Source organism: Musa acuminata, chromosome BXJ2-11, assembly GCF_036884655.1.
Source record: "Musa acuminata AAA Group cultivar baxijiao chromosome BXJ2-11, Cavendish_Baxijiao_AAA, whole genome shotgun sequence".
Taxonomy (NCBI): domain Eukaryota; kingdom Viridiplantae; phylum Streptophyta; class Magnoliopsida; order Zingiberales; family Musaceae; genus Musa; species Musa acuminata.
This window is the reverse complement of record NC_088348.1, coordinates 7,279,590-7,334,780: the sequence shown is the minus strand read 5'-3', so window position 1 is coordinate 7,334,780 and position 55,191 is coordinate 7,279,590. Positions and strand designations below refer to the sequence as shown.

The 55,191-nt window shown below is 39.4% G+C and overlaps 6 protein-coding genes across 7 annotated transcripts in view; 3 read left to right on the top strand and 3 right to left on the bottom strand.

Annotated features, from left to right (window-relative positions):
- Positions 1 to 1,299, top strand: part of LOC135627919 (transcription factor CSA-like) — a 5,351-nt gene extending 4,052 nt beyond the window's left edge. For both annotated transcript variants that reach the window (XM_065134379.1, XM_065134380.1), the window contains exon 6: positions 1 to 1,299. This exon is cut by the window's left edge and continues 15 nt beyond it. In XM_065134379.1, coding sequence (XP_064990451.1) covers positions 1 to 227 — 227 coding nt within the window. In that variant the 3' untranslated portion in view covers positions 228 to 1,299.
- Positions 1,300 to 3,369: 2,070 nt separating this feature from the next.
- Positions 3,370 to 4,756, bottom strand: LOC135626659 (cyclic dof factor 1-like). The gene is made up of 2 exons (XM_065132120.1): positions 4,421 to 4,756; positions 3,370 to 4,330 (listed from the first exon to the last, which is right to left on the bottom strand). Exons 1-2 carry the CDS (start codon positions 4,730 to 4,732, stop codon positions 3,587 to 3,589), a joined length of 1,056 nt encoding a protein of 351 aa, XP_064988192.1. The 5' UTR covers positions 4,733 to 4,756; the 3' UTR covers positions 3,370 to 3,586.
- Positions 4,757 to 20,219: 15,463 nt separating this feature from the next.
- On the bottom strand, positions 20,220 to 28,035 carry LOC135627916 (defective in cullin neddylation protein AAR3-like). The gene is made up of 9 exons (XM_065134373.1): positions 27,762 to 28,035; positions 27,072 to 27,156; positions 26,028 to 26,079; positions 25,865 to 25,940; positions 25,680 to 25,762; positions 24,598 to 24,694; positions 24,429 to 24,474; positions 20,897 to 20,985; positions 20,220 to 20,764 (listed from the first exon to the last, which is right to left on the bottom strand). Exons 1-9 carry the CDS (start codon positions 27,817 to 27,819, stop codon positions 20,436 to 20,438), a joined length of 915 nt encoding a protein of 304 aa, XP_064990445.1. The 5' UTR covers positions 27,820 to 28,035; the 3' UTR covers positions 20,220 to 20,435.
- Positions 28,036 to 31,051: 3,016 nt separating this feature from the next.
- Positions 31,052 to 36,346, bottom strand: LOC135626154 (probable glucomannan 4-beta-mannosyltransferase 11). Its single transcript, XM_065131254.1, has 10 exons — positions 36,164 to 36,346; positions 35,718 to 36,061; positions 34,059 to 34,157; positions 33,523 to 33,775; positions 33,040 to 33,150; positions 32,825 to 32,961; positions 32,338 to 32,451; positions 31,958 to 32,157; positions 31,674 to 31,868; positions 31,052 to 31,570 (listed from the first exon to the last, which is right to left on the bottom strand). Exons 1-10 carry the CDS (start codon positions 36,168 to 36,170, stop codon positions 31,405 to 31,407), a joined length of 1,626 nt encoding a protein of 541 aa, XP_064987326.1. The 5' UTR covers positions 36,171 to 36,346; the 3' UTR covers positions 31,052 to 31,404.
- A 9,506-nt stretch (positions 36,347 to 45,852) lies between these two features.
- LOC135626933 (transcription factor DIVARICATA-like) lies at positions 45,853 to 46,585 on the top strand. Its single transcript, XM_065132767.1, has 2 exons — positions 45,853 to 46,244; positions 46,316 to 46,585. The coding sequence occupies exons 1-2, from the start codon at positions 45,889 to 45,891 to the stop codon at positions 46,533 to 46,535; spliced, it is 576 nt and encodes a 191-aa protein (XP_064988839.1). The 5' UTR covers positions 45,853 to 45,888; the 3' UTR covers positions 46,536 to 46,585.
- Positions 46,586 to 48,515: 1,930 nt separating this feature from the next.
- Positions 48,516 to 53,919, top strand: LOC135627914 (vesicle-associated membrane protein 714-like). The gene is made up of 4 exons (XM_065134372.1): positions 48,516 to 48,843; positions 50,481 to 50,671; positions 51,600 to 51,763; positions 53,564 to 53,919. The coding sequence occupies exons 1-4, from the start codon at positions 48,627 to 48,629 to the stop codon at positions 53,655 to 53,657; spliced, it is 666 nt and encodes a 221-aa protein (XP_064990444.1). The 5' UTR covers positions 48,516 to 48,626; the 3' UTR covers positions 53,658 to 53,919.
- The last annotated feature ends 1,272 nt before the right edge of the window (positions 53,920 to 55,191 follow it).

The window sequence follows — 55,191 nt, the reverse complement described above, 5'->3', positions numbered from 1 at the left end:
TCCCTAGTAACACGGGGTTCTGTAGCAACAACAGTGTGTTCTGGGGTGGACCAGCAGATGACTCCTCGAGGTTTCACTCCTCGCCCGTCTTGATGACGGCAACATGCTACCACTCTGACATATCAAGAGTTTCCTCTACTGAATCACCACCATTCACCGAGAGCACCAATGTCTCACCACCTTTCATAGATTTCCTTGGAGTGGGAGCCACTTGCCATGATCCATAAGACTGATGGTCGATAGAGATGCAGCGTATGCAAAGAGATCAATCGACCATTCGGATTGCAGGAAAGAAAAGCAATTGTTCTTCTGATCACATGAAGAGAGAGAAAGAGAGAGAGAGAGAGAGAGAGAGAGAGAGAGAGAGAGAGAGAGATTCTTAAAATGAAAAGCTGAGCTTTTCCTGGTAGTACTTTTCTGCACTTCTACGCAAGCACAGTGGCTATTGAGTTCTTCCATGCAACCCAGAACAGAAGGGCCACAACCATTGCATATGGAAATGGCACATTTCTTCTTCCTGATGGCAACATGTCATGACAAGCAATTATGAGTTATGAAATGTCAACTGTTCTTTCAGCACACTAAGCACAAGGTAATGAATTGCTCAAAGAAAAATGTTCATGTTCTGGTGGGTTTCTCAGTAAACACCTATGCCATTAGTGAAACTTTGTTTGGCAGATTGTATTCGGTAAAGAACTGTTATTGAGTTTGTGGGAGATGAAAGGCACATCCGCTGCCAAGAATTACATAGAAACAAACCTGCAATTTATGCATGCATGTAACATGTATTTACTCTCCAATTTAGTTCCTGACTTAAATAATCTTATTTCTATAATTGAAGAAGGATTAGAGATGAACAATCTTTTCATCGTATCAAGATTCATCCTCTCGACAAGATCAAAAAAATAAAAAAAATAAAAAAAAATTCTTTCTTCGTATTCCATCCGGTTCTTGTTGTTCTAAGTTACGAATTCAATTACTTCGATCCACGGCCGGCACTTAATGGCTCTGGTTTGGGGTTAGCAGTGTGGAGGTTGCCGATGACAAGCCATGTGAGAACAACTAATGCTTAGTTGTGGAACAGGAACGCAAACTGCACACCATGTCCAACAGTTGACTCTAATCATACTTCTCTTGTTTCTTCCAAGCAGCTTCATGCTGTGAAGTCGACGTCGAAGAAAGCGTTCTTAGTTATCTTTCTGCACCACCTCCACACTGCTCCGCCGGGACCTGCCACCCTCTCCCTCGTCCCTGTTGTCTGCAGGAAACATCCTTAAGTAGGAACCTGAGGGACACGTCTGGAAAACCCGTCACTGTTCATCACGATGCCGCATGATTACCCCCCCCCAAACCAAACGCTGCACATCTTCTTCATCTCAGCAATGTAAAAACATTAGACTCACGATCACGGTAGGGCGAAACAGACACAACATACCGATATGACACTGGTCGATGGAGAGACCACCGGAGGAGTCGCAAGATGTACAGAGATTCCCCATTTCCTTTATGGAAACTCTTTCCATGCGTGACTCGATCTCTCGATGTGCCAAACATCACGGTTGATCTCTCGCTCTCTCCCTCCTGTTCTTTCCACGCAATCCTCTGGTCCATGCAAGCTCGATGGGGACAACGTGGTACCACTGATCACTGTGACAAGGACCGAGCTTGGACAAAAGGTCAAGACTGTGATGGACCACTGCGATCGAGACCTCGTCAATCATGTTCCATTTTGAGATGGAAAAGGTGAGCGAGAAGACGCATACAAGGATACAATCAATGTGTAGAGCAACATGCGGGCCATGCGAGCACAGGAACGTGAGTACGAGATGTCCGGCCGGATATGATATCAGTGACACACAGTTTAACATCGGCCCCCTATGAAACATACCTTAGCCTGAATCACTATGCAAGTTTGATATCCTTCCATGGCGATGTCTCGAATGTAACATCCCACACAACAATTAGAATCCCAAGCGGATGTTGGGATTCATTCGTTTAGCAATGCAGTCGAGTTGCTGTAACATATCCAGTCATAATATATACTATTTTGGAACACACAGCTCACTAAATATTATTCCAATATAATTCTTTCAAAAAAAAAATTATTTATGGTTGTGAATCTAATAGAAGATTAGGAGGAAAAAGAGAAAAAAAAAAAAAAAAAAAAACCCAGAATCTTTCACATCATATGTGCTATATTCTCAAAATTGGAATCATCCGAATCTTGATAGCTAAGGTTCCAATCTTGGTTTGGCCATTCCTCGATCTGACAAGGTGGATGAGAATGAACATAGATTCTTGAAGTTAACAGCCGAAGCTCAGAGATCTTTTCCGAGATTTATGTGGATGGGCCCCATAAGCTCAGAGATCTTGCCTTCACGGATTGGGCCTCACGGGCTGATCCATAGAATATAGATACATGAAATTTAGAGGATGCAAACATCTTATGTTTGACTCATAAGAGAAAAATACTTGTGCTTGAGGACACAAAATATAGAGGCTGAAACATATAATAAGGTCAACTCTTGTCTTTGGTATGTATATGGTTGAGTATAAAATAAGATAAAAACCCACTTGATTGTATGCTTTAATTATCATTTTCTATACATTTCTCTGATTGGAACACTGCATAATCTATCTTATGCCTAATAAAAAAGATAAGATGATATGTTAGAAGAACTACATATTAGTAAATTATGAATGCATAATTATATGAATCACTAATTTGAGTGAATAACAAATTGCTACCTCAGGAATTTTTTTTTTTTACAAGGCTCAATGTATTGAGATGATTACAAAAATAAATTTATCCAAAATAATTATGTTTAGTTTTACACTTTAGCTAAACCTTTTAATTTGCCGATGTTCATGATTTATTACATACAAATAATAAAATAACTAATTTTCACGTATTGTCACGTATAGAAATGATGCTAAAAAGGGATAAAAGATAATTTCGATCGTCCAAAGATATTAATTTCACAAAAGGATAACTTCCGTGAAAGCTTCGTCATCCTCCCTCCCATTTCGTCCTCGCCTTTAGCTTCATTATCCTCTCGGATGGTTTATCAAACGACGGTGTTAGTGGTGATCCTCATTTCCTCTATTGCCTCATTTCTTTTGTTTCGCTATTCTCTTGGATAGCCTACCCTAATATGGCGTCGGTGACGATCCTCATCTCTTGCATCATTTTATTTCTTTCTACACCATCTAACATTTTTAGTTTCACGTAGGGTGGATGGCTATCGATCAAAAATTTTTTATCCTTTTTTTAGCATTATTTCTGCACATGATAGCTTGTGTAATATTTTTTAGAATTTGTGAAGAGAAATTAGGTTAAATATTTCGATATCAATATAATCTTTAAAGTATACGAATCGAAATGCTCAACATTGTTAATTAGAGGATGTAACAGTAATTTCCACTCTCATGCCTGAAGCTTTTGGCCCTCAAAAGAATTAGATCTCATTCCGTCTCATAAGATGCAGAAATCAGTAACGAATCAAAGCAAAACTCTCATTCCTTTCGGCTGATGTCTTCCTTCCTCTCATAATCCAAGTGAAGACTAACCATTCCACCTCCTACATCAGTAGAGACCACTTCTTCTTTCTCCTACTGCAGCACTCCTCTTGGAGCTCTCCTGGAAGCTGAGAGATCGTGAGAGAGCTGCAGGGTTGACATGCAGCAGCAATGGTGCCTCCATTCCATGATCCTTGACGTCCACCTTGCGCTGGAAGGCCTTGAGAACCGAGCTCCTCGCGGCTTCCTCAGGATCATCCATCCTCGAGCGCTTGCGCATGGTGGGAGAACTGCTTTCCGGAGAAGACGACTCTACAGGGGACAGCCATGGGGTGCTCCAAGCTCCAGGCGGAACGGTGCAACTCCATTGAGCTACAGCGGGGTAGAACGGAACTGGAAAGCTTGCCGTCCCCTCCGACTCCTTACTGGATTGCTCATCGCCATTGTTTCCGGCGGCGTCGGAGCCAAAGCGGAGCACGACGTGCCGATCGTGAGAGGTGTTCCTGTTCTTGCGTCGGCCGGCACTGACGGGGACGTTCCGCATGGCGCCACCGGCGGTCCAGTACCTTTGGCAGTTTCTGCAGAAGTGCCGCGGCTGGTTGACGTTGTAGTTGTTGTAGTAGCAGAACTTGGTGTCGGAGCTTCTGCACCGAGGACAAGGAAGGATCTTCTCCGGCTTCCTCGCCGCCTTCTCCTTCCAACCCCCTGCATCACTTGGTCGTTCTTCGGGCGTCGAGTTCCTCGTCGATTCGTGCTCGTTAGTTTCCTGCGAGTCCGATGATTCAGGAGCATTCTCTTCCTCTCGAAAATCCTGAAATTGGAAGGAGACGCAATGATCATCTCTGTTCTCGAGAGAGAGACGAATGCATACCCATATAAGTAGCCGATTCAACGAGAAGACCTTCGATTGCAGTGCCTTCTCCTCGTCTCCGCCGCACTGCAGAGTGATGATCTTGCCGAAGAGTTTGATTGCGGCGTCCCCGAGCTCGGACATCTCCCTCTGCCCTGTTCGAATGCTCTGCTTACTCTCGTCGTCTTCGTCCACCTCCTCCTCCTCTCTCTGCGACTTCCTTCCTAACCTACCTCTGGGTTTAACGGAGGAACAAGGGGAGGAGCTCCACGTAGGTATGGCAATGGGGATTCCGAGCCATGGCTTACCTTTATGGCCATGGGAGGCCAGTATTCGATCCTCTGCTCGTGGCACCAAATGCATCAGATGAGTTTGGTGTTTGACCAATATCAAGGGATGTGTTTAGAGCATTAATTATGTGAGCATGGCCAAATAAATGGAAAGGGCAAAAGAAAAGTATGCAGGCTCTCTCTATCTCTCTCTCTCACCTTTTGTTCCCTTCAATACCATTCATTCATCACCTTTTTCTGCTCTCTTTCTCTCTCTAGCTTGACTACATTTTTACCTTTTCTTTTTCCTGATATTTTCATTTGCCCAATTTAATCAAACAGCTAAGACTTCCTTTTCTTAAAAGGACTGCTAATTTATTTTGGTCCATGAAGCTGTTTCAAACTTTCTGGTTTCTTTCATGAAGCTTTCATATATTTGATTTGTTGCTAGTGGACAAATTTATGTGAAGTTAATGTTTTGTGTTCATTGCACCTCAAAATTTTGTTGTATATTTGTGCTTGTGTACCCTGATTTGATGGATATCATGTGTCACAATTAGGGAGCACTCTCTTTATTCTTTTGAGTTTTTTTTTTTTGTTTTTTTGGGGAAGAGCAGTTCTTTTACTTCAAAAAGTGAGATATATTTTTGGGGTTAATATGTGTTTTTTTGTCAGTTTCATGAAGTTAAAGTTGGGAGAATAAAAAAAATATAAGTATAGAAAGACTTTTATATGAATATTTTTTAAAATAATTATTCTATAAATATCTCATGTATCTTTGTTAGGAAGAAACGTAAAAAATATATTGAGTGCTCCTGGAGTTTATCTAGAAAAAGTGAGGAAAATAAATAATTCATATGTATAATCATTTTAAGGATATATATATATATATATATATATATATATATATAATCATAAATTTTAATGTAAAATGTATATGGGATGATTTTTTGAAAAAAAAAAATTGGGTTTTTTGAAGAGATGGCTAATTTCGAATTTAACTAAACTTTGTATTGTTACAGTCCTATTTAGGAGTTTTTTTTGCTAGCATATCGATGTTGATATTTCTTCACATTGTTTCTTTTCACATTAGTAACTCTACCGACAAAAGATGTCGTACATATTGTCACGTATAGAAATGATGCTAAAAATGGATAAAAAGATAATTTCGATTCTTACTGTCCAAAGATATTAATTTCATAAAAGGGCAACTTTTTTGAAAGCTTCATCATCCTCCCTCCGATTTTGTCCTCGCCTTTAGCTTCACTATCCTCTTGGACAGCTTACCCAACGACGATGTTAGTGGTGATCCTGAAAGAAAAATATATTAAGTGTTCATAGAATTTATTTAGAGAGTACAAGAGAAGGAATTAGGAGGAAAAAAAAATATATAAATATAAAAAGATGAAAGAAAAAAATTTTGTAATTTAGTTCTACAACTACTATATGTACCTCTAGAGGAAGAATATAAAAAAGTACTTTTTGTGTATTTTTTTAAAGTTTATCCAAAGAGAGGAAAGAAATTCTTTTGATTTATCTAAGAACATGCATAAGAGGTTTGTTCTTGAGTCTGTCTAATTTACTTTAATAATACTTATAGTTTATTCTCATATAGTAAAAACATTTAAATTTTTATGGACATAATATAAATACTATGGATTTGTATTTTATTGTTGAGTCTCTACATTCTTTTAGCATCATGATCTCTTTCCCAACATATACTAATATTTAAAGAAAGATTCAAGTTATGTTGGAGCCTTCCTTCTTGACTCATGGATGTATGTCTGGTAGTTTAGCTGGGCAGCCCCATGCATTGCACTTGAGTCTCTCTTTCTTTTCCTTTCTCTAAAGTCTAATTTCTCATCCCAAAAAGAAAAAATTGTAAGCATCTTAGTGTCTTTATGTTTTTTATTTTAGTGGTCTCGATTTCATAATGGACAAGTATGGGAGAGAGAGAGAGAGAGAGTTTTGGTAAGCCATTGGTTGGAATCTGATCTGATTGAATGCTCTTTAAGATGAGACAAATTGCTCAACCTCTGATCAGATGGTGGCACACAATGACAACATTTCCACATGAAGGTGTTGAATACAGAGAGGATTAATGAGCAGAAATCTCAGGGAGAGACAAGATCACTTGACCATGAGAAAGACAGCTATGTTTCTCTGAGTCTCAGAACATGAGGAAAAGGAAGAACACATGGATCATGTCTCTTCCTTGTTCAAGCTTCTCTCGAGCAAACAGCTTTGTGTGCGCGCCCATGTGAAACAAGGATTCCTGTCTTGGCTTGTCTACATAGATAGATAGATAGATAGATAGAGAGAGAGAGAGAGAGAGAGAGAGAGAGAGAGAGAGACAGAGACCGGCACAAAGCCATCAGCTGCTGGTGTGTGGAATTCTCCGACCTTAAGCAAGTGTAGGCCAATGGCATGAGATGTGTGCCTGCACCAAACAAACTCCATCGGACTTTAGTGTCATACAACAAATCCATTGCACCAGTTGGCAATGAAAGTGGCATACAACAAAGTGGAAATTCTTTCTCTCTCTCTCTCTCTCTCTCTCTCTCTCTCTCTGATCATTTTCTTCTGCTGTGTTCTTTTCTGCCTTGCCGAACTCATCTTCCTCTTCTCATCTGCCTCTTCCCAGTCAGGTTCAGAGAACTCCACGATAAATAAATAAATAAATAAATATATATATATATATACTCAATTAATAGCAAATGTTTTTAGAAAAAAAAGAATGTATCCCTAATTATAGTGAAAAAGGTCCCAATATTACATATATAATTTTTTGGATTATATATATATATATATATATATATATATATATATATATTTATTTATTTATTTATTTATTTAAATCTTTTGTATCGGTCACTCTCATTAACATTAATTGAATAAATACCATCTAAGTACTCCTAAATATTTCATTTGAAATAAAGCATTAAATTAAATATACAAAGATATTATTTATTATTTGTTCACTTCACTTGAGTTCTCATGTTTTTCAAGATATCTTTGGATAGGGCACTAATGTCATTATATTAACTATGGTGGTATATCTAAAAGTTTTTTACTTTAATACAAAAATTATTAATTCTTGAAGTGTGTTGTGTGTGTATATGTGTGTGTATATATTGTTAGGATCAAGAGCACTAAGAGGGGGGGGGGTGAATTAGTGCAGTGGAAAACCTTCTACGAAAAATAAAAACTGCGTTCGTTCGTTAAAAGTGATTTTGGTAAGAAAGCTAATTCGTAAATCACTTTAACTTTTGTTTAAGCGAGATGCAGCAAAGATATAAATGCAGTTTGCAGTTATGATTCTAATCAGATAGTAGGCGCAAATTTAAATATGATATTTGTACGAAAAAGCTGATTTACGTCTAAATACTGATTCGTAAATCACTTGATTAAGCGAGATGCAGTTTAAGTAAGGATATAAAGGCAGTTTGCAGTTATGATAGAAATCAAAACGTTAATGCAAACAGAAATATGATGATCGTACGATGAAACTATTTTACGTTTAAACGCCGATTCGGAAAGTGTGAAGCTTGAAACCCGATCGTATATGTGCAGAAAGCAGTAAGCTTTAGAGGAGGTTTGCAGTAAAGATAATATGCTCAAAGTAAATGCAAACCGAGATTTAGAGTGGTTCGGTCAATCTTGACCTACTCCACTTTTGGCTTCCTCCACCGATGAGGTCACCGACGTCAACTAGAGGCCTTCCTTCAATAGGCGAAGGCCAACCACCCTTTTACAGTTTCACTCCTTTTGACGGGCTTAGGAGACAACCCTTACAGAATTTTCTCTCCTCTCTTTAAAGCTCAGAACTTGAAGAAAAGAGGGAGAAGAACTTTTGGCCTTTACAACAATTTTGAACTCTAAAAATCACAGAATAAGATCAGGATTTCGGTGTATATTCTGTGCCCTTTCAGTGCTGAATGGGTGGGGTATTTATAGGCCCCAACCCAGTTTGAATTTGGAACTCAAAACTGTCAATTCCCGGAATTCCGGGATCTGGCGGTTGCACCTCCTGACTGGAGCGGTTGCACCGCCTGGCAGAGCTCGAAGACTAAGCCTCTGGGTGGTGCCACCTCCTGTCAGGGGCGGTTGCACCTCCTGCCAGAGCTCGAAGACCGAACTCAGGTGGTGCCACCTCCTGACTGAGGCGGTTGCACCGCTCAGCCAGAGCTCGGAGACCGAGCCCAGGCGATGCCACCTCTATCAGGGGAGGTTGCACCGCCCAGTCTCGCTCGGAGACTGAGCCCAGGCGGTGCCACCTCCTGGCTGGGGCGGTTGCACCGCCCAGTCTCGCTCGGAGACTTAGCCTAGGCGGTGCCACCTCCTGGCTTGGGCGGTTCAATTGCCTGGCAGAAATCAGGGTCCGAATGGGTTGATCCATTCGGCCCAATTTGGGTTTTTCAGGGGCCCAATTGCCCCAAGATTATGTTAATGGGATCACCTCCCATTTCTAACTCAATCCTTATGCTAACTACGATTTTTCCTAAGATATTTACTGCAACTTGCTCCGGTGCGTCAATCGCTTCTTCCGGCGAGCTTCCGGCGAACTTCCGTCGATCATCCGATGAACCTTCGGTGATGCTCCTGCGAACTTCCGGCAAACTCCTGGACTTGCGACGATCCACTTGGCAAGTTCCGACGAGCTTCTTTTGGCAAGCTCATGGACTTCTCGGATTCGTTCCCGCAGAACCTTTGACGACTGTCCGAACTTCCGTCGAACTCTCAAACTCCCAACGTGATCATTGTCTTGACTCCGGCGCAACTCCTGCTGCATATCTTACTTTCATCGTAGTTAATCCGGCACACTTATCTCAACATATAGATTAGATAACAAATGACAATTGACTTCATCATCAAAATCCGAGATTCAACAATCTCCCCCTTTTTAATGATGACAATCAATTGATAATGGAGTTAACCTTAACTCCCCTTGTCTATATGCCATACTTGAGATAAGTCATTCTTGAATTCAAAACCTTTGAATTCAAGAGACATATTGATAAGTTAAAATCATTTAAACTTATCAATACTCCCATCATGATTCCCATCATGATGTTTCTCTCTAAAGATGATGTCAAGGCTTGACATTCATTTTCAAATTTTACATAACAGGTTTGAATGATGGTAATAATAGCAATTCATCAGATTGTAAGATATCAACATGTAAAACTGCGAAGTAAGATTTTGATATCATTACATGATACAACCAAGGCATAATGCAAATTATAGTAATCATAGCATTAATTCATATATCTCTTGGTGATGTAAGCATGGCATTATATATTTCTCGGTGATGCAAGCATGGCATTAATACTCATATATTTCTCCCCCTTTGTCATCAACAAAAAGCATGGTAATTGTGATAGCAGGAGAGCAATAAGCGAATTTTGAGCATAAGCGTGATAGTTGTTCATGCCTTTACATGTTATTTTCCAAGCATATAAAGGAAGGCATGATACATAGATTGCTTTGAATACTTCTTCCTTTTTATTTATTATAATCTTTTTGCATGAAGGAGGAAGGCTATTTGTGATTCCAGCTATTTGTGAGTTTACTTTGAGTGAAGTTAAAACCGATGAGAGATTAAATCATGCTTCATTTTTACAAGGATCAAGATATATATGTGAAACAAATCTTTGCAAGTAAAAACACTATCATTCATATTTCAAGATGGAATTCATAAGCAGGAATCATTTCATCAAATCCATTTCAGAAAAATATTTTTCATATAATAAGTGTATGAGAAAATTCGATTTTTAGGATACCCATTGTTAAGCGAATCCGAAAATGAAATTAACACTTTCATTCATTCGGACAAGACTATGTTATTGATTTTCAAATACAATCATGAAGACAAAACATGCTTATTGTTATGAAAATTTTTGTATTCAACACATAATTTCCAACATGTTATTTAGGCATGTAATGGCAATCAAGTGATTTGATCATTCAATAAAGTCCGAAAGATAACTAGTTTATGTATTCGGACACATCAACATTCCTAATTCTCTTCTTATGAAATCAAATTGTTCTTCACTTAGAGGTTTTGTAAAAATATCAGCTAGTTGATGTTTAATATTATGGCAATATAATGGCGCATCAACTGCATTGGTATATCATTTTCACAAATCATATTTATCATGGAAACCAAGACACAAGGTTTTCAAAAACATTTAGTTTCGATATAAAATCCGACAGTGAGTAACGAGATTAAACAATGAGTGATGTTTGTGTTGGGAAATCATGGGGGTGACATCACATGCGCAGTGGAAGAACAAGAAAATAAAATCCCTGATTCACAAAGAGATGTTCGTCGTCGTGCGAAGATTGGTGCGCAAAATCCGCGAAACTTAAAACTGCGTATAGAGTAGGTTGTGTTACCTAGGGAGATCGTATATCCCTATTTCCTTACAGATCCTTAGGAGAGGGTGAAGGAGGTCAAGCGTCCTCCTCTCTAGCGGTGATCCACACAGCAGGGTTGCGACGATGCTCCTCAAAACTCCAGGCCTGCTCTAAGGTGGAGAGGAAGAAGAGAATAGAAAAGGCAAGCAAAGGCTCTAGCCTATGAGGCTCTGAATCCCTCCTATTTATAGAGATCCCCTGTCAAACCCTAATGGGTCCTTCCCTAGTGGGTATTGGATCTGCATCTAATAAGACAAGGGCTCCGTCGGATATCTCATATCCGAACCTCTACTCATCGCAATGTCTACCATATGTGTGACCCTCTAGGCCCAATATCGAGCTGGCCGTGAGTCATACCCATCAGAACTCCTTCTAACTCAGTGAATTATTATCTCTGTAATAATTCATTTGACTCATCGACTACGGACGTACTAGGCCACTACGCCGTAGTCCCCAGACGATACAGGGGAATCCAATCCATTGGACCTGTCTGTCCTCAGTTACCGTATACCTATAATATCTCATCCATCTAATATCCCAGAGACCGTATATCGAGCATGGTGTTGTCAGACCCATACGGTTTCTACTCGAGTCTCGCTCTAATCGGATTCTCCCGGAGAACTCTTTCTCTCTCAACCCGAATGACCCTGGTCAGGGATTTGTCTGAGCAAGAACACATGGGATATTCCTCTCATGACGCCGAGAGTGGATGATCCTCTATCGACACTCAATAGCCCTCGTACGGTCGACTATCACTCCCAATGACCAGCTGTACTAGATCTGGGACAGCCAAACCTATAAGTCTGGTATCAAAGAGTGGAGCACTCATACAGGACATCCTTAGTGTCTCAAGTCTAAGGACCAGATACACCACTAGGACTACGGAATCACTGTCTGATAATAAGGCATCATCAACCATCCAGCATTCCGTAAGCGGATCAATCAGTGAACTCATTCTCCAATTAGCACATGTACTGTATCCCTAGTGTCCCTACACGAGCAGCTATGAGACCAGCTGCATCCATCATATGGACGGGTATACAGCACACCAGTCTATCCGGTTATCACGATGTCCCTCTCGAGTAACCTATGATCGGGATTATTTAGGATATGTGTTTAAAGGTCAATCGATCTCATTATTGTGATCTCATCACGATCCGATTCCCATTGCACAAATCTAAGGACATCACAATATATATATATATATATATATATATATATATATATATATATATATATATATATATATATATATATATATATATATATATATATATATATATATATATATATATATATATATAAAGTGATATACGCCAAAATATAATAAGCAAAAAGATTCTGTATCAAGTCACATGTGCCATCACTCATGTGATTGGCTTGCTGGGCACCTATGACTAGCAATTTAGGCTAGAGAGCATCGCAAGTTCTTTTTGGATCTCGGGTCATGAATATCGAGAATCCAAAGAGCAGGATATTATTTCTTGCTCCCAGCTTAAGATATTTTATTTCTTTACAAGAGAGGATGATCTTTAGTACCCATTTGCTTTTGGGTGCCTCAAAAATAGATCTACATTGTTTATCATGTTGCATAGAATTTATCATGGTTCATTTAGGAACCCAAATTAATTTGTTTGGACTAATTTTCTTGAATGGACAATAATGCGTTTTGTGTCCAAGTTTGCAACAAAAGTTGCATTTATCTTGGTGTAGAATATGTAAGATGGGGTCTTTTATGAAGGTGGTTGGATTTTGGTGAGGACTTCTCACAAATCTGATTCCACTTCTTTTGGGAACGTGACCCTTGTTTGCAAGGATCATGTTCAAGGACTTGCTACCAACCTCGAATTTCTTCAAGGTGTCCTTAAGTAGCAAGTTTTCCTTTTGGAGAGTTTCTAGATCATGGCATTTTATGCATGAACTTAAACTATCATGATATTCAGCTTTTAACTTATCGAAATTACAAGTAAAACTATCATGCTCCTTTTTTAGCAATTTGTATTTTCTACTAATAATCTTGCATTCATCAAATAAATCATGGAAGACATTTAATAATTCATCAAATGATAAATCTGCATCTATTAAGTTTGTTACCTCCTCTCCGATGGCCATTAAGGCGTAATGAGCAACTTGCTCGGTGTTGGACTCCTCTTCTTCGGACGCGCTCGAGTCATCCCATGTTGCTTTGAGCGTCTTCTTCTTTGATGTTTTTTTTTTGACTTGGGGACAATCACTCTTGTAGTGTCCCCGCTTTTTGCACTCATAGCAAATAACTTGGTCCTTCTTGGGTTCAAGTTTATTTTTTATGTCATTCTTAAACTTGTTTCATTTAATGAATTTTTTAAATTTTCTTGTTAGAAGTGCCAAGTCATCGTCACAGTGAGTTTTCTCACCCCCCCCCCCCCCTTCTTAGTGCTCTTGATCCTAACAATTGGTATCAGAGCGGGGTTAACTCTCAAACGGATTAAAACCCAAGAGAGATGGCATACGCCGAAAACCAAGAGGGTCATTCTATTACACGTCCACCCATATTCAATGGGACAGACTACACCTATTGGAAGACCCTAATGAGTATCTTTCTTATTTCTATAGATTTTGAACTTTGGAATCTTGTCGAAAATGGATTTTCGAAGTCTTCTATTCCAATGATCGATTGGAATGAATTGGAGAAGAAGGCTTTCACTCTTAATGCAAAGGCTATGAATGCCTTATTTTGTGCGCTTGATAAAAATGAGTTCAACCGTGTTTCGGTTTGTGAAACCGCATTTGATATTTGGCACACACTCGAAGTGACTCATGAAGGCACAAGTAGAGTGAAAGAGTCAAAAATCAATCTTTTGTTACATTCTTTCGAACTTTTCTGGATGAAGTGCAGCGGAAAACCTTCTACGAAAAATAAAAACTACGTTCGTTCGTTAAAAGTGATTTTGGTAAGAAAGCCAATTCGTAAATCACTTTAACTTTTGTTTAACCGAGATGCAACAAAGATATAAATGCAGTTTGCAGTTATGATTCTAATCAGATAGTAGGCACAAACTAAAATATGATATTCGTACGAAAAAGCTGATTTACGTCTAAATGCTGATTCGTAAATCACTTGATTAAGCGAGATATAGTTTAAGCAAGGATATAAAGGCAGTTTGCAGTTATGATAGAAATCAAAACGTTAATGTAAACAGAAATATGATGATCGTATGATGAAATTGTTTTACGTCTAAACGCCGATTCGGAAAGTGCAAAGCTTGAAACCCGATCGTATATGTGCAGAAAGCAGTAAGCTTTAGAGGAGGTTTGCCGTAAAGATAATTGCTCAAAGTAAATGCAAACCGAGATTTAGAGTGGTTCGGTCAATCTTGACCTACTCCACTTTTGGCTTCCTCCACCGATGAGGTCACCGACGTCAACTAGAGGCCTTCCTTCAATAGGCGAAGGCCAACCACCCTTTTACAGTTTCACTCCTTTTGACGGGCTTAGGAGACAACCCTTACAGAATTTTCTCTCCTCTCTTTAAAGCTCAGAACTTGGAAGAAAAGAGGGAGAACTTACAACAATTTTGAACTCTAAAAATCATAGAACAAGATCAGGATTTCGGTGTATATTCTGTGCCCTTTCAGTGCTGAATGGGTGGGGTATTTATAGACCCCAACCCAGTTTGAATTTGGAGCTCAAAACTGTCAATTCCCGGAATTCCGGGATCTGGCGGTTGCACCTCCTGACTGGAGCGGTTGCACCGCCTGGCAGAGCTCGAAAACTAAGCCTCTAGGTGGTGCCACCTCCTGTCAAGGGTGGTTGCACCTCCTGCCAGAGCTCGAAGACCGAGCTCAGGCGGTGCCACCTCCTGACTGAGGCGGTTGCACCGCTCAGCCAGAGCTCGGAGACCGAGCCCAAGCGGTGCCACCTCTGTCAGGGGAGGTTGCACCGCCCAATCTCGCTCGGAGACTGAGCCTAGGCGGTGCCACCTCCTGGCTGGGGAGGTTGCACCGCCCAATCTCGCTCGGAGACTTAGCCCAGGCGGTGCCACCTCCTGGCTTGGGTGGTTCAACCGCCTGGCAGAAATCAGGGTCCGAATGGGTTGATCCATTCGGCCCAATTTGGGTTTTTCATGGGCCCAATTGCCCCAAGATTAAGTTAATGGAATCACCTCCCATTTTCAACTTAATCCTTGTGCTAACTACGATTTTTCCTAAGATATTTACTGCAACTTGCTCCGATGCGTCAATCGCTTCTTCCGGTGAGCTTCCGGCGAACTTCTATCGATCATCCGATGAACCTTCGGTGATGCTCCTGCGGACTTTCGACAAACTCCTGGACTTGCGACGATCCACTTGGCGAGTTCCGACGAGCTTCTTTTGGCAAGCTCATGGACTTCTCGGATTCGTTCCCGCAGAACCTCCGACGACTGTCCGAACTTCCGTCGAACTCTCGAACTCCCAACGTGATCATTGTCTTGACTCCGGCGCAACTCCTGCTGCATATCTTACTTTCATCGTAGTTAATCCTACACACTTATCTCAACATATAGATTAGATAACAAATGACAATTGATTTCATCATCAAAATCTGAGATTCAATTCAACACACAAACACACACACACACACACACATATATATATATATATATATTGTAGGACAAGTATATTCCTAACCTTCTTTTTTGTCACATCCTGGATTTTTTTTTTCATATATTTTCACACAGGCCAAATAAATAAACATCACTTTATTCATCATCTATAACCATTTATTACAATTCATTTATTCATCAAATTACAAATAGAAAAGTTAACTTCAAGAGTCATCCAAGTGGCTCTACCTAGCGGTAGAGGAAGGTTCGCTCTCCACTGGAATCCGATTTAGTACTGGAGGGAGGCTGCTCTGAAAATCAAAAACAAAGAAAATTCAGCAATGCTGAGTAGGAACCCCAAAAGTCAAATCAAAATAAATACATGATCAAAATTCAATCAATCATCCCATTGGCGTATATCAAGTACCCGAAGGAACAGCGGATGGAGAGGCTTTATCCTACGGGATGAGTTTGTGTTCTCCCAACAGCGGATGGAGGCAAACTCATATCACACTCCCAACCGCGGATGGAGTGGTGTCCCACACCCGCCAAAGTGGGGACACGTTCCTCCCAACAGCGGATGGAGGAACCGTCCAGCCGCCACGTCTGACGGCCCGCTAATCCCCGAAGGGAATCGCCCTACCTGCTCTCGGCAGGAATATAATCTCACACTGGTCATATCCATTTCGGGATGAAATAACATATTTAAAACATCTCTTTCAAAAATCATCAATATCAAATAATATAAATTAACCCTCAATTGACTTAAACTCTAGTTTAATCGATTCAATTGAACTCGATTTACTAGAGCCTAACTGAACTGATCTCTAATCCTTATTTAACTGGTCTGGAACCACCCTAGACTAGTATAATTTAGACTAGATTAAGTTCAATTTAGGTTAAACTAACTTGAATAAGTCAATCAATTCGGAATCACCCTGAATTGATCTAGACTAATCAAGTCTAGTTTAATTCAATCAATATTTGGACTCAAGTTCAACAATAATATTGGGCTAGATTAAGTCAGTCCATCTACCGGTCATGTGCATTATACATGATCGAGCATGCATTACATAAAACTGGCCCAGCCTTGGCCCATGGACTAGTCATAGCATATACCCATTAACAACATAAATGAAAACATAATAATGCATTAAAAGATAGATGAGGAGAAAAGCTTTAATACAAAGAAATAACATTCTCAATTTGACTAGAAATCATAAGACATTAAAAGAGGGACTAGGAGATAAAGTTTTAACACAAGGAAATAGCTTTCTAAATTCAAATAAAAATCATGTTTTCAACACATAAAATTTCAACATATTCTAGTCATATTTTAAATCATTCAAAATAATATATTTTAAATTTCAGATCAAAGAATATCAAAAAAAGGGATTTTAGATAACATATTCTAGTCTAACAAGATTTTAATCCAAATAAGATTGAAGATAAACTCTAATACAGAAAATATATCATATAAAACATATATTTTTTTAACATATTTAATTCTACAATAAAAACCTTAATCATGGGTCAAAGAATATTATGAAAACTTTAATTGATTATTTTAATATAAAAAAATTGACATTTAAAGAATTGATAAATATTTTTCAAACTATAAAACTTTCAACATTTAAAGAATCAAAATAAAAGCTAAAACTTTTAAGAAAGGTAGGGAAACCTACCTCTTGTCAATAGGGTGTAACTCCTCGTTCCTCCCGCTGCCAGGCTCGACTAGGTGAGGAACGAAGGAGATAGATCCCTCCCCTTTAAATAGGAGGAGGCGAGCCTCTATTAAGGGAAATAAATTTTTAATTTTCGTATTTATAAATTATTTCCATTTAATATACTACCAAATATGATATCATCATATTTGGAATACTTACTAGTTATTTCCTTAATTCATATCAACATATAAGGAAGTAGATTAAGATTTCCTTAAATTATAATAACAAGTAAGGAAAGAAAATCAATTCCTAACTTAAATATTTGATGTGATTACATTTTTACCTCCTTCAAATGTGTTTTGGATTGGAACCTCTCTACCTTGTAATTATATAGAATGGTAATGCTGAAGGTAACTTTGAGATATAAAAAAAGATTGGGCTTCCATTCTATTATTTAGTGAGAGAAATATCTTCTCCTATAGTGCAACTGAGGAAGAATATGGATTATAGTTATGTAAATTGGCTTAGTGATGATATCAATGGCTATCGAATCCAATAGCCACTTCAAGTTTCTAATATTGGGAAGTATCATGTATGAGATCATACTTAATATTATTTTGATTGAAGAGTGGGAGACTGACATAGTAAGAAGTCAACTGTGACTCTTCTCCTAAAAGAAGGTTTTCAAGTTCATCATTATATAACTTATCCTGCATTTAATAATATCTTACAACTCAAAAGGTTGATCAGTGTAAATGCGAAGCCGAAAGAAGTCTCACTCTCCAACTATGAAGCTCCGATAAAAGACACATTTAATTTCATATTGATCGAAGAATCGAAAAGCTAAGGCCTAATAAAAAGACAATAAAAGTATACTGTATCGTACATGCTGGTTCAGTAGACGACCAAAACAGATACTAAACTGAGATTGAAAACCTTGGATCGAACTACATGAGATCTTACGATCTATCATTTATTGGACACCAGGTAGTAGTGCATACGGTAGTATGTTTCTACATGAGTTCTTCGTATGAACAAAAAATGGTGCTTTCTGCACACCGACGACTCGTCTTTCCACCCGACAATGGCCGACTCATTTAAACCTTCTTCCTCCAAAGTGGATGGTCACGACCACTAAAAACCTTGTGCATTGTTGAACTCCTGATGTAAACATCTCTCGGAATGCTACCACCACAAAGGAGATGATATGTTTCTTTTCTCCTTACAGGATAAGCCATCGAGATGAGTGCTTGCAAAAATTAGTATTCCAACAAAAAATGGTGGAATTCAGAGAAGTTGGAGCTCCCTTTGAATCCAACATGTACGATGACGAAAGATGATGCAGTAAAGTGATCTGCATCTTATGGCATCACCTGATTTCTCTCTAATCCGTCATGGGAACGAGATTTCCTCCCTCTACTCCATCACAATAGATCTTATTTTGGCTTTGGATTCATCATATTGCTGCGTGCTGTTATAGAGGTGTCACCCGAAACATCAGTGACCACATCTCTCGTGTCACGCTGCACTTAAAAACCGGTGCATTCCCTCTTCCCGCAACCTTGACTTGCTTGCATCCCATGTCCACTTCCTCGCCGTATTGGCTTTACAGATCAGCATGTCAATCCAAAACTGCATTGCATCTCTAAAGGTGGAACACAGCTTTCTTTTTTCTGACTTTGCCAAGTTGAAGGATAAGTAATCTGTCACAAAGCAGCAAAATCCCTGACGGCAAGTCCACCTATGGCCGCTGCACAATAAAAAGGATCCCCTGGTGGCTCTGCTACTGGAGCGGCAGCAATGGTGGATACGAAGGGGATGACGAGCCTTCGTCTGCTGTTGATCTCGTTGGCCTTGGCTCACCTTATCGCTGCATCTCATGCAGTTCCATCGACAAGTGATCATCTTCTGCTAATCCCCACTCCTGTCGTGAGACATCAACCTCATCCTTCTTCTTCTTCTTCTTCTTCTTCATGATTTGTTCTTCTGTGTCCTCCAGGGGATGGAAGAATGCTGAGAGGATGCAGGAGCGTTGGTGATGCGGTTCAGGTAAGTGAAACTTCAAGGCCTATATATTCTAGCATTCGGATGATTTTGATGAGCAGATTTGTTGTTGCTGCATATCATGAATTCGATGAAAACCATCAACCAACAACAATAAGAGCTGAAGATGCCAACATGGCAGGAAGAATTGTCAAAGACAACATACTCTCGACTGGTTTAGGGTAGAATGAAAAAGGTATTCTCTGAACTAAACCTATCACCTTCTCGACTGATGCAGGTTATCAACGAGGATGAAGAGGCCAAAATCCAGAGGATGGACATAGAGATCAATGACTATCCAGGATCAGGTGCTAATGACCGCCACACTCCAAAGCCACCAGAATAGATCGGCGATGTCGATGATCATATTCACAAGTCGAATCTTCTTGGCTTCCTTTGACATTTGCCATTAGATGGATTCTTGCAATTGCCATATATTATACTGAATGAATAAATTTGGATACTTTAATTTTGTTGCTTCTTTTTTTTTTTTTTTTGGGAGAAAATTGCTTCCTAATTCCTATACACAGACAGAGAGAGAGAGAGAGACTGAGCTTTAAGAAACCCTTCTCGGACACTTGAAAGCATGTAAGGGAGACAATGAGATCAAATGGATTGAATTTGTTGCAACATGGATGAAGTTGCAATGTTTGTAGAAAACTTTTAATTTTCTCTTATATCATTCTAATGTCAGAAAACTTCCATCAATACCTTTTAAATCATAAACCATCCTCCATATTATTAATATACTTGTGGCAGTCAGATCGACGAGAAAATGATGCTACTTATAATGGCCGACAGGCTGATTTCAAACATGACAACTTGAACAATTAATACGGTAAGAGAAAGAAAAAAAAGGGAAAAAAGAAAGACAAACTGTAGCCATACAGTTACAAAAGGAAACATATGGTTAAAGCTCGAACTTCAATGGCATACCTTGCGCGACAGTGACCGAGAATAGACATGCGTAAAACAGGACATTCTCCAACAGGACATTCTCCATGGCACAAAGCCATTCTTGAAGACAATTTGCGTGAATTGTGTTCAAGATTATCAAACCGGTTTCGGCAGCGGATGGCTATAACACCAAAAAATAATTAAAAAAATCAAATACCGACCCGTACTGATCTATATGGTCTGGTACGCGGACTTGGTTGAACCTGTGAATACCGGTTGGTATGTACTGGTCCTACCGGTACTTGAAAACTTATCTTATTCATTCCATCCTGGTAGTCTGACGTACCATCGGCCATGCTCATACATAAATCAGAATTCGGATGAACAGTGTTGGCGATAAAAGAAGTCTGCTTTAGTCGCTTGGATTGTGCCAAAAAGTCCGAAGATTTCGAGACTTCCTGAGATTTTATAACTTTATCAACGTTTTCCTCAAAATCGGCAGAATTTTTTCTCTTTGACCCCGGGTGCAAATTCAATCCTGCAAAACAATGCAACAATCATGGGAACATGAGTCACAATAAGGGGTTCTGTTACTGCTACCGTTGACATTATGACACACAGACACACAATACAAAATCTTGCAGTTCTACATAAAGTTTGAGCTTATTACCACTAAACGTGTTGGATATGCTGGGTTGTGCTTCTAGATTGCCACAATAACATATATCCTGTGAGCTGCAATCATTGGATTGATTGATGCTGCAAATTGGCATAAAAATTTTAACGAATCAGATAATCTACACACAGACAAGCGACAGCAGATTATTCTTAAGATAAGTAAAGAAATTTAAAAAGGGAGGAATAACTGAGTTGCGCAGTCCAAGAATCATGATGAAATTATCAGTGCTAACTCAAATGTAGTAAACTCAAATGAAAAAACATACTGCATGCATATCAGAACAAAACCAACAAACTAAGCCAAACATGGTTGGCCAGTAATTATACTCATTCTTCACTAGTAAGCGTTGGAATGGTTTTCTTATCATTGTGTACCTCTTCTATTTCATTTCTTTGCATGCAGAGTCCCATATCACTTATACACAGTATCCATATTTCTATGTGCTGATGTTTTGGAATTTCTGCACAGTTTTCCTGCAAATTGATTATTTAACAGACACCTATATCCAGAGTCATCCGCATATGCGTAAGAATATTACAAGAAGTCATGTTAAGCTTCTCTAAAAGATTTGCCAATGCTAGATAAAACCAGCGCAGAGCTTCAGCAATGTAAACTGCAGCCTCACTCATTACTAGCCCGACTGCTAAAAATAACTTCTCAATCATATTAAAAATTTAAAACCATAAAAGAGTAATTAGATAAGCATCTAAAACCAGCACCACTTGATTAAAATTTCAGTTCTACAGTCATCCCCTTCCACACAGTTACCACCTCTTGATTAAAGCAGCAATCAAGAAGACACGTTTATACATTCAAATGAAAACTTATGGAACATCTTTATTTCTTTAACAGATAATTAGCTCCTTGATTATAACACTACTCTTGTTGAAATCAAGAAAGTCAAAGATATTTAATGGAATTTTGTGAAATTATTTTATTTTATAATATACGGTTCAAATAATAATTCCCACCAAGACAGAATCAAATAGCCAGGAACTTGTTAGTCCACCATAGCAGGGTTGCTCTTTCCTTGGCTCTCTAGATATTCATGATAAAGAATCCATCAGTTACAACATCTGATGTCAGGTACATGATTCTTTATACATTTAGACTCAGGTACATTATGTTTTGTTAATTAATGAATTCTACAAAATGCAGGATAACTAGTCAACCTAAAAGCCACAAATAATTTTTTATTGTTTCTGATAAAGTCATCATGGTTCATTATCTGTTTCTACTCGCACCACTGCCCTAAAATACTTTCAGCTAATTTAATGCAAGTAAACAATTTATATAGTAATCCCTGAAAGTATTTATATTTGTGCATACTGCATACACAATTTCAAAGTCAGCATTTGCATCTCTTCCGAAAAAAAAAATATCATATTTACATGTATAATCCTCTATACAATCTCCACATATGGTTTTCACTAATCTGAGTTATATCCTTGTTTTTATTTAACATAAAAATTTAAACCTCTTGGTTGGCATGGAACGTAAGATTTGAAGGAACATGTCACAACTTATTGTCAAACTTTCTCTATTTCTTAACACAAAATGTTTCATGGCTATACTTCCCCGGTTAGTGATAAAAATCTAATGTTTGGAGAAGTTAACTAAAAGGGAATTCCTTAATATACATAAACCATTTTGAATGGGCAATGGCGTGACTATCTAGACTACAAGGGAATATATGCATATGCCTAATTCACAAGGTACATATACAAAAATGCCCTCAAGTGGTTTGTACTCTTCCTTATTGTCCTCTTATTCAGATGATGTATCATTGGATACGACTGGGTCACCTTTTGCCACTAATAAATGGCAAAGAAGTCCTCCGAAAACCATGTTTTACAAGATTGACCGATCCTAAAACAGATCCAGGATAAGTTGGGTCGTATCTGACACTGAGAGCATCAATTTTTAATGAAATCTCCCAAACTCATAACAGTCAAGACCAACCATAACACAGCGCATTAATTCTTATTAGAGATTGATGAGGTCCATCACCAGCATTACTAGTGTGATTACTCTAACCTGTGAAAAATTGTCATCTCTGGAGTGGGCCCTGCACAATTTCCCTCTTGGGTTCAAACCACAAAGTACACCACTTGGAGAAGAGTGACATTTGAATCACTATGAGGCCATAGCTTTTTGACTTTCCAGCCCCACGTTAGGGTGTTAGTGCCTCTTTGGACCCTTTGGTGGGTGACATCTAATGATGTCCACCACATGTCATCACTGGTGTGGGAGTAAGTCTGCACTAGAGTGTGCCCCATATGATTTTATTCTTTCGGGTGGATCTCAAAAGGCGACTCCAGTTAGAGGATTAAGTTTTGGCAATATATGAGGCCTTGGCTCTCTAGCTTTCGAACTAACTTGGGACCGAATTGACCTCATCAGATTCCAATTAGCCAAACTAGTTTTGGCTAAGTCACCAAATGTTCAAGTCAGTCCCTGACAATATCAACATCCGTAACTTTCTCAGCCTAAAAAGAAGCACACGCTCCAATTGTCATCCAAATAACTTAGTCCAATTGCAATCCCATGGCTCATCATGAATGTGGTCCTAATCTTCTGAAACTTGCTAAAGAGAGATTTTCAAAATTAAAAAAAAGAAAGAGAGGACAAGCTGGTAAGTCCTCTCCAGCAATGGACCTAGTGATTGTTGATGCCTTGAAGCCACTTACCACCAAACCCAATGGTTGACCTATATCTACTTCTTGTGGTTTCCATTCTAAGCCAAGAAGAAACAGATCTCCTCCAATAATTATGTTCTTCCCCAAAGCTACCATTGTTCTAGGGTTCATCTAAAGTGTTTGTTTTTTGGTTTGCTTTCGATATTTTCCACTGTTCTGGACATTGGTGTCAGCTATATAACTCTAGTGAGTGTATGTTAAATGTTTTTCACAACTGCGCATCAAGCCTGGAAAAGGAGAGAATTTTGTTAGGTAGCTAATAACCAACACAATTTTTGCCAGTCTGTAACAACATGGATATCTAGATAACAATATTGGCTTAATGATAGAAAATGATTCATATAGTCAACAGCAAATAGCTGGAAAATTATGGTTTCTTGTCACTGTAATGCCATTGCTTGAGTAGATTAATGACCAAATTTCCAAAGCTTGTTAGGTAAAACCTAAATATGAAGAGAAAAGATAACAATATCAATATTTGGGTTAACAAGCTCTTATTTGAATCAAAGAACTGCAATTCTTGTTCATATGCCAGGTATGAGAGCTTAGAGTGTCCATTATAATCCATCTCACAGTTCCATATCCATGTAACGTCAGACTTGGGTAGCAACATGACAGTAGATAATATGCAAAAAAAGACAGCTTAAATGGAAATATACTATTAAATAGTAGCATGTACCATTAAATAAGCATAATACCAATAATCCAGACAGCTGAAATTGAAATACAAAACGAAGTTCCAATCATATGATGTAAGCCTAATAATATACCAACATGTAAAAGATGAAATCATTTATAGTACATAATATGCATAAAAGACAAACCTGTACATGTGCTCAACAAAATCATCAATAAGAACAGGCCAAGCACCTAAAAGAATAAAAAAATGAATTATCCCTGCTTAATTATTTCAAATTGCACGTGGGAAACAGAGTTTAAACAGCATTGTTGCCATAATTATACCAAGATAAGATGATACTAATATACACTTACCTCTTGGATCATAGCCTTGAAGATCTTCATTCACGCATCGGCTAAAAGCCAGGAGTTGTTGCCAAGTATCCTCAGATATATTATGCCTCTGGTGTTTCTGAGCTCAATAATCAAAATGAAAAAGGAAAAGTCAAGGACTTAAATGCAATGACTACCAACAAGTTCTCTCATAAATAAGAGCATGTTTAGACTCTTCCAGACAAAAAACCACTTCCACTTTGCTTACTTTAAGATAGCACTTTATTCCCATATTTAAAATTCCATCATTTAGCTCAGAGTTCAAGTTCAATATACTTTACAAACAAACCTTTGTATTGTATATTTGCTACTAGAGGAATGTATAACATGGTAAAATCTGAGCTTATGTATCCAGTTTTATCTTTTCCTTGTATTGTTCTTCATGTATGCTTACAAAGTTTAAATGTCATTTACCAATGAATCAATTTATGTCCTCATAAGTTCAGTTGAAATAAAATTATAAGTTTTAGTTTTGAATTCTCAATAACTCTAGATTTTCCTGGTTCCATTGTTTCCTACAAGAAAATCAATTCTTCAACTGACAATCATATAAACCAACTCAAGCCCCTTTTTCTGCATGCATTTATGCACTCCAAGAACGTATAATTGAACTAGAGATCCTTTGCCTTGCTGATTTACAATAACTAGTCCTCAATTAGTTACCACCTCAAGGTCAATGCAATAAAGATGCTTCTAGATGGCATAGTAACCAAATCCAGCACTTTTTCACAAAGCATCTAGGAATTATAAATACCACCAGATTGCACTTCAACTGAAGTATTGGTAAAGGTTTATCTTCATGAATGTCCTACATAGTTTTTGAGCAACACCACCAAATGTCCTAAGGATGGACATGCCAATATGTAATTCATAACTGCATTCACTTAGCAGAACATGAAAACAAATTACAATTCAAAAGTGAGAAAAAGAATGATAATGAATAGTCAGAAATGAAACAGCATATTGAACACTGATGTCTTGGAGACCAACTAAAGAAAGGCCAAAAGACGATATTGAAGGTCTATGCAACTTTTATGTAGTGATCATGTGTGATATTTTCATACCTCAACAAAATTACACCATCGGTCCAGCATACGGAACCTTCCATTCAAAACCAACCTCCATGCTGTTATGGCCCTATTCACAGCTAAAAATATGTGGAAAGAAAGAGTCAGATAATGTACAACATGGCAAAGAACACCAAGTTACAAATATAGCTACTCAAAATAGTTCACAGAAATGATCTTACTGATATTCTTCTGGCTGTTTTCACGACAAATGAAGAAGACAAAATCATAAAAGCAACTGAACTTAAGAGAATCGACCTACAAAATCATTACAAGCAATAAAAAATTAAAATGGCAAACAGAAATGCGATATACAAAGGATATCACTTATAAATCCACACTCACAGACAAGTCAAGGCATGTCATGAGCTTGTAGATGTCACTGAATATTGTCTCCCTAAATCAAAAACCAGAAATTTATTAGAAAGAAAGTGAAGCATAAATAAAATAACTAATGCTACTGCAGAACAGATTTGCATTGCACCAAAATGGTCACTTCTAGAATATTCTCTTTTAAGTACAAGAACGATGGGTATCCACTTCTACCAGCACTGTTAGGATTAAATATCTCTACTGTACTACACAGTCAATGGCGGTGAACCACAGTGCCAACACCAAATTAATGGGTTACATTGATCTTGATATGGATAACTATGAGAAATTCAGAAGATACATTACAGAAGTTTTGAAATGCTTAATCAAAGAATTTTAAAATTGTCTATTGCTTGCGAAAAACAGAGAATCAAATGAGACTTTTATAAACAGATCTTTTAATCTTGTTGTGGATAAGTGATTGGACCTCCAAGACATGCAAATATGAGAAAACCGAAGCTTGTCCAACCAAGGTATTACAAACAGTTTAGAAAACTTAATAAAAAGAGAAAAAAATACAAGATGCCATGTAGGATGAAGGTATTCTTATATGGTATGGAATGATAAAAACGCAGTAGGCCCCACAATGATGAATCCAAACCCTGGGATACACAGGTTTTGAGTACCAATATGTCATTCAATTCTGTGAAAAAGGTGTCAAATAAAGCTTTTACCAAATGGCATGTGTCAGCTTCAAAACCCTGCAAAGATGATTATTGATTCAAATCGAGTCTACAAGGTAATCACGAATTCCTTCAACCCGTGGTTTTTATGTGATCAGATGGGTACCTGGTGTTGGTGACTCCTATTTATGGAGTGAATTTGAGTGCTAAGTACTTGGCATTGACAGATGGCATGTCCAGAAATATTACAATTGCATTTGATGTTAAAAAACTAATGCATACATGGGAATGAGACATGTATACTCCATTGATCTTAAAAAGAAGTGCAACAAACAGAGGAGCGTCAAGTCTTCAATTTGATTCAGAAAATCTTAAGCATCCCAAAGAAACAAACCTTGTTTGCCCCCGATACTCCATTGATCTTAAAAGCACAGCTAACAGCTCCTTTGAGCTTGAAAGTTCATTATTCGACACAATATCTGCATAAGAATGTCATACAGTCCATATTAGTAAAAAAAACCATTTTTTTATTCAGAAAATTGCACTAAAAAAATTATGACCAGAAATACTCAAGAATCAAAAAAAAAAAAATTTCTTGCTTTACGTTCAAAATTGCAGGTTTTCGAATTAAAATCACTATGGAATAAGCATACTCGAATAGTATTGACATATTCGAATCTTCCAAGATAGTAAGTACACTTAAAAAGAAAAAAAAATCTTCCATCAGTGTGTAAGAGTAGTAATAGACGCCAACTAACATAAGGAGAAACGATCAGAAGCTGATTGCTTCATATCACGATTTACAGCACAGCCACCCCTCTTCTTTCCAAGTATTTCACAAAGAAAGATATCCGAGTCGGGGCCAGAATGCTTCCTATAAGACAAAATTTTCCAGGTAATACACGGGATTCATATACAAATCAACACGAAAGCACTCGATTCTGCGCCCACAGGTCATCTTGCCCCCACAAGACTCCAAAAGATGAACCACTTTCCCGCATCGGGGAGCGAGCGATTTTTTTCCCAAATTACAACACCAAACAAAGGTCCATAAACCAAATCTGTCAAGAAGGATCCCACTCACCGCAGTATCTCGCGAAGACCTCGAAGATGTCAAACCGCTGCGGAGCGGAGGATTCCATGGATCCGAACAACAAGGGTTACGCGAAGTGTTGTCTTGACAGCACAAACCCAGGATCCAGTTCGTCGAATCGAGACGCAAGAGGTCCGAAACCGTCGATCTCCTCTCCGATCGCGTCGATCGGCTCGGAGAGGAGGGTTAGCGGCAGCCTGCGCTCCTCAGTACCAAGATAATATGATAGACTTTGCTGCGGGTCCCAAATTGCGGATCCCATCCAAGAAGAACATGGAGGCAGAAGGCACAGATTATATGTATGGTAAGCAAAGCTACGCGTGTAGAATACATACCAAGTATAATGTAGATATTTTTATACGGGCAAAATTGCACATATACATACTCATTAATTTATCCCTCTTATTATATTTAAATATAATGTCATATAAGAAAGAGATAAGAAAATTACACATATATATATATATATATATATATATATATCATTGTGGCTGATCATTAATATAATAATATTTAAAATTCTAATTTACATTAATATGATTTCAAATATATTATTATATATTGTATATTTTTCGCATCAAATTCGGTCATTGATTTGTTGCGTCAAAATTGATACGATCTGATCTATGTTACCATCTTCGAGATTAAAGATTCGAACTCGATAATTGTGTTGTAACATATTGAATTAGAGAGAAACCTAAAGGAGAGTCACTTAATATGATTAGAGACTTCAACTGTATGAATTTAATTTAAGGGTAACATTCTTCGAATCAAGTTTGATTCAGATGATATTTATCATTTTGATTTAGTGCTGATGTGACAAATGTCGAGCTGGAGAACATTCACAGAATCAATATTATATTAATATTAAAATAGTAAATAGGAATCTAAATAATATAAGTTTTGCTATCAATAACCATAGTATTTATCAACTAAACTAATTGACATCTTTTAAACCATATAAAAAAAATTGTAATTAACTCAGGAGATTAAATGTGATATTTTGTATGATGATTATTCTTTAAAAAAATTAACCACGATGATTATGGAGATTATTATGAGAAAACAGTAAAATTCTTTCATTAGGTTACTACGCTCCCTAGCAATTATCTTGAAGTTCATTATTTTTTTGGGTTCAAAATGGCGGTAAAATAAGCAAACAGCAAACCTTGCATTCACTGGTTCATGATCAACAACACATCTCAATCTACTTGTTAGAGGTCAACAATAATAAGGTCAACGCAACTTTGTTGGTCAACAAAATGCATGGTCAAGATCAACATAGACAATTATGAAAACATGACTTTGCAGTATCTCTGATGCTTTTTCTTCTTGACAAATCTCATCGTGTTTCTATCGCATCCTGATTTTTTTTTTCATCAGATTATCTTTACATCGATATATCAAAAGTCAAATAAATAAATATTTATTTTATTAATATATATATATTATAAATACTTATTATAATTTATTTATTTATAAAAAATATAAGTCAAAATTTGTCCTTTTATTAAAAAACTCAGCTCAAAATAAATCGAAACCATAGAAGAAAGTCTACTTTATACTAGAATCCGATCTAATACTATTGGAAGGTTGCTCTAAAAATTAAAAATAAAATAAAAATATTTTAACAATACTAAATAAGAATTTTTAGAATAAATACATGATCAAATACCCGAATGAACACTCTCCTGATAACGGACGAAGAGTTTGTGTTCTCTCAAGAATATATAGAGACAAACTCATATTATGCTCTCAATAACGGATAGAGCTGTGTATCTCACCTGTCAAAGTGAGGGCATGTTCTTCCCATAGTGGATAAAGGAATTGTTCAACTATCTATATTATTATTTTATACTGGTCATGTTTATATTTATATAGATATGAAATAATACATTGAAACATCTTTTTCGAATATTATTAATGTTAAATAATATCAAGTAGTCCTCAACTAACTTTAATATTAATTTAATCGATTTAATTGAACTTGATTTAACTATAACATAACTGAATCGATCTTAATCCTCATTTAACCCGTTTTAAATTATCCTATACTGATATAATTTGGATTAGATTGGATTCAATCTAGGTTAAACAAATTTAAATAAATGAAACTGATTTGGAATCATCTTGAATCGATCTAAACTGACCTAATTTAATTTGGTTCAATTATTGTTTAGGTCTGAATCAAACAAAACAAAATAAGGGCAATGAGTTAAACTGTATAATACTTAGCAATGTTGTTGGACTAACTCATATACTAGTCATATGCATTTTATATAACTGGGTATGCACCACAGGAAGCTAGCCCATAGCTCATGTGCATTGTACATAACTACTCATGTTAGATTGAGTCGAACATATTTTAATTATAACATCATAGAAAATTATAGCATCTCAACCTAAATCCTCACCGATTCTCTCAATATTGAATTATAGTATCATGGAACTATAATCAAATATCTAATCATTATTAAAACATAATAAATAGCAACAAACTAGACAGATAAAATTGTATAAATCTACTGAAAATCACATATAAAATTACATAAGGAAGAAAATAATACTTTAATCAACTATTATATAAATATATTGAAAATCACATATTGTAAAATTTTTAAAAACTATGTATAGTATAAATAATTATAATATATTTTAATCTTAAAATAAAAATTTTAATGTAAAAAAATCTAGAAACTGTATATAGTATGAATAATTGTAACATATTTTAATTTAATAAATTTTAGATATTTAAAAGAATAGAAGAAAATATCAGAAATTACATATATCATAAATAATTATAACATCTTTTAATACAAAAAATAAAAATTCTAAATATTAAAAAAAATAAAAAATAAATAAAAAAAATTTTATCAAGAAAGACAATAAATCTATCTCTTCTCAGCAGCATGAAATTCCTTGTTTCTTCTATTATTAAGTAGAAGGAGGTGAATCCTTTAAATTTTTATTTTTTAAATTTATTTAATATTTATTTTTTTTTATTTAATTTATTAAAAAATAATATCACCTTATTGAATAATTTTTTTCTAAATTTTATTAACAAAAAATACATATACCTAAATTAAGAATTTGATTACAGTTTTTCCTTGCTAAATGACAAGCAAAGAGACTGTTGTTGGTTCACAATCTCTTGGACTGTGATGTTCTGTTTCTTCCCTCAGTTACGCAAGCCCAGTAAAAAAAGAGAGAAAGAAAGAGGAAAGATAGGAGAAATGGCTCCAAATCGTTCATCGGCTGATCACTTCCTCAGCAAGACATCATAAGAGAATGAACTGATATATTATTACTCACTAAACAGAACAGTTACACTGGTGTTTCAGTGGCTGAGTTATAGGGTGTTATTCTTAAGAGAACATAAGCCTAAATCTGCATGCAATCAGCTCTAACATAACTCTGCACTGCTCATGCAATCAGCCTATAACTTTCAGCCATTAGCGAAATCCTTCTCCGTGGAGTCAATTAATTTCTCCCCCATGATGATGCTGGATTGGCCTCTTATTCATGGAAATAATACATAAAATAGCTGTTGGATGACATGAAAGAATTTGTGTAGAGAAGAAGAGAGGAACAATGAAATGGAGGAGGACAAATGTGATGTCGAAGCTATGTTCAGCTACTTTGCTGCTGGAATGTGAGTGCCCACAAAACCAAAACCCATCAAGAAGAATGAGAGAGAGAGAGGAAAAATGAATATGAAGTACTGGTTTGATCTGTAGATGAAGTTGTAGCATGCACATATCAAGAGGACTACTGCCATTCCCAGCTCCAAGAAAAGAAACCTGTGAGCAACAAGAGAAGTAGTGCAAGACTGCAAGTTAAGCATGAGTCTCGTCGCAAAGAAAAAAATTGAGTTCATGGTAATGATGCTGCCATCAGAATTACCTTTGCCAGAACTTATTTGAACTTCTCTTGGCAGCTGTTGAAACTTGTTTGGTCTTTAATGCTTTCCCTAATTTCTCTGTGACGACCCACTCATTCACTCTCCCTGCTTCAAATAGACCGATGAAGACAGCCTTGCATCGATGCAAGGACATGACGTTCTCGAAAAATATCCAGATGATAATGAGATGTAAAGACCTGTAAAAATTGAACCACTTCAGGATGAAGAGAGGAAGCGACCATTCGGCCATGGCTCAGTAAAGATGAACTTATGGCTGGTATCAAACCTTGGAGTTCCAATTGAATTGAGGATGGTGATGACTGTTGGGATATAGAACACCCCCCATTTTGGGATTGTTACTTCGGGGAAAAAGGAAGACAATGGAATGATGATGCAGTAGAAGAAGAAGGTCACATTGTGGGATATAATTCGTCTTGCAAAGAAGAAGTTGTAGAGCAGAAATAGTTTCTTCAGCAAAGACACCTTCTGCAGAAAGCCACATAAAGCAAATGAGAAATCATACACTTTGGACATCGCTAAGCTAAATATGTGAGAATCTCGCTGCAATTTGTTCATACGATTGTATGATAATTACTCATAGTAAGAAAAGACAGATACACAATCATGGCACTCGTCATCCATTTATGATCAGTAGATTGAGCTGACCTTTGCCATTATAATATCTATTGTCATTTTCTTGAACAAATTTGCAGGTCCACAGGACCAACGATGTTGCTGATACCGATACGCCTTATAACTGCTTGGTAGTTCACTTTTAACCTGGCAAACACATATACAGAAACATGTTAATCACTAACGATTCAATGTTATTCACAGCTTACCTTCTGAAGAAAATATGTTTTAGCGATTGGAAGATCCGCAAATTCTACTGATACTTTGTTTTCGCCTCCTAAATATTATTTGTCTTGTGTTATAAACTTAGTATTGCATGAATGTGAAAATTCAATCAAGATTCAGAGATTTTGTAATTTACAAGAGCCTAATAGAACTTCATTTAACCAATTATGTTATGCCATATCCTAAATCAGTAACTTTGTGCATTTTGTGTGCATTGTCAATTCATCCTCTTGAAATCCAATTCAGAATGTGATTTTTCATTCTTGAAAGCAGCCAAGAAAACATATACACAAACCTTAAGGTCTCCAAGATACACAAATTTCCAGCCTTGAAGAGATGCTCTAACTGCTAAGTCCATGTCCTCCACAGTAGTTCGCTCTTTCCAGCCTTCAGCTTCATTAATAGCTTGGATTCTCCAAACACCGGCAGTTCCTAATGCAAAAGAAATCAGTAAATCATGACTATCACTCGTTACTCTTCTTCTACCGCAAGAACAAAAACAAAACTCACCATTAAATCCAAAAAATGCCATGGTTGATGAACCCGACTGTTGCTCCATTTTGAAATGGTAGTTCAGTGACATCTCTTGTATCCTTGTCATTATGCATTCATTGGCATTCACTGCATAGAATCAGAGGTCAACTTGTCTGACAAAATCCAATGTTGCAGGAGCAATGAAAAGAGTTCAGTGTTGCATTAAACTCAGTGAAATGCGATGATATAGTTGGTGCAAATGAGAGTCTTTCTTTTTCCGTGTCAGTATGCTCTAAAACCATGGAAAATAAGCCAATCAAGCTGTCGAGAGTGAATTCTGCATCTTAGGAATAGCATCGAAAGAGAGAAAAACCGAGTTGGACAAAAGTGAAAGAAAAGTGCATGCCAATGTTGATATCATTGAGAGTTTATAAACAATTTATATGTTACATTTACTATCCAATTTCGCTGTCGATGCACAAAAGCTAAGAAGATGCCAATGCTGATAAGTAAACTTACCAAACTTCCAACGTGCTTGAACAAGAGCAATGTCGGGATTGTGCACGAGGAAAGGGATGGTTCTCAAAAGGAAATCGGTTGGGGGCTCATGATCTGCATCAAATATTGCCACATAGTCGCATTTCTTCACATAGTCAAGATCCATTGCTTCTTTCATAGCTCCAGCTTTATATCCATTTCTGTTGTCCCTTGATATGTAGTGTATTCTTCTTCCCTTGTTGGACCACTTCTGGCATTCCTCTTGCACCAGTTCCTGCACACTAATACATATCATGTCATGATCTTAATGTAGAACTCCTTATGATTCAGCCACAGCAGGTGATCAGAAAGAATGAATTGATGGCATGTTGTTTTATAAGACAACACAGAATGAGAAGACCCATTTTTCATGATACATCATATAAATAACCTTCAACCTCATGGAAGTACTTAAAAAGTGTAAAATTCAAAGTAGATATCATAATGATCTCGCATATGCATCTGTGGTTAGCTCACGGTCTCAAATTAACCATGATTCAAAGAGCAGGAAAGCTGACCCTAATTGATAGGTCTGTTGAATCATCAAGGACTTGTATTATGAGTCTGTCATGCGGCCATGCCAGTTTGCACACTGCTCCAATTGAGATCTGGTAAACCTGCATAATTCAGCTTGTGCTTTATCAGAAAGCTCAAAAAAGTATAAAAATGTCAATCAGAATGTGGAAAAACTGACAGTATAAGTAAAAATTAAAGAATTAATGTTAGATAGAGTATCTCCTTTTCCTTTTCTATTCTGATACAGTGATACTTAATGATGGGCATTGTTTGTCTTATGTTCTGAGAAATATAGTATTCTTTTATATGAACCCAATCTCTCAAGCGTTTCTTTTTCCGATTGACCTTGACTAGACCAATGTACGACCTCTCTCTCTCTCTCTCTCTATTTTTTTCTGCACTGCAATCATACACATCTATAGTGGAAGCAATTGATATATCTCCATCACCAGTGTGAATCATGTGCACAAAACAACAATCTGCGGAGTGCAGGCGGTGCCCATGTGCTCTGGTCGACATCCTGCCCATACGACTGGGTAAAGGATTAAACTTTCAATGGAAGATAGGCCAAAGGATAGAAGTCTTAGATGGCCTACAACCACCAACCCTGCTCTTCTCCCTTACTGTGAAATGTTCTCCAGCAAACTGCAACATCATCAGCTGTAGCAAATGTGCTTAAATGAATGTGTCGTGTGATTGGAAGACTTAGTACTCTCATGAAGCTCACTCAGTAATGAGAACTTGTTTCTTACTGTCATCGAGAAGAATTATAGGTCGACTAGGTCCTTTATGACCTGGCCTGTCAGGAAGGTACTACATGTGGGGTAAAGATCTGTGAAGAAAGCCAATATACTGATATAAAATGGAAGAGATCAGATCCAGATGAGACGGGGCAAAGTCATGTTCAGATTACATATATTAATGTCAGACAACATTTGGCCACCATGGTGGGGCAAAGAAGGATCCACCAGTGACCAAGCAATGTGCCTTCTCATTATAGTGTTTGAGGTGCACCAGTAAGTTCCTTGCGATAGCCGACACAGCTTCCTTTCTCCTTTCTTTTGAACAAAGCAACAGTTCATACTGTAAGCCACTTGGTCAACTACTTCCACTGCAAGCAGCCATTTCTCAAATCTGATATGGCAATCGGTGCCCAGTTGTCTTATGATTTAGGTTCGATAATTGACCTAAAAACCTAAGAGAGAAAAATTGTGTGTTTTACAGTCCTACTGCTATAGATCGCACAGATTCCATTAATTATGGACTCAGAGGTCTTCACACCATTTGCAGAGCATGGACAGTTGTTCTGCACCATCCATCACATTGATGGTGGCGGTGTACTATATACGACAGCATCAGCTCATGGGTCACGCGTGTGCAAACCAAAAGCATCCATGATCCACCACCGATCATGTCGGAGGAGGAGCCACTTTAAAGCACTGGGTCAGCCCTGAGATTATCCCGGGGTGATGTGACCTCTCACATGCGTGGGCTCCATTCGACAAGTGGCACCACCCAGTGTGCATCACAGCCCACACCTACAGTATCGTATCTGCAAGGAACTTGCAACAACACACAAATTGTGGCTCGTGTCTCTGTGTGTGCTTGAGAGAGAGAGAGAGATGATGATGATGAGTAGCTTGGGTCGGGAGAAGACTTACCTCTCGCTCGTTGAACATGGGGATCTGGACAAGGACCATGGGGTGGGAGAGAGAGCCTAGCTCCAGATCCTGCGACAGAGGCGCCCATTTGTAGATCTTCTCCGGCGTGCGCCGGAAAACCTTCACGTAGAGGGCGACGATGGCCATGAACAGCTTCTCGATGACCAGCATCACCGACATGGTCAAGCACAGGACGACGGCCACCTTCAGCAGCGGCACCAGCACCCCCACTCTTACCACCTCGCACACGGCGGCGACCCGGCTCAGCGCTTCGGCCGTCGACAGGGAAGAGAGGAGGTCGTAGGCTCGGTCGATGTAGCGAACCACACTGGTAGAGACACTGCCTGCATTGCAAACACCAGTGTTGTGTGAACCTACTGAAATGTGCCTAAGAGTAAAGTAGCTTTCACAAAGTTTGGCCAAGCTGGGGGAGGTGCTTATAGTACCTTCCATGACCCTGACCTCCTCCTCCTCCTCCTCCTCCTCCTCTCTCTCTCTCTCTCTCTCCCTCTCCCCTACTCTGCCAAGTCTTGAGTGGAGATGACAGATAGTCGGGTTATAGCAGGTTCTTTCTTAAATATAACCAGAGCAACTGTACAGATCAGTGGACATTTGAGAGAGAGAGAGAGAGAGAGAGAGAGAGAGAGAGAGAGAGAGAGGTGGCATGTATTTGTTCTTGGCCAATGGGACCATATCTACTGGTGACAATGCCCAATACCAGCAGAGAGATACGCTGAGGTATTGTGGCCTCAAAAAAGGAGTTCTTCGAGAAACTCTACTTGAGTGGAAGTCATTCTCCAGAGAAGCAAGAGAAAGGTTTAATTGGGTGGTGGGCAAAAATGCCATGGGATCCACGTTGCAGGACTTTCTACCTACTCATTTTGCAGGTTTCTTTCCCACAAGTAATGTGTCTGTGTGGCTGCATGTCTGTTGGCCTTTAGGTGGATAAAATAGCTGCTCAGTGGCTGTGCTTCTAATTATTCTCATTTCCTGTAGTCAACCATCTGCAAAGTTGACATGCCTTTTTTTTCTTGTTCTAAGCAGTAAAATGCCATTAGATGGCATGTGATAAGTTCCAAGGTTAAAATTCTCCTCAAGTTGGCTTGTAATAAATGCTGCTTTTGCATGTTCAGCATGTGCCTGCCTCTTTTTTTAAACCATATAATATCTATCATATCTCAACGATCACAGCTGGTGACATATTTAAGATTTATCATGTCATAACATACACTCCATGTAACTGACATACTATTAATAATATATATGAGTACGTTGATGTGTTTCATGTGTTGATATGTTGATACGACTTAATATATATCGTAATGATAATTTATTGTTATATCGATACAAATCGATAAGATAAATCATGAACATATTCCTAAAGTTTCTTATTCCCTTATTCGTATTATATTAATAGTTGCTATCCCCAAATTCTATATAACAGCGAAAGTAATTTTTTTTACAATGAAGATTTTTTTAACTATAGAGGAAAGACTAAAAGAAGAATCCATAGGCGAACACAAATAATTAAATAATTTATGTGAATCAACACTTTTTACTTGTGTTTGAACCAAGGATAATAAAATTCTTCGATATATAGCATTATACTAAGACACAACTTTGGGTATACATTCTTCTCGTAAAAATTGGAAGAATTTCTCCTGATTTTTCTTTCAAAATGTAAGAATATTCAAAGCATTTTCTAATTTTTTAATAAATTTTAAAAATATATGAGATATTTATAGAATGATCAAATCTTAATTATAATTTGTTTTGAAATCTTTTCATACTAAGATTCCATAACCTTCGAGGAATCCAAAAATATTCATGAAATCCGAGCAGGTAGGACGAAACATTATTTTGATGTTCTGTAGATCTGTAAATGAATTGGTGATGACATGCAGGTCATAATCATCACTGGTTATGGTGGCAATATCATGTGAATGTTTTGATGGGCTGATGAAGGTCTATTTGGTTGCAATCAAATCTTCCCTCAGCATTCCCCAATTATCCTTGGCACATCAGCATCAGCTCTTCTGAGCAACTCTGTGCAGGCGGGCAACCACACCCCTCCCTCCGAGCTCTGTTAGGGCAGAAGAGCAAAGGCACAGACCAACGGTGGCCGCCTAAATGTCCAAAAAGCTTTACTGAGTTGTCTCCAAAGGACAGGTTGGCCTGCAAGCCTTCAAGTCAAGAAAATGATAAATTAGAATCCTCACTCAAGGCTGTGTTCCCATCTGAAGCTCCATCACAGGGATGAAGACAAGAAGACATGTGGAACGTACCGAAGAAAAAGAAGGTCACTGGCAAGTAGAAACAAGGTGGCAGGGCACCCACCACGCACTCCAATAATTGGAGGGGCTTTTACCAGCTTGGTGAATGGTAACCACATGATATCTCTTCACACCAGTGAAGGTATCCTCCCAAAGACTTACCTCACCCTACATGGTTATCTCAAAAGATGACATCTCCGATATGGAAATTAAGAGAACCTCATATCATATTCATGGAGTCGATTAGGATGAGAAAGCGTTTAGGACATCGACTTGGGGAGACAAATTCTTATTCTTCCTCATTCCAAGACTTTAAAAGCTCAGATTCATGGAGTCAATCCGTATGAGAAAGTGTTAAGTACATCAACTCGGGGAGACAAAAGTCTTATTCTTCCCTTTATTCATTTATAAAGCTGTTAAGAAAGAATGACGAAATTCGCAACACGTGAAGCACATGTCTCTCGTCAACGAAGGATGCATTGTATTATTATATTTATATAGTTCATAGTTCATACTATAGCAGTCAGATTCCATTCTCATCATATGATGATCACCATGCAAACGATAGTTGAGGTGAGTCACAAATAAGACGAGGATCTTTATTGGCTTAATTATTTGTTGGACCCACCATGTTGAATTATTCATGATCAGGACCGATGAGATGGAACCTGCTGCTAACTTCGTCTCGTTCATGTCACACTCACCTTGTCCGTGTCCGATTGTCATGAATACTCTTTTTGTATCATTTCAACAGCAATAAATAATAAAAAAGATGACCCGAAGTCAAGTCATAACTCTTTTTTATTTATATGTTCGTCAGGAATTACAGACGCTGCAATTCCTTCTGGATTCCATGAGCGCATGATTGAAAGTGAAATGCTATGAACTTATATGGTTGTCAAGAATCAATATCTTATAAATCGAAGTGCTCAAAATTCGAGAATAGTAGTAACACACCCATTGATCCTTCTCAGATCGCACATCGGTACACGGAGATGTGAACGAACGTTCGATGTCACCGGCTTCTACTGAGCTCGATTGCGACTCACGGCATCTCATTATCACATTGAATCTTCATTCTCAGTGCCGATAGAAAGAATGGTGGACGACTCGAGCAGCAGATGGACTGGAGGTGACTTGCTGTAGACTTACTACAGGAAGCTGAGGTGTTTAACGGGGGATGTAGGCGCATGCAAGAGATCTTTATCACATGAATGCCTGGCGTAATTACGTCCCTACTGCTGTGACACATCATAGAACCCCTACATCATCTTGTCGGCTGTGACAAAGTATCAATCATGCAGATGTAATTGACGGGTCTGATAAGGCGAACAACTTCAATCCGTTCGCTTGGCAGATGAACAGTATAATCGATTTACTTTGATCAAGCGAATCACATGTAGAAGAATAGCTGTTCATTTTGGAGACTTTATTTTCTTCAAAGAAACAATAATAGTCTACACACATGATCAACTTAATAATCCTGAAACAAACTAAGGTCAAGATGTGCACCACATGAAACTTCTATTCATCCACTTCTTCCCCCTCATTATCATAATTCTTTACTCAAATCAATAGCATTTCAATACTTCCAATTTGTAAATAATCAAGATGTGTATCACACGCGTAAGTTCCTTCAGACATCAGCCGCAAGAAGACACAGATGAGACCGTTGTCCGCGATATAAGAACAATAATGCACGATGGCGGTAAGCTGCTCATCTACACCTCATACATATGTGTTACATTGCATCCGACGCACTAAGCGTACTGCTACTGCCTCTCCACGTTGGCTACAGGGAAGACCGAAGGTGAAAGTTCACGCACGTAGGATGCATGATTTGCATATATTTATTTATATATGTTAACCAGACATAATTTTCCACGTGTAAATAATCAAGATGTGAATCACATGCAGGAGTTCCTTCAGATACAGCCACGAAAGAGGGGACAGATGGGACCGTTGGCCACAATTTAAGACCAATAATGCACAATGGGGATAAGCTGCTCATGTACACCTCGTGCATACGTTCCATTGCATCCGAGGCACAAGCGTACTGCTGCTGGACCTCCACAGTAGCAACAGGGAAGACCGATGGTGCAAATTCATGCACGTAGGATGCATGATTGCACCAGTTTTGGATCACTAGAAGTGGTCCTCCGAACTCGCGTGAATTTGATGGATGCGTGGCCTGGGCCATAGTTCTTGTCTCCTGTTTGGTGCGATCGAAGCGGGTTGGTAGAATTCTATGTTCTTAATTTTGTTCTTTCTTTTCGTTCTATATTTTAGGGTTCTTGTCATTCATTTCTCCGTGATTTTTCGTCGAACGCTGGATATTCCTGTGGGTGAAAGGGATTGAATGGTAGCTAACGAGCTTTTATTGAGCCTTGTTTTGTAGTTGCACATTTATGTCTTTAGGTCCCCACGAGAATATATTCAGGCAATATTTAGTCCCTTTCGACTTAAAAACTTATTCTTTTTATCATGGCAAATTCTCATAAAAAAAACCCCTCTTATTTTTATTTTTTTTCTCAATTAGTTTATATTATTTTTTTTTTTATAAAATATTTTTTATTTTTTTTTAATTTTTATCCTTAACCTTCATCTTCGGTTTATCGCATCTCCCCCTCGTCACTTGTTGCATTCATTGGTCGATTACCCTATGTTGGAAAACCTTATGCCGTGGTCGAAGTGTTAGCATGACTTGTCCGATCCCGAATGCATAGAGTTGCCTATACGACGGCTTGAACAAAGGAGATCGATGTCAGGTTAGGTCGAGACAACGATCTCTCCCTCGGTGGGTTGCTATATATACATATATATACATATATACATATATATAGAGGTACTCCGGTGGATAATATTGTGCTACATTATGCATCAACATGACCAAAGATTGAACATAAGTCGATCACCAGGAAAATTCTATTAATGGTTCTCCTAATTCTAACGTTAGGCCATTCCTTCTCGTTTCACTGGACATCATTAGGTCATATTACTTGTGGTCTATAAATTTACATCAATTTGAACTTAGCAGGGTCACAATTTTGTCTTGTGAATCTATTAATATTTACTATATTAGTGTTACGATGAGAGAAGAAATTAAAATAGACTTAATTTTTTTATTTAAACATATTAAAAAAGACTCAAATACTCCTAATTTTGTTAATAATATGATTTTTTAAATTTTACAAAGCTCAAGAGCAATAAAAATCTATATAAAATTCCAACCCAAATAATTAGAAATTTATATCTTCGTTGCTGTCATTTAAGACCAAACTCCTCATTTAAGCCTATGTTTTGCTTATTTAAGACTACGGTATTCCTTTTTGCCCATATTGGTTCATATGCATATGCGTAACTGAAGGTAAAAGACTCTTATATCTAACCAAACAATTGAACTCAGAAAGTAAAAGTAGAAGAAGACACCTGAATTCACTCTGAGAAGGAATCAAACATCTCGACGGACGACGTACAGAGCTTCGGGACCAATGCATGCTGCCGCGGATTCCTTGTCGACGTCGCCACCTCCACCACATCGTCGTCCCCGCCTTCCTTTCCCTTCCCCTCCAATTTCTCCATCCGTCCTTCCGCCCTCCCCCTCTTCGCGCGCCGGACCGTCGGGCTTGTCCTCCATTTCTTCTTCCGCGGGCTCGTCGCCTTCGGCAGGCCGGGGGATCCCTGCAAGGTCTTGCGACCCACGAAGAGGAAGGGTTTCTGGCCCTAAAAACGTGAAAACACATTTAGAACGGCCGGCTTTTCGGCCCATAGTCTAACGGCACACAGATATGCCCATTCTTCACCCACATATATCTTCTAATCCTTTTGCATATAGCCCGCTTTAAGATAGTAGAGTACATATGGCATATGTTCCTCCACACGCTCATCCACAAAAACACTATATTGTCACTATCTTTCAAGGCCTCATCCTAATAGATTACTAAGAATCCTCTAGTGACGCACTTAAAAACCATGAGTGATGAGGATAGTAATTATGATAAGACTCGACTGATGTCAGCAGACGCCTCATGCCTCGATCGACGTGACTGTACTCGGTCAAACGAACCGGAACACCGACCGAGGCGCATTAACGCATACTCAGGCTCGATTCTTCACGCCACGCTAACGCCAATGTCAGACGCTACCAGCCTGCCTCCTACAGGCGGGCACATCAAACAACAGTAAGCTTCATATAAATACCCTCTCGTTCATCAGAGAGGGGGGGGGGAGGGAGAGACACAAAACACTTCTTCATCCGAAACCCCCTCCACATCTGCTAACTTGATCGTTGGAGGGGTCGGGCTAAGCACCCCGGCCCGACCTTTGTGCAGGTGCAAAGCCGAAGGTCCCTGCTGGACGAGCAAGCGAGGAGTTCCTGCCCGGAGGAGGCGGCTACACCATCCCGATCGGACGCCACACATGACCACCTCAGCGGGCTCGAGTAACGCCCCAGGGAGATCCCCATCGTCCGGACCCGAACCGAGCCACGTCGGCCCCGAGGCCATGGCTCAAGGTTGTTTCCCACAACATTTTGGCGCTAGAAGGAGGGCCGCAATGTCGGGTGATCACCCGAGCGACTCAGATGAGCCCACGACCGAGAGGTCACACCCGACCGAAGCCTCGGGGGAACATCCCTCGTGCGGAGGCCATTGTGACGAACACCCCGCCACGACCTCCGAACGATATTGGCAAATATTCAATGACCCGAGCTGTTTCTCTCGGCCGTTGACTGCCGAGCCCACCTCAGGGTGACTCCCCACCTTTGTCATATCCCTCGGCCGTAGATTGCCGAGCCCCCCTTAGGGCGGCCTCTCGGCCCGAGTCCACCTCAGCGTGACCTGCCCGCCTGAGTCGTGTCCCTCGGCCTTCGCCATATCCCTCGGCCGTAGACTACCGAGCCCCCCATAGGGCGACCTACCACCCGAGCCACACCCCTCGGCCATGTTGCCTGAGACCACGCCTACGCGACCTGTCCGCCCGCGTCGTTCTCCTCGGTCGCGTGATGCCCGAGACCACACTTGTGCGGCCTGCCTGCGTCGTGCTCCTCGGCCGCATGATGCCCGAGACCACACCTGCGCTGCCTGCCCGCCTGCGTTGTGCTCCTCGGTCGTATGCTCCTCGAGACACACCTGCGCGGCCAGCCCGCCTGCGTCGTGCTCCTCGGCTCCATGCTCCCCGAGACACACCTACGCGGCCAGCCCGCCTACGTCGTGCTCCTTGGCTCCTCGGCCCCATGACCCGAGACACGCCTACAGCCCGCCTTCGTTGTGCTCCTCGGCTCCATGCTCCCGAGACACACCTACGCGGCCAGCCCGCCTGTATCATGCTCCTCGGCTCCATGCTCCATGCTCCCGAGGCACACTTGCGCAGCCAGCCCGCTTACGTCGTGCTCCTCAGCTCCATGCTCCCCGAGACACACCTGCGCGGCCAGCCTGCCTGCGTCGTGCTCCTCGGCTCCATGTTCCCCAAGACACACTTGCGCGGCCAGCCCACCTACGTCGTGCTCCTCGGCTCCATGCTCCCCGAGACACACTTGCGTGGCCAGCCCGCCTGTGTCGAGCTCCTCGGCTCCTCGGCCCTATGCTGCCCGAGACACACCTGCGCGGCCAGCCCGCCTTTGTTGTGCTCCTCGGCTCCATGCTCCCTCAGACCGCGCCCTCGCGGCCAGCCCGTCTGAAAGCTAAAGCCATGTCTCGGACTCCCGTTACAACGACCGACGCATAGCTTCTTTCCGGGGAGGAATATGATGAGGATAGTAATTATGATAAGACTCGGCTGATGTCAGCCGACGCCTCACGCCTCGATCGACGCGACTGCACTCAGTCAAACCAATCGAAACACCGACCGAGGCGCATTAACGCCTACTCAGGCTCGGTTCTTCACGCCACGCCAACGCCCATGTCAGACGCTACCAGCCTGCCTCCTACAGGCGGGCACATCAAACAACAATAAGCTTCCCTATAAATATCCTCTCGTTCATTAGAGAGGGGGGGGGGGGGGGGGGGGGGAGGGAGAGATACAAAACACTTCTTCATCTGAAACCCCCTCCACATCTGCTAACTTGATCGTCGGAGGGGTCGGGTCGAGCACCCCGGCCCGACCTTTGTGCAGGTGAGAACCCGAAGGTCCCCGCCGAACGAGCAGGCGAGGAGTTCCTGCCCGGAGGAGGCGACTACACCATCCCGATCGGACGTCGCACCCGACCACCTCAGCGGGCTCGAGTAATACCCCAGGTAGATCCCCGTCGTCCGGACCCGAACCGAGCCGCGTCGGCCCCGAGGACACGGCTCAAGGTTGTTTCCCACGACAACGAGAGATTCATCCATCAGTTCGACCAATGCCAGAAATCTAGCTACAGTTCTGAGCTCGATAACTCTTTCTCGTCAGTATTATAGATTCGATGCCAATCATCCTTTCTTAAAGAAAGGGACAGGATGACGACAGGATCATTAAGAGGCAACGATGTTAATGGAGAGAAGTGAGGCACACATAATTATCCTCGTAATGGAGAAGGATTGAGGGTGTTGCAGCAGCAAAGTTTGACCTCCAATGATTATGTGCAGCCCATGCAACAGGTAGATAAACTAATCTTGCAATCATAGAATAATCATCCGCATGAGAATGTGATTGCATTTCCATCTCTGCACTTATCCACCTACATAATTAAGACAAAAAAAAATGATGACCACAACCAAAAACCCACATAAACTATTCACGTAGAAAAAACTCACGTGGTTAGAGGAGATTATATATAGGAAGATATTCCAACTTGATTAGATCGCGTCATGTCTGCTCTCCGGACAATGCATGAATCAAGAGAGTCGAATTAGCACATGAAGAAAACACTGCGATAGAAATGGATTGCTTCAAACTATCTTGATGATATCTCTGGAGAACTGGAGAAAAGCACCTTATGATACTGTAAAGGAAGGTTCCTAAAAGATTAGTTATATATCTAACAAGGCATCGGTGTTCTTTTCATAATTAAATGTAAATCTAAAAATAATGAATGCAAGATAGATATACTATCCTTAATATCAAATTCTTTCTCATGCGAAATTAAATTATGGGTTTCTCTTAAGTCAATCGTAAACACAAATATTCTTTCTACATCATATTTTTCTTATTATTTCTTTCTTTTACTCTACATAGATATGTCATAGAAAAATATAAGAGCTATATGTCACATTCTCTTGCCAACAAGACATTTATAGAATAATCGAATCCTTATTGGACTTTCTTCTCCTCTCTTCAAACAATTCGAATACTATGGAAACTATAAAAAATACTCCCAGTCAACACATCCAAATCCACTGAAGCATATTTCTAAAAAGTATCCTTGTCAGCATCATCTAACGACACCACGTTAATGGGACAAAAGTTGCGTATCATCAGCCGCCTACTCACATTGGCTCGTTGGCGTCATTCACCTTCATGCGTCCAAGGCAAATAAAGATGACATCCATTTAGAAACCCCAGTATTCTTATATTTATATAATGTTTTAGTTGATATTAACGCCATTTAGTATTTTAATTTTAACTGATGATCGAATGATAATTAGTCATAATGATTTATATGTAATTTTTGAACATATAAATCGGACCTTCTATTCTATCAATTCGATTCGACTTGGGATCAAACCGTAGTCGCCTCGTACTTTCGATGTCAACATTTTCGCATCGTGACCGTCCGATCGAGAATTCAGATTCGTGTCGATTATGATTGACGTAACAGACGCGTGTGCGACGACGGCAGAGTGGTGGACTTATCCGGCGCGCCCATGATGTTAAACGTGTTCGCCCACCACCACCACCCTCTCATTATATATTCGCTTGCAGCGCTCGCCAAACACCCACCGACTCCGTCCCGTCTCGCTTACGTGGGCAACTCGGCGAGCATGTTCTCGGGGCAGCAGCTAGCGGGGGTCCCGCGGCCGTGGACGCGGGCGGAGGACAAGCTCTTCGAGACGGCGCTGGTGGTGTACTCGGAGGGCACCCCGGACCGGTGGTCAGCCATCGCGGAGCAGCTACCGGGGCGGAGCGCCGCCGAGGCGTGGGAGCGCTACCAGGCGCTGGTCCATGACTGCGACATGATCGAGCGGGGGATGGTGGAGCTCCCCGAGTGCTGGGGCGAGTACGAAGACGGCGGGGATCTCGACGGCTCGGACGGCGGGGCGGAAGGCAACCAGCAGACCGCCAGGACCAGGAGGGAGGAGCGTAAGCGCGGTGTCCCCTGGACCGAGGAGGAACACCGGTGAGCACATCTACCTGCTGAACACGGAAATGGGCTCAACCTAAAGCCCGCATTACTGGTTTGTGGTGTAGGTTGTTCTTGGAAGGACTGAGCAAGTACGGAAAGGGAGACTGGAGGAACATCTCGAGGTGGGCGGTGAAGACGAGGACGCCGACGCAGGTCGCCAGCCACGCGCAGAAGTTCTTCATCCGGCAGAGCCAGAACGCGGGCAAGAGCCGGGAGACCAAAAGGAAGAGCATCCATGACATCACCTGTCCTTCTCCAAGTAGCAGCATGTCTTGCCTGAAATAGAAGTAGATTGTACAGGCTTCTTCTTCATCGTGTATGAATGACGGACAGTATGTCGTGCAAGTGGATTAGCAAAAGACGTTCGTATTCCTCCGTCGGTGGCGGCGGTGCTCACGATCTACATGCAGTGTACGAGTCTCGCCCTTGCGCTTTGGATGAGAGACGAGCTTTCCACTTGGAGCGGTCGGTTTTCGTTTCTGTTCTCGTTTGGTTACAACTGGCTGCTCGGTGGCTCACGCACGTGTCCAAGGGATTCGGTTTGGCGCATAGGTGGCGAGTCGACGCATGATGACTGTCGGCCCTAGTGTTGCACACGTGCAGGATTGCGCCGTTGGCTAGTTTAGGTTCATGCATGGTCATCGCCCGTAGATCGAGATGGTGCTCGTATGCCGAGTCACCCCTGGAAGTTCCTCATCGGTGCGGGCCCTGCTCGCTGTGGACTTCACGTTGGCTTGACTCGGCACGTCAAATTGGGGATGTTGGGAATAATACTCTTTATCAATCGTACGACGAACATTTTTCGATCGATCGCTTAAAAGATCTTTATCTGTTCGTTTTATCTTGAATATTTATTTTTTTTGAGTTGTTTTATTCATTATTCATTTCGATTTTATTTTCTTTGTTCGATAAAGAGTCGAATACTCTTTATTGATCTTGTAGACCACATTAATTTGGAAGATAAGGTTAGTCGAAGGACAAAGATGTCAAAGCATGGAAACAATCCCTCGGTACTTAAGATTTATTTATTCTATAAATAATTTAATATTTATTATTCTATAAAATATATAATTAGTATGACATAGAGGAAAAACATTCTAAGTGCTCATATATTTTCGATATTAGATTTAGAGAGGTACACGTGAAAATATTTATAAGAAATTTCAAGCTTATATTTAGATTGAAAAAGATGGAATTTTAATCTTATGTTTGTATCCAAGTCTTTTTCTATCCAACAAAGCCTCAATTTAGTACATGCAATCCTTTCTCAATTTGCCTTGAATAATACTTTATCAAATTCCATGGCACAAATTATTAAATTTGAAGGTATGTCTTAGTCTTTACTTGGAAACTATAAAAAAAAATTCCATTATTTTTTTCTTCAATAAAGATTCCATGCACCAATCATAGTTAATGAATGCAACATAGAAGGTGATTAAAGGGATTTAGAGGGAGAACTTCTCTTAATAAAGTTACTTTAATTATATTTATGTAAACATTTTCTACATGACTGACTATTCTTGAAGACCATTTTACCTTTATTTTTTCACTTAATATTCCTTCCATAGGGGGGATTCAAGTGACAAAAGAAGTAAGAATAAGAAAAGTTTTTTTTGAAGGATTTTACAAAAAAAAAAAAGCTCTTTTACGTGTGTTATTATAGGATAATTTTTTTAAAAAAAATATTTTTGGTATTTTGAAAAATTTCATACGATTATATAAACCATCCCATGCCACCCTACTAACCAACGCCATCTTCAGCGTGCTTTGAGATGGGCACAGAAGTGTGATTACCACCATCAAGATTCGCACCATCACGGAACAAGCCTTTCGTCCGTGCTGCGTTGTGATGGGCGTCGAGGCGTGATTATCATCATCAGGATTCGCGCTAGCATGAATCATCTTTCCTCCGTGCTGCGTTGAGATTCGCGTCGAGGTGTGATTATTATCATCAAGATTCGCGCTAGCATGAATCATCTTTCCTCCGTGCCGCGTTAAGATGCGCGTCGAGGTGTGATTATTACCATAATCAATATTCGCGCTAGAATGAACCCAGTTTTCCTCCGCGCTGCGTTGAGATGGGCGTCGAGGTGTGATTGTCATCATCAAGATTCGCGCTAGCATTAACCCATCTTTGCTCCGTGCTGTGTTGAGATGCGTGTCGAGGTGTGCTTATCATCATCAAGATTCGTAGTAGCATGGAATGGGAGAATTTTCGCCTCGGTTATAATGTAATAATTATCTTTTCACAAAAGAGACCTTCCCACTTTTAACGCCTATCCCCCGACGAGCCATCGGAGGTTGACTCTCCAGTGGCTAAAGAAGGGCGTTTCCTTTGCCAAAAAATCCTAACAAGGCGACCTCGACGAGAGAGAGATGGCGATCCTCTACGCGGTGGTGGCGAGGGGAACGGTGGTGCTCGCCGAGTTCGCGGCCGTGACCGGCAACGTCGGTGCCCTCGCGCGCCGTATCCTGGAGAAGCTGCCGCCGGACTCCGATTCCAGGCTCTGCTTCTCCCAGGATCGATACATCTTCCACGTCCTCAGGTCTGATGGGATCACCTTCCTGTGCATGGCCAACGAGACCTTCGGGAGTGAGTTCAAGGCTCATGTTCTCGCATTTCCTTTATATCATCCATATGTTTGTGTGATTTTGAGACTTGGTTAGAAAATTGGTGTTTCTTGATGATCTCTTTCTGTTTGAGATATAGGGGTGTGGGGTATTTAGGGTTATAATCTGTTTGCTGGGTCCTATTTTTATTGCAAGTAATAAGAATCTTGTTCTTTTGTTCATAACCTTAGATTACTGATCATGAAACCGAATGGTTGATGCTCAACGAGTATATCGCAGTTATATTCAACTGTAAGAACTAATGGAAGAAAGAAGGAAATTATTGTAGTATTTGATTCATGATAACTCCATGCAGGCTTAAGGTATTTATAATTTCTTTGTTATTCTTACTGGGGAGGGGTAGGAGATTAGGTTTTTAATGTTAGTGGGATTAGGGCATGCTTATATATATAGTCATTTATTTTAGCTAAAATTATGGTAACGTCAGCTTGTTAGATGGGTTTTTTTTATGTTGTTTGGCAGTTTGGCTGAGTGCATGATTGGAAGTTTTGAAGCAGCCAATAGAAAACCCTTCTTATATTTAACTTTTTTTCAGTACATATTAGGACATGTTGCAAATATGTGAATAAGTGCATAAAGGTGTATCCCAAATTGTAGTTAATAAGATTAGTTTTCATACAAACATTTTAACATTGAAATGGGATAGGAAAGGTCTTTTCCTTTCCCAATAATTATACTGCCCTGTTGTTGGTGGACGGTCTTTTGATCCTTCCTGATGGTAGAATTCTCTTTTTGCTTGAGGGCTGGCTGTGTTGATTTTTAAATAATTCAATGCTATTTTGTATGGGAGATTGGACTTGACATTTGCATTCCACAGATTCTGTCAGACAATGGTTCTTTGTTTAATCTTCCTACTCTGTCTTTTGATTTTTCACCATTGGTCTTTATTTCCTCTCATTTTTTGTCATGGTTTGGTTTGGACCTGACCCTGTAACTGTCTTATTCCTCAGCCAAGCAGTCCAAGATGTTGACTTGGTCAGCCAAATTCAGGTGTTGTTGGACCCTGTTGAGGGCTGCTTTGCGCAGCTGGTCCTGTCTCTAGTAGTATGTATTCGTAGTCGTACACTGTTAGCAGCAGTGTATCTAAGTTGGCCAAGATCTTAACCCATTAATAATGAATACATGAGGCGTGCTAGTTATTTGTTGCTATTTATCATAATATATAACTACACATTCTAACACTACAAACAAATTCCAAGCTTTGTCATATAAAAGTATTTAATTTTGCAATTGCTAACTCCGTGATTTTTTTTTTCATGATTTGATATATTGGTGTATTCTTATCATATCATATTACTACCAATGTCTGTATCCATGCTTCATATCCATAGATTCCACGGTGAGAAGGATAAATTAATGAAACTTTGATCAGACCTGGGTAGAGAGTACAGTTGTCCTTTTCTTCTTAACGAGTTACTTAGAGATGTTTATTTTAGCAATGATTTCTGGGTGTTTATAGTTTATACATAAAGCAGTTGAACTTTGTGTTTTATGTGTCAAAATTTATTTTCAGTTACTCTGTCATTTATGTTCTGCCTTTATGTTCTATCATCTCTGGATTTTGTTTCGACTAGACGGTGTTCATCTGCTTTTCTGTAGGGCGGGTTCCTTTTCTATATTTGGAGGACATTCACATGAGATTCATGAAGAATTATGGCAGAGTTGCCCATTCTGCACTAGCTTATGCAATGAATGATGAGTTCTCCAGAGTGTTACATCAGCAGATGGAATTCTTCTCAAGCAACCCAAGTGCAGACACACTTAACCGTGTGCGAGGTGAAGTTAGTGAGGCAAGTTTTGAAGATTTATTTATAATATATTGTTTTCTTAAAAAGTGGTAGCTGGCCGATTACTGTTCCGATGATTAATGCTATTTATGTTCCCTTTAAAATGTTAATCTTGTTATTAGGTGCACGGACATAAGACTACGTGATAGCTGATAGTTGATGGATAACTAAACAAATGTAATGTGATCCCTTTCTGTTGCAGAAAAACACTCAGTTTCAATTTTTAAATGGTTAATTACTTAAACATAAAGGGGTTTTATCCTGTGATTCTTATTTTAAGAAGTCCTTAATGCTCTTTTGTTATCCTCTCACCTTTTGTTTTTCCTTCCTATTCAAAATTTCTGTGCATAATAAACATGACTACAATGAATCCATCATTTGTAATTTTGTCTTTGGAATTGTATGAGCTTTGGAACATATTCTCTTAGTGGCATGGTTGTTGCATAATATTTCATGTTAAACATTGATTGAAAGTTTAAATCTGGCTCTTTCAACTAGAATGATTTAATTGACTTCGTTCGCTACAGCTAAGCTCTTTCGTATGACTCAAGAAAAAGTGAGTATGATGGTATTTGATGTGAGATTGGTAATTGACATATTTTTTACTTTATGTTTGTTTTGTTGAAGTTGCTATCGGCATTTAATTCATCTGTTATTTTATAAAGCATTGGTGTTTGATAGTATCAAGTTGCTCTCAAGAGATACTATAGTCTTGCCGTAAGTACAGGGATTTGGGGCTTGATGTCACATTAGTTTATGTAGACATATAATGAATTTATCTGTTATTTTTTAAGGAATTCTGTATTATCTTGCATTAGTTTTGTCCATTTTCTTACAAATCATTTCTCATTTTTATACTATCCTCAACTTTTAGTTGATCCTCTTTTGTGATATGTGCTAGTCAAATTTATGACACTTCAAAAAATTGCAGATACACACTATCATGGTGGACAATATTGATAAGATATTGGACCGAGGTGATCGTATTTCACTTCTCGTTGACAAAACTGCTACAATGCAAGACAGTGCTTTTCATTTTAGAAAGCAATCTAGGCGACTCCGGCGTGCTCTGTGGATGAAAAATGCCAAGCTTTTGTAAGTGTCTAATATTCAATTTGAGCCCTATGCTTGAACTATTTCACACGTTTACATTTTTTTCTTAACAATTATGAGGACTTTATAACCTGACAACCAAGTTTTGTTTCTTGTGTGGTTAATATGTCTAAACTTATTGGTGGTGGTGATGATGCCAATAAAATTGTGTTAATTGAATTTATTTCACTAAATAAATAACTGAAAAAATGTCTATTTCTCTCAGTTTTATTACGGACTAGGCCTTCACTTGATGTCAACCTGTGATTGGTAATTTCACTGATTAATAGATCCAGATGATCTGATTGTTGAAAATAATTTGAGTTCTTTTCGTTTCTCCTATGGTTATTGTTACTGCAGCATAAGAAGTTGAAGGAGTGTAAAAGCTACTGTTGCATAACAGTTACTGTTGGTAATTTCACTACATTTTTGTCTCTCAGGTTTGTTAAAAATGACTCACTGACTTGTGTCGTATAATTGTGTCAGAGAACAAAGATGTAAAAGTTGATTGAAGCTTCATCTTGCTCAAAATCTTTTGTAAGAAAATGCAGAATTAACAATATTGACTTAGTTTGCAGTTTCCTTGGATAATTAGGATATAATTAAGGTGAGCAAATGAAAGTATATTTGAGATTTCTTCTGAATGATTTAGAATCAGTGCCCTTTGTGCATATAGCATTTGAGTTTTTCTTGAAAATGAATGAGTAGTCGAAGGCTCAAAATGTGGATCTATGATCTGGAAGTATTGATTAGTTGATTCTGTTTCTCCATATAGGTTGTGGTGATTTTGCCATTCACAAAATCTGAATGCACATAATCACCACTTAAAATCTAGAAAGCTGGTGTGATGCATTGCCCAGTCAGGATTATTAAGAATAGAAGGTCATATGATAGTTTTGTAAACTAGCGTTTATAATTTCCTTTGGTTGTTGAAATATGTCCTTATGAAACTGTGTTGTTCAGGTTTAATTTCATGTGTTTAGGAAACAAAGTGTTAATACTTTACATTTGGTTGCTGAAATATGTCCATATGAAACTATTTTGGTCAGGTTTTCTTTTCATCTTTAGGAAACGAAGTCAGAGCTTAAGGTCTTTATCATGTCGTTTGACACTAGCAATTGGGGTTTGGATTTAACATTATGATTCTGTACATCCATACTGAATATTATTAACTTTGATACTCTAGAGAGACATTATTTCATGAGGCAGTGAAAGGTCAGATGGATTGACTGGTCAAGTGGTGGATTCCTGGATGGCACCATTCTTATAATCTTGTCTTGTGAGTATAGTTATATTCCGTGGAAACTGTTAATTGAGAGTTGTGGTGCCTAGGTTTAAATTGTGAGTAGGGCTGTGTGCTGGTTTTTGACCAGCACATTGTACTAGAGGCCTTAACAAGTCCATGGATTTGTGTTATATACTAGTGTTGGATTAGTTCGTTGCGTAAGGGTTGATGCCCCTCAAGTAATGGCTTATGTACTGCATTAATGGTAAGTCAAAATTCAAGACTGTTCTTCCACCAATAGCCAAATATTTATGGTGTTGGTCTCTATGGTTTTGCTAGCATAAAGTTCTGAAGATGGCTGACCGGATCAAGAGGTAACATCTGTATGACTAGATCACGTAATCGAGATGGGACCAGAGCATATGTTTGCTTATTATGTATTTACAAGCTTTAAACTGTTTTCCATTCACAAGCATTTTATTGCTGCTGCCCATTGGGTTTCTGTAGGTTAATTTTGTAGACTTGGTCAATGTTCCACTCTAATGATACCAACTGTTTGTCCGTTGGTGGCACTGCAGAGCTGTGTTGACAGTTGCAATTGCTCTGTTGCTGTACGTAATAATAGCAGCCTGCTGTGGCGGCATCACTCTTCCATCATGCAGATCAAGATAAGTTGTTATTAAACTTCGTTGAGGTGTGCTTTGTGCATTTTCTTGCCTGTGCGATGAAAGCTCCATTAAGCCTGCGTGATGCAGAATTTCTAAATGCTGGACTCCGCCGACTGCATAAGAGCTCTCCCTATACTGCATGGTTTGTTCACTGTAGATTCTTGATTTCTGGTGTGACTCTAAGGTAATTAAGGTAGCATTATATATGGAGTTAATTTGTATCGTCTTCTTGATTTCTAGCTGTGAAATTTTTATATCTTGGGGAATTTTCGCCCTTTGCCATGTTTGGTTTGCTTGGTGATAGTACAGAACTTCAAATGACAAAAGAAAAGAGAACAATTAATTTAGAATTAATAATTCTTTAAAATAATAAAGGATCATTAAACTTTTGTTATTTATTTCTAACAAAATCATTATGTACAAATTTGGTGATTCTCCCTCTCTCCCTCTCTCAGCGCACGCAAGCTCTTGCAAAATAGGGTGGGAAGTAATTTGGTGGCATAGTTTACCTCTATGAAATTTTAAACATGTCATTGATAAGAAGGCGAAGGGCAAAATGAGAATCCAAGTCAATAATGTTTCCTCCAATATAATACGACGGCCCATATCTGCAGATCTCAGCGTGGGCCCTTGCAACACGCTTTAGCTCTCCTTAAAATGAGGGTAGAGATATGCTTTCGTTAAATCCTTCGTTTGCATCACCTAGCTTAAATGAACGGTAGAGATCTGCTTTAGCTCTCCTTTAAATAATCGCAACAAACGCTAACCACCGTGTTATTAAGCCTGCATATGTGAACGGTCGAGATTAGCTTTAGCTCTCCTATAAATAACCGCAACAACAGACATCTTGCTTTACTGTGGGTTTGGGAAGCGGAAGGCATTCGAGGGCGGACGACCAGGAGGAGCCAAACCCTGCTTCGACCTCTTGGCCTATGCCTCTCCCGTGCAATTCGCCGCCCAAGGTTCTTGTGAGGAAGTATGGCTTCCTCGCCGGTATCGCATCGTTCTAAGGTTCAAGACGGCTCTCATGGTTCGATCCGTCTCCTATTCTTCCACGGATCGTTCCCTCCGATGTCTTCTTCTACGGATCGATGATTCTTGCGCCGTTTCTTTCTTACGGAATGATCGAGTTATGTGATGATCTTCAACTCCTGGGGTTTGCTTCTTGTGTTCGTGGGATTTTGCATTTGAGAAACTTTAGGGATCGATTATCCGTGATTGTTTCGTTCTGCTGATCAACGATGTTCTTCTTGGGCTCGATAATTCCTGATCGCGTTTCGCGCCGTTTTCTCTTATTCTGAGCGACGATGATCGTCTTGGGCTCGATAATTTTTTATCGTTTAACGCTGTTCTCTCATATGCTGAACAACGATGATTATCTTTGGGCTCGATAATTTTTTTATCGTTTCGTGCTGGTTTCGCTTATTCTGATCAACGATGTTCTTCGTTCTTTGAGGTCTGCTTCGGATCCACGTTGTATTTCGTTATAGGAACTTTCTTTCAAAAAATCTGTAGCAATATATTTTGATCGATCGACG

Bases quoted from the DNA above. Each gene is read 5' to 3' on its own strand.
- LOC135626154 (XM_065131254.1), bottom strand. The intron at 33,776-34,058 runs GTCAGCTTTCCT...ATTAGTGTGCAG, and splicing joins CAACAGACCTATCAATTAGG to GAACTGGTGCAAGAGGAATG. The intron at 32,452-32,824 runs GTTTGTGTATAT...TGTGTTTGCCAG, and splicing joins TGTATCTTGGAGACCTTAAG to GTTAAAAGTGAACTACCAAG.
- LOC135627916 (XM_065134373.1), bottom strand. From the start codon at position 27,819: ATGGAATCCTCCGCTCCGCAGCGGTTTGACATCTTCGAGGTCTTCGCG. The intron at 25,763-25,864 runs GTAAGATCATTT...ACATATTTTTAG, and splicing joins AAACAGCCAGAAGAATATCA to CTGTGAATAGGGCCATAACA. The intron at 20,765-20,896 runs GTAATAAGCTCA...ATTGTTTTGCAG, and splicing joins CATATCCAACACGTTTAGTG to GATTGAATTTGCACCCGGGG.
- LOC135626659 (XM_065132120.1), bottom strand. From the start codon at position 4,732: ATGCATTTGGTGCCACGAGCAGAGGATCGAATACTGGCCTCCCATGGC. The intron at 4,331-4,420 runs GTCTTCTCGTTG...TTCCAATTTCAG, and splicing joins AGAAGGCACTGCAATCGAAG to GATTTTCGAGAGGAAGAGAA.
- LOC135627914 (XM_065134372.1), top strand. From the start codon at position 48,627: ATGGCGATCCTCTACGCGGTGGTGGCGAGGGGAACGGTGGTGCTCGCC. The intron at 50,672-51,599 runs GCAAGTTTTGAA...AAAAAATTGCAG, and splicing joins TGCGAGGTGAAGTTAGTGAG to ATACACACTATCATGGTGGA. The intron at 51,764-53,563 runs GTAAGTGTCTAA...GTGGCACTGCAG, and splicing joins ATGAAAAATGCCAAGCTTTT to AGCTGTGTTGACAGTTGCAA.
- LOC135626933 (XM_065132767.1), top strand. From the start codon at position 45,889: ATGTTCTCGGGGCAGCAGCTAGCGGGGGTCCCGCGGCCGTGGACGCGG. The intron at 46,245-46,315 runs GTGAGCACATCT...TTTGTGGTGTAG, and splicing joins TGGACCGAGGAGGAACACCG to GTTGTTCTTGGAAGGACTGA.